The 50,493-nt window shown below is 33.5% G+C and overlaps 7 protein-coding genes and 1 pseudogene across 12 annotated transcripts in view; 5 read left to right on the top strand and 3 right to left on the bottom strand.

Moving 5' to 3' along the window:
* LOC114409121 overlaps positions 1-2,316 on the bottom strand; it is a 3,312-nt gene extending 996 nt beyond the window's left edge. Inside the window, exons 1-3 of the mRNA XM_028372442.1 lie at positions 1,824-2,316; positions 1,277-1,408; positions 1,100-1,170 (exon numbers count right to left, since the gene is read on the bottom strand). Of these exons, the coding sequence (XP_028228243.1) occupies positions 1,100-1,170; positions 1,277-1,408; positions 1,824-1,997 (377 nt within the window). The 5' untranslated portion in view covers positions 1,998-2,316. The remainder of the gene's footprint in view (positions 1-1,099; positions 1,171-1,276; positions 1,409-1,823) is intronic.
* Positions 2,317-13,289: 10,973 nt separating this feature from the next.
* Positions 13,290-16,831, bottom strand: LOC114409120 (probable glycosyltransferase At5g03795). 4 transcript variants are annotated; one of them, XM_028372438.1, is made up of 5 exons: positions 16,159-16,291; positions 15,712-16,070; positions 15,503-15,633; positions 14,504-14,852; positions 13,290-14,118 (listed from the first exon to the last, which is right to left on the bottom strand). In XM_028372438.1, exons 2-5 carry the CDS (start codon positions 15,985-15,987, stop codon positions 13,453-13,455), a joined length of 1,422 nt encoding a protein of 473 aa, XP_028228239.1. In that variant the 5' UTR covers positions 15,988-16,070; positions 16,159-16,291; the 3' UTR covers positions 13,290-13,452. The 4 variants fall into 4 exon arrangements, with proteins under 4 accessions (XP_028228239.1, XP_028228238.1, XP_028228240.1 ...); XM_028372437.1 differs by having other exon boundaries at positions 15,712-16,828; XM_028372439.1 differs by having other exon boundaries at positions 13,750-13,928; positions 15,712-16,831.
* Positions 16,832-21,304: 4,473 nt separating this feature from the next.
* LOC114408086 (probable glycosyltransferase At5g03795) lies at positions 21,305-23,592 on the bottom strand. Of its 3 annotated transcripts, none has more exons than XM_028371206.1 (4): positions 23,002-23,592; positions 22,783-22,913; positions 21,966-22,314; positions 21,305-21,746 (listed from the first exon to the last, which is right to left on the bottom strand). In XM_028371206.1, the coding sequence occupies exons 3-4, from the start codon at positions 22,299-22,301 to the stop codon at positions 21,348-21,350; spliced, it is 735 nt and encodes a 244-aa protein (XP_028227007.1). In that variant the 5' UTR covers positions 22,302-22,314; positions 22,783-22,913; positions 23,002-23,592; the 3' UTR covers positions 21,305-21,347. The 3 variants fall into 2 exon arrangements, 2 of the variants coding, with proteins under 2 accessions (XP_028227007.1, XP_028227008.1); XM_028371207.1 differs by lacking the exon at positions 21,305-21,746 and having other exon boundaries at positions 21,867-22,314.
* Positions 23,593-25,226: 1,634 nt separating this feature from the next.
* LOC114409118 lies at positions 25,227-26,428 on the top strand. The gene is made up of 3 exons (XM_028372436.1): positions 25,227-25,447; positions 25,547-25,687; positions 25,824-26,428. Exons 1-3 carry the CDS (start codon positions 25,337-25,339, stop codon positions 25,968-25,970), a joined length of 399 nt encoding a protein of 132 aa, XP_028228237.1. The 5' UTR covers positions 25,227-25,336; the 3' UTR covers positions 25,971-26,428.
* Positions 26,162-29,319, top strand: LOC114408340 (annotated as a pseudogene).
* Positions 29,320-33,057: 3,738 nt separating this feature from the next.
* LOC114409117 (carotenoid 9,10(9',10')-cleavage dioxygenase 1-like) lies at positions 33,058-39,193 on the top strand. Its single transcript, XM_028372435.1, has 13 exons — positions 33,058-33,166; positions 33,255-33,392; positions 33,586-33,688; positions 34,969-35,228; positions 36,453-36,632; positions 36,816-36,894; positions 37,011-37,092; positions 37,222-37,284; positions 37,389-37,527; positions 37,637-37,886; positions 38,490-38,554; positions 38,673-38,831; positions 38,939-39,193. The coding sequence occupies exons 1-13, from the start codon at positions 33,068-33,070 to the stop codon at positions 39,047-39,049; spliced, it is 1,728 nt and encodes a 575-aa protein (XP_028228236.1). The 5' UTR covers positions 33,058-33,067; the 3' UTR covers positions 39,050-39,193.
* A 1,190-nt stretch (positions 39,194-40,383) lies between these two features.
* LOC114408084 (putative RING-H2 finger protein ATL12) lies at positions 40,384-41,160 on the top strand. Its single transcript, XM_028371205.1, has one exon. The coding sequence runs from the start codon at positions 40,617-40,619 to the stop codon at positions 41,103-41,105; it is 489 nt and encodes a 162-aa protein (XP_028227006.1). The 5' UTR covers positions 40,384-40,616; the 3' UTR covers positions 41,106-41,160.
* A 4,633-nt stretch (positions 41,161-45,793) lies between these two features.
* Positions 45,794-47,412, top strand: LOC114409111 (protein JINGUBANG-like). The gene has a single exon (XM_028372425.1). It carries the CDS (start codon positions 45,814-45,816, stop codon positions 47,179-47,181), a length of 1,368 nt encoding a protein of 455 aa, XP_028228226.1. The 5' UTR covers positions 45,794-45,813; the 3' UTR covers positions 47,182-47,412.
* The last annotated feature ends 3,081 nt before the right edge of the window (positions 47,413-50,493 follow it).

The raw sequence follows: 50,493 nt of genomic DNA, 5'->3' as shown, positions 1-50,493 counted from the left end.
TACACAAGGTTCTAGATTCAAATCTTGTTGTCGCCGTTGTCCACATACAACAAAAAAATGGGGTTGCTCCTAAGTAACTTTCAGAATTTTCCATGTACCTACATTACTGTTGTTTAAACTCTTGTTTAGTTTCTTAGTTTTAGCACTCCTTACGGTATGACTTCTGAATTATGTTATTTAGTAATGATGTAGTTATGTTTAATTGATTTTTATTTTTATCAAAATAAAATTTAAATGAATTAGGTTTTGGAGGCTCACTAGAACTAAAGCGAGCCTTAAGGCTCAAAAGACAGATTACCCACCAAGAAAATAGAGAGGTGTAATAACGAAAGTGAGCCACCACTATTTTCCATGGAGTATAAACTGTTAATAAATGACAAGGAGGTTTCCTACTTTACAAAATATATTATAACAGACAAAGTTATGATAAACCGGTCTTTAAATTTTACAGAGATGGTGATGGAACTCAATGTCAGACTTAGCAATCTCATAAGCTAAGGTCAACCAAATCAAATAAAGTAATTTGTTCTTAGAAATGAAAAAACAGAATATATCATCCTGTAATTGACAAGATAGGAGAAAATAGGAGGTTTGTCCAGGAGAGGCATACTATTAACTACATTTATATCTCTAATAGCACTATCTTTCAATCTAAGGAAACAAGTTTATCAGGCAAACTGACACTTGCAGTTGTCACTCTACAAGAAATGTCCTTCTTTATGAAATAAAGAGGAACAAAGTAGTAGCAAATGCACTAGCATACTTTATCATCGTGCACAAGTTGACAATGTTAGACGTGAACGGGGAAGGAATGAGCTAGTGATACAAATAGAGACCATAGCGTTTTTTTAATCAAAGTCACTTATCAGTAGACAATGCAAGATTTTCATAAAACAATTAAGGCAAATTGATGTCATGTCAATGGTATGAAACATTAATTTGATTCATTAAAACAGAACATTCGCAATGGTCAGCCTAGCAAATGGCTATCCTAGATATCAGTTGGCATAGACACATATCTTAAAAGAAACAGAACAAACATCTAATTGCAGAAGCGAAAATGGATGGCTAATAATTGTATGATTGAAAGAAAACTCACCAAAATTCTGCCATTTCACTTGTTGGTATCTGTTTTGACAATGACTCATAGAAAATCCTCAGGGGTTCTTTCTGTCAAAGAAAGCATAAAAAATATCTCAAGGATGAGTACAAGCCGATTGCCATATGTAGACATTGGTTTGTGAATTCCATGAACCAAATGAGATAGATTCAGTACCTGTTCTGGAGGATCATGTTTCTGGCCAGGCAGACTATAGACTTTCTTCTCTCTCACTTTGGTTTTGGTAGTAGTTGTCTTTGTTATTGTTTTGGACGATGCTGATGATGTAGTTACCGGTTTTGATTTCACCTTCAAGTTTATGCAAAACAAAAATTCCAAGTTAAAACCCTTCCTAACTGACATTTACACACTATATTTGAAAGTTGAAACAAGAAATGCTTTATGGTTCCATAATTTTTTAACGAAAAAACAAGTAAAATACTTATGTAACACAAATCAAATGCAAATTCTCCTAATAAATTACGATGTATTTATTGGAACATCCTGGAATTCTGAACCCTAAGCAGTAAGCGCAGCAATAGCAACATGTAAAATTAACAGTCAATGCAATATCCAACAGTCAACGAAAACCAGCAGCTGAATTCAAAATCAGAACCCCACAAATTCAAAGTCCAAAGTTCAAAACAACCATATATAAGAATTCAATCCAATAAATAAAAAAGTTGGGGTGTTTTTGTTATTTAGTGTTTGTTGACAATGATACCTCAGATTTTGTGACTGTAGTGGTGACAAACTTCAACTTAGAATCAGGCGGGTGCTTGATTGAGGTGTTTAGCTTCTTCTTGAGAGCTAAAGAATCAATCTTGGGCTTGGAAGAGACATCTTGGGCAATTGACTTGACCCCCTTCACCATAGTGCTTTTGGTATATGTAGCCATAAATAACACTCCTTTGTGAATTACCTACTTATACTCGATAGATTAGATCCGATTGACCCAATTCAATATTTCCTGTTCATCTTTCATTTGTACTTATTATTCCATCATCACCTTTGGCTTTGGCTTTCTCAGTGAATTTCTTTGCTTTGTGAAGATACCCAAAGAGAAAAAATTAAGATGGTAACATTCAAAAGTAAAAAAAGCAAAACGAGGTGAGGTGTGAGAGAGATGAGATCAGAAGTGTGAAGTAGGAGAAAAACAAGCACAGGTGAATTTCAAACAGGGTTGGATCTTGAAAGACCAAACCAGGAAGATTTTTGAGAAAACGGAGATCTTAAAGGTGGGGACCACCCTTTGTTTGCTTCCTCAAACGTTGTTTTCACTGATTTTCACGTACGGTGGTCAGAACACGTGTAATGTGGTCAATATACATACGCGTTTATTCTCTTTCATGAAAAAGGAAACAATGCAGACCGTGGTAAGAGATCAATGAGAATCTTAAAACTTTGATGTGTGTAACACGGATAAAGTATCTTTCATAGAATTTAATGTGAATTAGTGATAACAAAATATATTTATCGATCTAATAAATAATAAGTCTCTCTCTTTCCTCTAAAAAAAAAGTCTCTCGTGCATAGAAATTAAATAAATTAAAATGAAAAAATGACCAAAATTTTTGAATCTTTGTGAGAAAATTTATTCACATATAATACCAAAATATAATTCATCCACCTATAACAAATTTTAGTTTTTATGTGTTGTGCATGACTCATTTTATAGGTAAAATGAAGTGTAAGGACAACTTATTGTTGGATTACAAAGTAGGTTGAGAGTGTCCGAACAAAGTTCTTGTGAAATGTATAATATTGCATGTGGATTAAAATAATACACGCATAAAGATAATGTATGCAAATTAAGATAATACATACATAAAGATAATACTTGGATTAAGATAATGTACACGGTTTAAGATAATACATATAAAAATAATGTACTTGTATATATAATATAACCCCATTGTCAATGAATAAGAAAAAGAAATAGTCACTTTGTTCTCGATGACGTAGGCATATTTGTTAAACCTCGTTAAATCTCTTGTGTTTGTGTGTATGTGTATGATTTCTCTAATTCCTTTAGAATTTTGGTTGCTATTGCTAACAACTAGTATCAAATGACGCTAAACTCTGGGGTCAAATTCAAAGTAGGGAAGTTCGATGGAACTGAGAATTTTGGACTGTGATAGATGTGAGTTAAGGATTTGTTGGCACAACAAGGTCTTCTGAAGGTGCTACGCAACTCAAAGCCTAAGAAGATGGAGGATTTGGATTGGAAAAAGTTGCAAGAGAGGGTTATGGCAACCATATGCTTGTGTTTAGCAAACAAGGCCCCTTTATCACGTGATGGAGTTGACATCTTTAGGGGTAGTATGGAAGAAACTGGATAGTTAATACATGTCAAAATCATAGACGAACAAACTGTATCTGAAGTAGAAATTGTATGTGAATGTCTTCAACAACATGTGATCTAACAATGTTGAACATGAAGATTGAGGACAAGGATAAGACATGTATTCTACTATGTTCTTTGCCTTCTTCTTACGAACATTTAGTGACAACCTTAACATATGGGAAAGACTCAATCAGCCTGGAGGCAATACAGGCTGCACTTATGTCTTACTTTCAATGGAGATAGAATGCAGTGTGGAGTTTGCAAAATGATTGTCTGTATATGAAAGGGAAACATAAACATGAAAAGAAATAAGGCAAGGGTTCTGGTGGTAAGCAGAGGAAGAAGTCCAAGTCCAGAGAACACAAGAAAACAATGAAGTGCTACAAATGTAACTAGAGGAACATTTCAAGAGAGATTGCCCAGAGTTGAAGAAATCTAGTGAAGGGTCATCCCGCTTAGCAAATGTGATAGAGACTGACGATTTGGACTACTACAGTGAAGGAAATGTTCACTCTGGTTCATGCAGTCAGTTGACAAATGCATGGATTCTTGATTGTGGATGTTCTTACCATATGACTCCCCAAAAGGACTGGTTCACCACATACAAGTCAGGTATTTGGTAGTATTTATATGGGTAATACATGTGCTATTGTTGGAATGAGACGAGCAAATTGCTATGGATGATGATGGAATGAGAATGTTGTGTGATATTTGACATATTCCTGAGTTGAGGAAGAATTTGATCTCACTTGTACCTTATAGGCCAATGGTTTCAATTACAAAACTTATGGAGATCGAGCCTTCAAAGTGTGTAACAAGGCATTGACTATGAGGAAATATTTATAGGCTTCTGGGAAGTGTAGTTGTAAGCCAAGTTGCATCTGTTGAGTCTGATGATGATGCTATCGGATTGTGGCACTTGTGTTTGGGTTAACTCAGTAAGTGTGAGATGGCAGAGCTTCATAAGAGACGAGTCTTGAAAGGAGTTCGGAGTTGCAAGTTAGTCTTGTGTGAGTATTGTCTGCTTGGGAAACAGACTAGGGTGTGGTTTAAAGTTGCAAAGCATATCACCAAGGGGATTCTAGATTATGTACATACTAATGTGTAGGGTCCTACTAGAGATTCATCCTTGGGTGATTCTCACTATTTTGTGACCTTCATTGATGATTTTTCTTGCAAGGCCTGGGTGTAATTTATGAAATAGAAGAAGTTCAAGATGTGGAAGGTTGAGGTGGAGAACCAAACAAGCAGAAAGATCAGGTACTTGAGGTCTGATAATGGCACATAATACACAGACTCGCAGTTTCAAAAATTTTGTGAGGAATATGGCATTCAAAGACATCATTTCTATGTTATTAGTAAAGAGTTTTTCTCGCTTATTGCTTTCTTCACATGCTTGAGCCCATTAATAGAATACATATAGATAAAATAAAAAAAATACTTGAGATTTCAATAAGGTAGGTTTCTTAGAACATCTAGAAGCTAGCTTTTGTCTTGTAAGCAACTATGCCTAAGATAATATAATAAAATTTAGCTTACCAAAACAAAGTGGTCACGAAAAGCACCACAACAAATTGATGTTGCAGAGAGAATGAATAAGTCCCTTATTGAAAGGGGTCAATGTATGAGGCTGCAAGCTAGTCTTTCTAAAGGCTTTTGGATAGAAGCGGTGAATATGATGTGGTATCTGCTCAACCAATCACCAAGAGCATAATTTGATGAGAAAGTTACAAAAGAAGTTTGGAAAGGGAACTCTGTTGGTTTTAATAATTTCATAATATTTGAATGTCCTACTTTTGTGCATATTTCTAGTAATGAGATATCTAAACTTGATCCAAAGTCGAAAATGTGTGTTTTTGTAAGTTATTCCAAAGGTGTGAAGGAGTTCAAGTTTTAGGATCCAGTTTCCAAGAAGATGGTGCAACAAAGATGTAGTGTTTGATGAGCAATCCATGTTACCACAAATAATTGAGACAATTGTGCTAGTGTTTGATGGAGCTTCCCCTTGCTCCATGGATGTTTAAATGGACTTTGAGTAGCTGCCAATGATTCTTGAGAAGGCAGACCAATGCAGTCCAAGACCTAAGGTCACACCCACACCTAGGCTTGGACCAGTGAGTCCAGGTGGACTGCATCAGGAGTATAATCTTGTTATAGATAGAGATCATCACACCATTAAACAAGTTATCCAATATGTGTTTGAAGAATTGGCTAAATTGATTGCTTTTGCACTTCTCACTAGTACTAGAGATCCTTTTTACCTTTTAAGAGGCTATGAACATCCAGGAGAAAGACAGATGGATGAGTGTTATGGTGAAGAAGATGGAGTCTTTGCAGAAGAATAAAAAATGGGCTATTGATAATTGTTGTGCATATGTTCATTTGAGTTACAAATAAGACAACAATTGTCTAATTTTCTTGAAGTTTTTGCTTTAGTTTAGCCTTAATATAGTTAGGAAATAGAGTTTTATAGAATCTTAGGTTGTAAATGAAATTTGAATCTTTTCTACTAGTTTTTATTCTTTTTTCAAGGTGTTTAAGGACACCAAATGTTGTTGTCACCCGTGAGGTCTCGCCCAACGAATTATACTCACCCAACTAGTCCAAGTGTATAAATAAGGCCTCATGACAGTTCAAGAGTTTAAGAGAAGTGCCAAGTCATTTAAAGAACTCGTCTTGCGAGTACAATTTGACCAATGAGTAAAGGCCACTGTAGTAGGGAAAAATTGTAAAAATTCAATTGTTGAATAATTCGCTTAGCAAGTACAAATTTGACTAGGGAGTAAAATCACATCTGAAGTGCCTCTTAGAATTTTGAAGAACTCACCCAACGAGTGAGTTTTGCCCAACGAGTTGATCGCACCCTGAAGTGACAAGACAATGGCTCTGGACCCAATATAAAAGGACACTCCCTTGGGATTAGTAAAAAGTATTCTACGACACAATGAAAAATATGAAAATATAGAGCTTTGGCTAGCTTTGACTTGTGAATCATCTTCTTTTTCTCTCACTTTGTGTTTTCTTTTCTTGTAAGACTTCTCATGACAATGAGAGGCTAGTTCACCCATTGTTGGGGGTTTGGTGTACTAGATACTATTGATGTAACTTGTGGATCATGCATTGTTTTGATGATGTCGAAAAGAAATCACTTGATTGTCATCATAAAAAAAGGGGAGAATGTGAATGTATGAATACATGAATTTTGATAATGCCAAAGAAGAATCAAACAAGGCTGCTTCAAAGGATAAGCATTTGCTTCAAGATTAATTCAAGATTGCTTCAACAAACAAAGCCTTGTTTCAAGATTCACTAAAGATCAAGCCTTGCCTCAAAACAAAAGGTTTCAAAGTCATGCAAGGCTCTGGTAATCGATTACCAGGAAGTGTAATCGATTACCAGAAGGGAAGAATGAAAAAGAGCTGTTGAAAAGGATTTTGAATTTCAATTTTGAACATGTAATCGATTACCATATGTCTGTAATCGATTACCAGCAACGAAACTCCTGAAATTCAAATTCAAAAGTCATGACCCTTCAAACTATCACTGTGTAATCGATTACACAAACATTGTAATCGATTACCAGTGGAGAGTTTTCAGAAAATCTGCCAACAATCACATCTTTTGATTGGATTTGTGAATGGTCATCAAAGGCCTATAAATAGGTGACTTGGGCACAAATTTTGAAGAGAGAGTTTTGCTTGTTCAAAATGTCTTATCCTCTCAAAAGGAAATGAGAGAGATTCCAAGAGAACTTCATTTCCAAATGCTCTCTCAAAAGAAACTCTTGGGCAAACACTTACAAATCCATTAAGAGTTTCTCCATGGGCTTCAATTGTAATATCCTTCTCTTCAAGAAAGAATTCTTCTTTCTTTCTTTTCATTCAAAGAGATTGATTAAGGGACTGAGAGTCTCTTAAGTTGTAAGCATTCCTAAACACAAGGGATGGGTTGTCCCTGTGTGGTTCAGACTTTGTAAATGGTTTTTTACAAAGGGAGTGGAAAATCTCACGTGGGTTGCTTGAGTATTGGACGTAGGTACGAACTTTGCCGAACCAGTATAAAAATTGTGTTTGCATTCTCTCTTCCCTTATCTCATTTATTTTGTTGCAATCAATTTTGTCTTTCATGTTTAAAGAACTTTATTAAATTGATTGTTGCTTCTTCTGCATTCCGAGCTTATCTTTTTTTTAGAAGGGGGTTAAAAGTTTGTTAGTGGGAAATTAATTCACCCCTTCTTAAGATTTCTGAGGCCACATGTCCAACATAACTATCTCTTCTACTTAATGTTCATTTTTAGTGTTATTGCTTACTTTTTGTTAATATTGCTTTGTTTATGGTTTAATCGCCATATGCATGTTTTATAGAGTGAGAGTCATTGGGAAATACTATCACTACTAAGAACTGAAAGTAACTTCTAATAAAATGCATGTCTAGGGATAGAATGTAGTTTATTTGCCTTGTTTTAATCCTTCTTGTGATCCAAGTCATTTCATTTAACTTGTTAAGGGATTAATAGTTAAGTGAAGTGATTCAGGCCCTTTTACTAGAAGAATCTTAGTTTTGTGGATCAATGAAACACTTGACTGAATATTGAGTAGAGAAATACCATTAAAATTTACATCAAGAGTGGTTTAGTAGGTCCAAAAAACCAACAACTTCATAATTCAACATACATTTTTTTCTTGCACTCTAAGTGTTTGTGCTTTTGTTTTAATAGTTGTGCCTTGTTTCTACTTGTCTCTATTGTCTCATGTTTTTATGATACCTTTAAGTTACATTATAGATTTTAAAATCAATTCAAATATTCATCTATATTGCTTAGAATCTGGATTGCACAAGCTATTTTGCACGAATGAAGTCCTTGCGGACACGACATTCGGTCTTACCATATTTTACTATTTGCGTGATTTGGTTTTCTTGCCAATTGATTAACAACTAGTTAAGCCTCCTATGAGCAAGAGATCCATATGGTGAAAACGAGTGTACAAGAGGAAACCTCCAATATCAGAAAAAGAAGGGGAAAAGTTCAAGGCTCGTTTAGTAGCAAAGGGGTATGCACAACAAAAGAGGGTTGATTATGATGAGATTTTCTCTGCAATTGTAAGACACACTTCTATTAGGGAGGTGCTAGCCTTGGTAGCCAATCATGACATGCACTTGGAACAGATGAATGTGAAGACAACCTTTCTTCACAATGATCTAAATGAGCAAATTTACATGGAGCAGCCATAAGGGTTCAGTAATAATGGACTAGGTCGACTATTCTGTAAGTTGAAGAGGTTTCTGTATGGATTGAAGCAGTCTCCAATATAGTGGTACAAGCAGTTTGATTCTACATTCTTCGAATTGGCTATAGGCAATGCGAGTATGATTGTTGTGTTTATATGAGGAGCCTTGGTGATGACTCTTTTTATTTTTATGCTATTGTATATTGATGATATGTTGATTGTTGGTAATCATTTGTGTAATGTGAGTAAGTTGAAATCACTGTTGAGCAAGTGTTCCAAACTTTCCCAATTGCGATACTGATCAACAAGTGTACTGAGTCGCACAAGTAATATAAAACGGTAAGAATCGAGTATCGAATCACAGGGAACTTGTTTCATTCAGTAGGTAAACATTTGTATAAAGCCAGTAAATATAAAAAAAAATTTATGTCTACAGTTCTAATTTAACTACAAAATTAACTATCTAAAGGTGAAAGATAAATAAATGATTAAAAGTGTTGGATCTTTCTATTGAACCTACTTGATGTTATTGAGTATTTTTCTCTATTTAAGGCTGTTTTTTGTGTTCTATGCCAAAAACAACTACCCAAACCAGGATCTCTCAAGTGAATGGGTCTAACTCTATCTAAACTTCGTTCTAGATCCCTCATCAAACTTAGCTTAAATGAGTTGCATTAAGATTACGACATAATATAAACTAAATCCCTGCATTCTGTGTCCAGACATACAGTTCTCTAGCCCGCTCTATCCAGTTCTAAGGATTTAAAACACTTTCCAATGCTAAAAATCCTAACTTTACACACAAATGGGTGATTAAGCCACAAGCATGCATGAATTAAGTGCAGATAGAAACAATGAACACAATAAAACAACTTTAAATAGATAGTAAAGGATTTTACATCAAAGTTCAGCAGAAATCCCCAACAAGAGATTTAGCCTTCCATTGCAAGTTAGCACCTTTCAGCCCAAGAACAGGGTTTTTGAAGAATAATTAAAATTACAAAGTGGTGGGGATGTCTCCTTCACCTCTAAAAACCTAATAATCACTCCTAAACTCAGAATCTCTCAAAGGCTGAGGCTTTTTGTCCAAGCTCTTCTCTCTTGCTCCATTTTTTCGGCTCTGTTACGTCTCTCTCCCTAAAAAGAACTCTCCTCCCTTTTTCGCCAACTTCAGTCTTTTAAGGGCTTTTTGATCCTGAAGGCTCGCTTAGCGTCATTTTCTTGCTAAGCTCGAGTTAGTGAATTTTCGCTTAACGAGCTGGGTGCGAGAAAAGACAAATGACTCACTGAGCAAGTTGATGGTACACTGGGTGCGTGCATGAATGACAGATTCTCTTCCAGATTCTTCCAACTCGCTAAGCGAGCTGAGTGCCTCGCTTAGCGGATGTTACTCGCTAAGCGCATATGCCTCGCTTAGCGAGACACTAGCTGCTTCAAGCTTCTTCTTCTTATTCACCCTTTAGCCTAAAACTGAAGTTGAACCATATTAATTCACAATAATGAGAATATCTATTGAGTGAAATTAAACTAAACATAAAAATATGTACAAACCAACAAAAAAAACCATAAATTGGGGAAAAGATATAAATTTCATGAAACTTTTCAATACAAAAGTTAGTCGTAAATAACGACTAACAACAAGGAGTTTGATATGAAGGAATTAGGTCTTGCAAGAAAATTCTTGGGATGGAGACTCACAGGGACATGAAATTTAGACAGTTTTGGTTTTCATGGCAAGGCTATGTTGAGAAGGTTTGACGTGAGGAATGCAAAGCCTGAAAGTATTCCATTGGCAAAACGCTTTAAGCTTTCTGTAAATCAATGTCTGAAGACAAATGATGAGGTGGAATACATGTCAAAGGTTCCATATACCAATGCAATTGGTTGCTTAATGTATGCTATGGTGTGCACTAGACCAGATTTGACACATGTTGTAAGCCAAGTCTTTAAGTTTATGTTTGACCCTAGGAAGCAACATTGAGAAGCAACATTGAGAAGCAGAGAAGTGGATCTTGAGGTACCTAAAGGGTACAACAGGTCATGGTATTATATTTTGTAGTCAGTAGAGTGATCCTTCAATTGTGGGATATGTGGATTCTGACTATGCTGATGATCTGGATGACAAAAAGTCTACAATAGGGTATGTCTTTAATGTTGGAGGTGGACCTGTTTGTTGAAAGTCCATAATTCAGTCTCTTGTGGCAATGATAACAACTGAACCGAAGTACATGATTAGTAGCATAGGCTAGCAAGGAAGATGTGTGGTTAGCATGACTAGTGAAAGAGTTGGGCATTAAGTAAGGTGGAGTTCAATTGCATTGTGATAGTCAAAGTGTTATCGATTTGATAAAGAATCATGTGTATCATGTTAGAACCAAACATATGGATAGGTTCCACAAGATCAGGGAGTTGATGGAATTTAGTCAGGTTTTGCTCAAGAAGGTTCACACTCCAGAGAATGCAACTCATATCTTAACTAAGATAGTTACAACCGACAAGTTCAAGCATTGCTTAGACTTGTTGAATGTTGTTCAGTACTAGATGTGATAGGACCACCAACTTAGGACACTATGAAGTAGACTTGCTATTTATCTTCAACGTGATTGAATATTTGCCAAGGTGGAGATTGTTATGTATGACTCATATTTTATGGGCAAGACAAAGTTGGAGTGCAGTGTAAGGACACCTATTGTTGGGTTACGAAACGGGTTGAGGGTGCAAGGCTTTAACTCGTAATATTGTACATGGATTAAAAATAATATACACACAAAGATAATGTATGCGGAACAAGACAATAGATGTGAATTAAGATAATGTAAGACATAGGTTTTAGTCTTTATTGATTTTCGAGAGTTTTAATGATTATTAAATTGATAAGATTTTGATGTACATATTTGATGACAATTATATTATTTAAGATACTCATATCTATTTTTTATTTTTCGAGATTTTAGTATTTCAATAAGATATCTTAATTTAAGCAAAAATTTTAATTAAAATTTTGTGTTTAGTTGAGATTTATTTAAGAATTTTGAAATATTTTTTTTTGTTTTTTCTAGGATGCTAAAGAGCACTATACGTTATAAAAGGGGAAGTCAGAATGCTAGATTATCATACATCCATCTCCGTGGGTGATTTTTTATGGCATCTAGGTATAAATAAATTAGAAAACTTGAATTAGACTCGATTATCAAATGATTTATCTAGCCCTAATTCAATCAGTATATTGCTTGTTAGGGTTTTTTGAAGCATTGAAATGCATGTTTTGAATAATAATAAAACAAATGTTTTTTCCACACCTTTTTTCTGTGCATACAAGAGATATGTGCTAGAAATAGAGAAAATGTATTAAATATAAGAGTACTGTGTTTGTTTTTAGAGAAATAAGAGTATTGTGTGAAAAAAAAATTAAGATGGGTGTAAAAAGATTAATTAATATGTTAATGGGGGAAGTATTTCATGTGTGATATTATATTATTGTCTCCTTCCCTAATTTATAGATAATAAATAGTGTATTTAATGTTAAACAAATGATAGAGAGTTGCTTATTTCATGTGATGGTAATGGTAAATTCATAATTGTTAGTAGTGTTGTAAATAAATAGACAATAGATAGAGCATTTTCTATCAAAATAGAGTTAGAGATATAGAAATTGGTGAAATGCGGCTAGCTTGTGGACGAGGGTCACTTAGTGTATTACTAAATGAGCCATCCATCGAGCTTCTCATGCTAAGATGCCAATCAAAAAACAAAAAATCACCGATGAAAAAGCTTTTTGTTCTTCTTCCCATTCCAACTCTGAGCACTGAAAAAACCATCAATTATCATTATTGAGCACTGGTAGCCTTGCAAATTATCAGAGCCTTTACTACTCAACACATGGTTCCTCTAATTGTGTAAGGGTTAACATGTTAATTTAGAATTTCCTTAATCATTAACTCATCATTCAGTTTTTCTTTCCAATGTCTTAAAAAAACAGAATATTGCAATCATGGATCACTATTCAGCATTCATTGGCATAGGCTGTTAAAATATTTTAATTGTAATAATAGATTAGTATTAGTCAATGTTATTTAATTTTCTGACATTTAAGAATTTTATTATTATACGTCAGTTATGGAACATTAGATGGGTTTAATGTCAAGAGTAACACCTTTGATAGGTTATTCGTTGTAACTTTACAAGTAATCTATTGAGAGACTCCAACTTGCTGATAGGATTATAAATTTATCATCTCATTAACCAAATCCACACGGTGACGTGTTTTCCTATAAAGTAAACAAAAAAGACCCTCAATTCAGGATCAAAGGTGTCTCTCTTCAAAACTGCTCTTATGAAATTAGGACTGTGTTCAGTTTAGTATTTATTCATCTAACTTATATACTTCCTATACTAAAGATGTCTATCAAAGGAGCATTTTGTCAACTATTTTTAATAGTATTATACAACAATTTCGTACAAAACTATTTTTTTCGCACTTGCTTTTGCTTCTACTTCCCACGAGGAGTGTCAATTCCTTGCAGTTTTTTAAATAAGTAAATTTCTTTTTCTGCTGTCACATAATTAAAGACAGATCTTCATGATTTCACTAGATGATCAAACACTAACATTATTATGAATCAATTATTCTCTAGGGATATGAATCAAACAATAACATTTTCTCTAGAATCAATGAACTTTTTCTCTAACCATATTGTTCTTGCTTCATTTGTTAACTCAAACAATCTATACATCATCAAGCTATCAATCACAGTGACTTGTCTCCAAAATTCATATCGTCATGTCCGGCTTATATGGAAAAGTCTATTGTACCAAATTGAATGAAGAAGCATATGAAACAAATCATACTTTACAGGTTCAGCATGCCAGAGAAAATGCTCTTGCACCTTTTTCGCCCTCTTATGCATCTCTAAGTATCTTTCTTCTGAGATGGACAGCAGTATGTTCCTCAAATTAGGGATTTCTTCCTCCTTGACAAACACAGCAAAAGATTCCCAGTTCAGAATCTCAAAGAAAGGAGGAATAAAATTGTCAGATATGATGACTGGAATGCACTCGTGGAATATTGCCTCTACCACACGCGGGCTATTAACTTCATGACCTCGTGCACAGATGCAGAATTTGCTGCTCTTCATGAGCTGGATGTAGTTTACATTACCCCTGACATGTGGCAAGGGACCAGATATCTTCATGTCAGGTTCTTTGTTCTCCCAGTGCTTCAACAGAATAGGCCGAACATAACCGTGTAAACCTCCTGCGAAAAAAGCCAGGATAGGCCTCTTAGAAGGAGGATCACCCCCTATATTTTTTACAGGATTCTCACTTGACCTTATGTATGTTTCTGGAAGAGAAACATCCTTGCCTATCTTGAATCCTACTTCAATGTCAGCATTGCAGAGGGCTCTGATGCAACTAAGCATGCGCCCTCTTGTTTCTGCAGGAGCCTGAGAAATGGTGCTTGTTAATTACTCTTCCACCCAATTACTGGTGATACTGCTTCAATAGAAATTAATGATTCAATCATAATGGAGTAGGCATTGCATGTGGGACACTCTATATCTATAGTCCATAACTAATAATATGAACTGCAGCAATTGCTATTTGTCACATCCTAATAATGCAACTATTTTACTGGTTACATTGAGGGAGAATTTCCCTGAATGTTAGACTATGTTACAGATTGAAATTTAAGTAAGAGGAGCAGGGAATACAGGCACACACCATATTCTTTATCATTAATTGCATGAAGCAAATTGTAGTTCAGAGGAAAGGGGAAGAAAAGGCAGAAAATGCATTAATCATAATTTGCATAAACATATAGAATCATACCCAATCATGGCACGCAACAACAAAGTGATCTGCTCCAGAAGTTCTATTCCAGAAAGGATACTTTCCAGCAATCATGTCCACATAATTTTTCATGTACTCAATTAAGTTGGAACGTCTGTGTGAATTACGTACATAGAGAGTTTGCTGCAACAATCTTGAACTGAAAGGTATGTAAAACAAGTGAGCCTTCCCAGGGTCTCTAGTGACAAACTGTTTGTTTGCCTCCATTAATTTCATGAACCATCCTTCAGATGCATATATTCCATCCAGTAAGGGCTCATGAAAGATTGGTCTATCCCCATCCTGGTAGATGTAAACTTTGAGCATATTTTCCATTAGTTCATAACTCCTGCAGAATGCAGACATTGCTAGTTGAATTTCTTTTAGGAAGGACGTGCACAGCAGGATACTCAACTCACAGGAGGCAGAGAAACACATACATAGTGAATTGAACAATATGTAAGCAGAATCCTCCTATCTAAGTTTGGTTCTTGATTTTTTTTTTCTGCATAATAACATGTTGTAACCTAACCATATCTTCGTATATATCCTGTAAATTTATTTTATTGAATATGACATGGAAAAACACCTATCTTAGTAATTTTTTTTTTTGGAAGGCCACCTATCTTAGTAATGAATGACTTATTTCACTGAAGCCATGTTAGCAAGAGCAAACATCAAATGTTTAACTATCAAATCAGATATATACAAGTGAAAAACCCATAGGAAATGGTGCAGTTAAACCAAATCATGCATTCACACCAAATGCCAGCAGGTCAACCTATTTTAAATGCCAGTCTTTTATTAGGATCTATATAGCTGTTTTTTAAATCTGATAAAACTATTAGATTCAGTTCACTCTTCAGAAGTAGTTAGTTGATAAGACAGAAGACGGAATAATAATATAGTTCAATCAGAAATTTGTCCATCTAACCAAATTGCAGTGGTTTGGCTCAAGAGTAGAATCCGTGCATTGAAAATGATAATTGCTTATCATACCTTCTGAACATGGAGACATTCCTGTATAAAGGAGGGTAAAGCCTTGGATCATTCATAATGAGGGGTGCATTTAAAATCTCTGATTGGGCATGCAATATTTCCAGATCAACAGCTGAAGCCCTTGCTGGTTTCTACAAACATCAACAGGATAAGTTAGAAAAACCCATCTAATGATATAATTCAATCATATCGCATCATCCAAAACATACCGCTAGCTTGGAAGAAGCATGATTATGCTGCAACAGCAAGTTCATCTCAGATATTGAAACTACTTTAGATGGCCTCTTTTTGGAATTCTTTGCAGTCACAGGCTTGACATTATTGGATGTCAAGTTACTATTACCTGGCAAAGAACCTGAGTTTCCATCCTTATAAACTGGATCAGTATTCGATTTCACTGAAGTTGCAGCTGAAGTGACAGATACCACAGGACTTCTTGAATCCGTTTCTGAATCTAAGGATGTTCTGTTGGGCAATGGCACCATAGGCTGTGGTGATGAAGCCCCTTGTGATGTCAAATTAATTTCTCTTCCCTGAACACTACTCACCGGGGAACCATCATTTCTGGCTGTGAAATTGACAACACTATCAAGATCTTTAGATGTATCTGCTGCAGGGGAAGTAATTGAATCACTGCCATTGTGAAAGAGAGGTACCTGAGGACTAATTGCTGTCTCTTCCAATGCATGAGTAGAGTTTGAATTTGAACCATTTAGGTGCAAATTATTACCCTCCACTTTAGAATTAACTGAAGATGATGTATCCATTGTGAAACTAGTAAACTTGGTAGTAACAGAAGATAAGAATTTACTACTAGGAAGTTCAGAATACTGAACCATGAAAACTATAGCCACTGTTATTCCTACAAATGAAACTAATCTCGTAGTTTCTGCCTGACACAGAAATCTAAACCCCCGATCCATGTGGGAATCTCAGAAAAAGAATAAAAAACTGGCTAACTCCTCACCCCTAGAGAGATCAGAAGAAGAAATTGAAGCAAACCCATTGCGGTTGAACCAGAAAAGTCAATAACTTTGGCGAGGGTTTTCAATGGGGAGATGAAAGAGAGAATCTTATGATGAGGAAGCACAATGAGAGAATCATTTGGTCAGAGAAACATTGGAGTAATGTGTAACGGAATCGTTGGACTAACGGACCGACAAAGGGCATGCGTAGGTAATGGGATTTGCGTCTGTGACTGTCCCTTTTGTATGTATATTACGAACAGGGAAAGGATCTAACAGATCACAGGAAAGAAGGAAAGAAGAAACAGGAATGGAAGACTCGAGTAAATTAAGGAACCAGTACGAGAACAAGTCCGAGACACTAAAAATCTAAATTTTAACTGTGAAGTGAAATTACCGGTAACTTCGATTTGGTAGGGAAAAAAAACTAAAATATCATTTTTGTCCTTATATTTTTGCAATTCTCATTTTGTCCTTTTTATAGACTGCAAATCTGCAATGGGAAAGCTTTTATATTTTTTTTTTGTTTTTATTCTTATCTTTCCCATTCTTTTTTTTTCCCTTTTTTTTTTTTTTTTTACATTTCTCTGTTGTTTGCTGAGGGCGAGGAAAGAACCGAATACAAGTATTTACAACTCACCACTCTGTTCAATTTAGACTTCCTTGTTATTTTAGTTATTAGTGTGTGTTTAACCAAAATTAATTTTAGATTTATTTTTATGTGTTTAATTTTATGTTATAAAATATTTTAAAATTAATTTTGAGTTGAAATAACTTTAACTAATTTTTACATTAAATTATAAAATTTATACGAAATTTTATTAATTTAATTATATAATAAAAACATCTAAATATAAATCACACAACTTTCCAATCAATTTTAACGGAAAAATTAATTTTATTAACATTCATCCAAATACTCAATTAAAATCCCTTGGTGTCATCTAGAAAAGTTATATGGCATTGGTAATACACAAATTAAACAGAGCAAAAACCTGTACTATGAGTCTATGACTATTTACATGTCTGTGTTATGTTACTTGTTGTACCATCCTTCCATGCGCATCAAACCCACCATACACTTTAATTCACGAATTTAACAAATCTCAAATGGGCCATTGATGTTATTTATCATGCTTTTATGAACAAAGATCCTAAGATACAAGATACATTTTTTATTTTACAAGAAGATACGAGATACATTTTGATCTTCTATTTTTTATTAAGTAAATTTAAGAAACGTATTTCCTCTGTCAAAAAGAAAAAAAAGAAAAGAAAAGAAAAGAAAAAGAAGCGTACTTCCATAATTGATAGGGTAAGAAATATAAATAATTTTGTGGCACTTAACCCCTAAACGATGTGACCCTGAACCAGAGTGCCTTTGCTAAATTCATACTCAAACTCGTCGGAGCAAAAGCTTGGTACGAGACTAAGAGGACTTTTTTTTTTTAATGTTGATGACAAGAGTTAAACTTAAACCTGATGTACAAATTATTCAAACATCAAACAAGGTTTGCAGGACGACTATGAAAGCTTGAAGACAACTTGAGAAAAAAATATATACAAATTTAATTTAATTACAACAAAAACTCCAAAAAAAAACAAAAAATACTCATAAAAATGACCTGATAAATTATCAACCCCGTCCTAATTCTCTATGTCCCCCAAAGAATGTTTTTTTTCTTCCTAAAGGAAAGCTTCTTGCTATCTTATTTGGCCACGTCTCCAAAATGATCTATGCAGCTGTTGCTGTGAAGACTGTTGTACCAAATAGAATGAAGTATCATGTGGAATATATCATACTTGAAAGGGCTCTTGTGCCAAAGGAGATGCTGCTGCACCTTTCTCACCATCAACTGCATTTGAAGATACTTCTTTTGCGGAATGGAAAGGAGTATACTCTTAGAGTGTGTTTGGATGAGAGAGAAATTTTAAATTATAAGAATTTCAAATATTTTAATTGAAATTCTTTTATTTTCAAAATTTTATATTTGAATAAAAAAAATTAAAATTGTGAGATGAAAGAAAATGAATGCTAAGAGAAGAAAAGACATGATTGATGTACTTTCAAAGAGAAGAATATTGATGCGGTATGGAGAATCGTAGGGGAACCGGAACATGCCAGTGTACACCACCACACCGACCACAACAACATTCAGTCAACGACACAAGGCATGATCCAGACCCTCCGCGCTGACGAGTACCTTCGTCTCGTGATAGGTAGTGACGGCTGCTCCGTGACTGACGGGTGTAGTTCTACGTGTCCCCCTACGCCTGCACTCGATCGAAGTTCTGCGAGTTTAGACAAGTGTTTCTTGAAGAAGATGATCATCAGTGTGAGGGAGGAGTTGCGAGTTCGAGAATAGGATTTGAAGAACTTTCAGATGGAAGAGAGAATCAAGGTTATAAAGGAAATACGCGAATGTTTTTGGAAGGTTCTTCTATCAAGAAGAGAATTTTAATTTCTCACCTTTTAGAAGGAAATTAACATTCCACATTTTTAGTTGTTTAAAATTCTATTTTAAAATTCTAAAAATTTAAATTCTTTATAAAAAAAATCCAAACAATGAATTTTAGATTAAAGCAATTTAAATTCTCTGATAAATTACTTTATTCAGTTAAAATTTTCTATCCAAACATACTCTTAAGATTTGGAATATCCTTCTCCAAGACAAAAACAATAAATGATTCCCAATTCAACTTCTCAAAAAATGGAGGCACAAAGTCATCTGATAATAACTGGCACACATTGTAACAGTCGTGTTTTTTTTTTTAAGTTCTCCTATAATAAATAAATAAAATAAATAAATAAATAAAGTTAATTAGGTCATAATTTTCCACTATATGAACCAAATTTTAATCTAGAGCAGCTTTTACAAAACATTATGTTCCTTTCTTCTTCTTTTGACGCACAAGAACCCTAACAAAGCAACTGGAGGATGAACTCTAGAGAGCACAAAAAACGTCACAATTACTAATGGAGAATGTTTGAGCGACTACATCGAGGTAAGGGATGATTTACTCACGCTTGATGATTAGAATGAACATATCTAAGGATCTCTAGAGGATATATATATATATATATATATATATTTCAGGTGTGTTATAAATTCCCATTACGCTTGATTTACAAATGCAATATAGATTTCTTTTGTTGAAACTGCAATTCCCACCTACAGTACATAATGCAATATATATATTCCCTTTTGTTGAAGTTGCAATTCCACGCATTTTATCTACATGTTCGTTTTATATATATATATATTTGGTATCATGCGTTTGGTGAAAGTTTAATTTCACTATACGTGTACAAGTTGTTGCTTTTTAGTTCTCTAGGTTCTTGCTTCTTAGTTTTATATATATATATATATAATAAATTAAATATTGTTGTGAAATGATTATTTTATTGCTTTGGAGAAATAAATTAAATATTGTTGTGAAATTATTATTTATTATTATTTTTTTCAGTTATATATGTATAATAATAAATTAAATACTTTTGTAAAATTATTGCTTAATCATAATTATTTTTGCTACATCTCAAATTAATTGTTGTAGATGTTTTTATTTTATTTATTTTGTTGAATTAATATATTTCAGTTTAATCTATATTTTTGTTGTGTCATTGTGAATGTTACTATTTAATGATATGCATAGGATGCGATAAATTATTTTATTATGAAATTGTGATTAAGATTGTGTGTAAGTGATAATCACTTGGTACGTAATGGATTGTGAATTACATGATTGTTGAGATGTTGTATGTTTTGAGTTGTGAGCTATGAATTATGTAATCACATAACTGTAAGACCCTTTAAGGGCGACGAGTTAATGCGTGATGAATTGTGATGAAGATTCACTCTGGGAATCCGACGAGTTTAATCACTTGAGGCGCAATGAGTTAAAATATATTTTTAAAAAAATTGAGATTTTGAAAATAATTGAGTAGTTATGTGCATTGCATAATTCATAGGTAGAATATGTGTGTTCAAATGTTTGTTCTGGGTTGGACCTAAATCAGGAGGGAGAGGTCCTAACGGACTCTTCGGAGTGTAGGCCTTAGAGGTCATCCAACTTGAGTGGTTCCTTTAAGTTTGTGCCGATCTTACATGGTTGAAACATTCTCGCAAAACAGTATGGTCCTGTCTAGTCTCCCTATGATTTTACTTAGTGAGAGTGACCTGACATACTTATTGTGTGATGTGTCTTGTAATGTACTCCTAGGCGTCTGATGAGATTTTTCACTGAAAAATAATAGCACATTGTATGTAAGCTTGAGTCTAGAGTATTTGTTGCATAACACATGTGTTTGACTTTCATTGAGTTAACAATTGTGGTTTGATGTCATTTTCTAGAGTGAATGAACTTGAATGGATGTGCATAATGCGTGTGATTTTGTGAAGTGATGTTAATTATATAAATTTAGCTTTAAGTATTATATATTTTACATGCTCTAACATTTTTATTATATATGAATGTGATAATTCATTCCTGATGTGTGTTTGTGTTTGAGTTGATTGTCATTTTGTTCAGGTGAGCCATCAAATGAGAGTTCTATACTAGAGATGGATAGACTTAGTTCGTGATAGGAATATGCTCTGATAAGTGTGACATTGAAACATAGGATTATACTTGACATATTATAATTTCTGTGAATAATATAATTACGTTATCATTTCTATTTTAATTTTTTTTATTCAGAATGGACGACCTTGTTTTGAGTCGGAATAACTTTTTTTTATTTAAACAACTTCTATGTTTTCACTAAGTGGATGTGAACCTTTTTTATCCATTTGAACTGATCTAAAGTTAATGTGTTTTAAAAAAAATTCCTGATAATTTTATTTCCTTTATTCGTTATTTGTGAGGGATAGAGGATGTTACGCACATTCATGGAAGATAGCCTCCACAACTCTTGGGCTATTGACTTCGTATCCCTTTGCACAAATACAGTACTTGCTGCTCTTCATGTACTGGATGTAGTTCCTGTTGCCCTTAGACTTTGGCAGTCTCCCGAAGATTTTCATGGCAGGGTTTTTATTTTCCCAGTGCTGCAACAGAATTGGCCTAACATAACCATGCATTCCTCCTGCGAAAAACGCCAGAGTTTTCCTCTTTGAAACTCGGTTTCCGCCAACATTTCTAGTGGGCTTCGGAGCATTGCGGACATAAGTTTCAGGAAGAGAAACGTCCTTTCCCAAGACAAAACCTTCTTTCACATCAGCATTGCATAGGGCTCTTAAGCACCTAGCCATGTGTTGCCGTGTTTCTGTAGGGGCCTGCATAGTGTAGCTAATAAGTTTATTTTATGAGAAGATACAATAGAGAAGACTAATGTGATACAACATTTACTAATACATACTTTTGTTGCATACCATAAAACTGGTAGTAATAGTAGTATCATTGAATGTTAAATAAGAACCAGTTATAGCTAGTACCCTTAGCAAAGTCACACAGAAGAAAAGACACATTCAATGAAGTAGAAAAAGCATATATACCCCATCATGGCAAGCAACAAGAAAATGATCAGCACCTCCTGTTCTGTTCCAGAAACGATGTTTCCCAGCAATCATGTCTACATAATTTTTCAGATACTGAATCAGGTTCCTAGAACTATGTGAATTCGGTACATACAAAGTTTCCTCTAGCCTCCGAGAACTGAAAGGTAAGTAACATAGCTGGGCTTTCTTTGGGTCTTTAGTCACAAATTGTTTACTAGCTTCCATCAGCCTCATGAACCATCCCTCCGAAGCATAAATTCCCAAAAGATATGGTGAATGCATTATGGGTTTGTCTCCTTCTCTATACACATACACTTTAAGAGTTCTTTCCATTAATTCATAGCTCCTGACAATTGGACAGTAATGGGATAATTAGTACAAAGGTTAAAAGAACATTTAGCAGTATCTATAAGATTCTTGCTCCTTATATCACTGTTGCTTGCCACACATTTAGACACATGCACATATCCGATATGTTTTTTTGGTTTAATTTTGTTTCCCTGAATAGCTAGTGGAGTTTTCAACATCAAGAAACCCAGCAACTTTAATGAACTATTCTGAATTCTGTGTGATCAATAAGCTGATCAAGACAGATATTTATGTAAAGGAAACGGAAGACCAAAAATTGAGTTTACATGTTATCACTTATCAGAATGATCAACTCTCCCTTACTGTCCACAAAAATTTCAGTCCATACTATCATTTCAACGATATCCATACATTTGTAGATTGCAAGAATAGAAATTTTATTGCTGGAGATGCTCCTGAAATATTTTTCAAAACAAAATACAAAACCACAATAATCAAATGATACCTCTTGAACCTGGAAATGTTTCAGAAAAGGGGAGTGTAAAGATTTTCAGCATTATTTACAATTGGTGCATTTTCAATCTCCGATCTGGCCTGCAATAGCTCTTGATCAACAGCTGAAGACCACCTTGGCCTCTGGAAACAAGTTACCAACATTAAGACAGAACTCAAAAATATGCCATAGTTAGTCATGAAATGAAAAAAAATGGCATTAATTATTTACCATAGAACAATATGAGGCACGGTTCTGAAGCAATAACTCATTCATTTCAGTCTCCTTAGGCACACGGTTGATAGAAGAATTATTGCCTACTATATTGAATTCATCTTTTGATGGCCTGAACCTCTCTTCCTCCATGAAATCAGTTTCATCATAAGCATTTGATAACATTGGAGACGTAATATTTGGGCTCACTTCTGTTTGACTTAGAGGTGGAGCTATTGCATGAGAAGGGGAATGAGAAATAGTATTGTTGTAAATGCTCAGTCCAAGATTTCCTATCTGCTCTGTTGCTGAACCATTATTTGCTATCTCAATACATTCCACAGTGGAACTTTCATTTCTTTCATCAAATCCTAAAGATCTGCTTGATTCCCTTCCTGATTCTGAGGTTAAACCAGTGCTTGAAACAGAGTCCTTTTCCTCAGAAGTCCTAGTTTCATTAACAATCTCAAGGGTATTTTCACCAGTAGAATTTGCTTCATTCAAAAACGTCATATTCTTAACCATTTCAGACTCAGATGATAGACCTGCAGTTCCTTCCCCTTCCCTCTTCCCCCATTCTTCTCACCACCCTTTCCCTTTCTCCTTGCATTTTTTTTTTCCGTTTTTTTATACACAACCAAAATATAATTTCATCGTTTTCTGGATTGACAATTACAACAAAATCATACTTCGATTGTATTTTTTATTTTTTGTTTTGGAAACCACTACAAACGAAAGTACAATTCCGTTGTGATTTTTAACCCAGAACATAATAGAATTGCACTTTAGTTGTGTTATTTTTTTGTTTTGAAAAATAACATAGCGAAAGTTCAATTCCATTGTACGGTGGGGATGAAATTAAATGACATCCTAGATGTTATCTAGGGTTATGAAAAATTGCATAACAAAATCGTATTTCCGTTGTGCAATTGAGGGTGAAAAAAATACATAATGAAAACATAATTTTGTTATACACTTATACAACAGAAACGTACTTCCTTGTGTATTCTTTTAATCCCCAATTATACAACGAAAATATGATTCTATTATGCAAATTTTTAGGGGATAGTTTTGGAATAAGGGTCAAATGCACCTAGGTGGATAGTGCCATTAGCAAATGTGGTAATGCCAATAGCAATACCCGAGGTGTTGGAGGCCGAAGCTCGTGGCCTGGTTCATGTAAAAATTAAAAGGCTTGTTGCATTACATTCTCCAATTTACAATAACTATTCTTCTCAAATAAGTTTTTATTTATTTATTTTATAATGTTTGTATGTTGGTTGGTTTATAATACCCGATATACTAAAGCGAATTGCATACCCAACATGAGGGAACTCTTAATTAAATTATAGTCTCTCTTGTGTGTGTGTAAAAGAGTAAGGAAAGTTGTTTAAAGAGGCATAATATTTCAATGGATTGAAAGCTCTAAATACGTCTAAAAATAGAATCTCACCTACCGTGTAAATAGATGTGTCTGTGTCTTGCTTCTTGATACCATGCCACAAGTGGATAAAAGATGGGCCTAGACTCTGTATGAACAATTTTTTCTTTTCTTTTTCTAAACCTAATAGATTCTAGACTCTTTAAAGCTTAAACCATTGCAATGTTATAACGAGGAGTTGTGATTATATTTAGTGTACAAATTTTTTTCTGTAATTAACTAAATTATATTAAGTTCATATCTTACGTATATTATCTTTATTTTCTATAAGAAAGTCAAAATTCTATAGACATATATCTTAGAATAGTACACCAAAAGTCCCCCAATATCTTAAGATCTATAACATATTAGATTATTAAGAATTATAATAAACACCTAGGTTCATAATTCTTGATTAGTTGATTAATGTGAAAGACTTATTAAAATCAAAAGTATAAAAAAAAGAGTTGTTCTTATAATTTTTCCAAAACTAAACTTCTTAATTGCTCACTAGTACCTTCATAATTTTTGAAATGTTAAAAGATAAACAATTTTGAGGAGATATATTAGACATCATAACTAGTTTTTTTTTTTTTTTTTAATTTATTGACTCCACTAAAGTTCCTATTAGAGTAAGGTGAACCAATAATAATATCATATTCTTTGAGCTCGTGTCACTTTCTTTGATAATCTAGTATATTCACTTAATTAGATCAAACATAATTATTATTATTAAAATATAAACCCCCGTTAGGTGAAGAAATATAAATTCCCAACAGACCTCCCCTATCCAACTTTATAACAATCATTTTGATACACAATATTTAGTTAGATGTATACATAATAGACCGTGCTTTCAAGGCATTTTGGTATGTATTGAAGTTAACTGTGAATATAGACACACCAAGCTACATTTAACCCACACCTATATGCATGGCCACTTCATATAAAACATTCCTAGTGAATTGCTCCATTCAGAAAAGACCCTCCTATGTCTTGGACAATTCTGGTCACTACAACCTTCCACTCTTCCTTGCCTTTAAGGTAAACATATATATCCCCTCCATTGCACACATTTTATTTATGTTGTTTTTGCTTTCCCCACTTTTACTGCAAGTCGTGAATATGTGATTTATTGAGCAGCCACTCAAGAAAGTTCTGCTTGAAGTCCCCTTGCAAATTGATGAAGTTCACAAAACCATGGCAAACACTGCAGCTATATTACTTGACGCTTTTGTAGATTCATTCTTTGAATTTCTTGACCAACCACTGCTTCCATCTCAGGTACCAATATAACATTGAGCAAGTGCTCTTCTTCTGGACTCTGATTGCTTCAGTGCATGTTCAAAAGTACAAACAACACATAAGGTTCTTTCAAGGTTTCAAACCTCTAATCAATTGTGTTTCATTAACTGTGCAGAGTAACTTTGCTCCAGTGGTGGAGTTAGGTGAAGCTATAGTCGTGACAAGCATCCAAGGACAAATTCCAGATGATTTTCCCGAGGGTGTCTATATTATAAACGGTGGGATTCCTTTGAAATTTTTATTAACGCAACATCATTTCTAGTATATATGATAATATAAATAAACTCCTTGTGTGAGTTACATCTTAAGCACTTAACTACTTGTCCTTCCTTGTGGATCACTTATAAATGCCATTTCTCCATTGCTGAGGAACAAAAATGCGAATTTTACATTGCTTTCAGTGCTTGTATTGAAATTCTAATATAATATTTTGAGGAGAAAACAGTGAAAACGATGCAAGTCACAGTGGCAGGCTCCACGTTACAAAAAATATAAAAGGGTAAAATATGTTTTTGCTTTTTTCTAAATATTCTAATGTGATTTTAGTTTTTGTAAAATATTTTGTTGATCCCTCTAATTTTTAAATGCATCACTTTTAATCCTGAAATGCCAACTATACTACTTAGTCCTTTATGAAGCGGTAAATCATTCAGAGGACTAAAAGTGACACATTCAAAATTAAATGACAAAAAATAATTTTTTTTTTAAAAAAAGACTAAAACTCAAATTAGAGGGATGGAAGGAGAGGGGATGCTTCACGCAATTTATTTTAAAAGGTCGAGTCAAGGGATTTGGACTGTCCTCTATAACAAGTACGTTGAAACCGATACTACAAGGTTGAAAAGCAACGAAGCAAACCATTGTTTCTTCCGGCCATAGAAGGCGATTCACCAGCCATTTTGTCTGCTTATCTGTTAAATTGGGTTAGCTTATATAAAAAAACTTCATACCGGATTCGAACCCATGATCAACAAGTCACCAAGACACAACTTTACCGCTGCACCAGGGCTCGTCCTCAAATTGGGTTAGCTTATATATACTAATAATTAATAGTGTTATTCTTAGCACATTAAAATATAGTAGCCTTGGTTACAAAGAAGTAGTAGTTAAAATAGGACTAAGATTAATGATCTAGTTAAGATGAGAAGGTACAAATAAAATGTTGTTTCTTCTCTCAAAATCCATGCATTTGATGGCTAACAATCAAACTCACATGTGAGGCATCAAGCAATAATTTGATAATATATTTTGGACCCACAATTCCTAAAGATGGTGTTATCACTTGGCATGCCTCATTTAGTCACATTCTCGTGGATTTAACAGTTGCGATGTGGAAGTGAACAAGTACATCAGCAACACCATTGTCTTTGAGCATTCAGGGAAGTTTTATTCAGTCGCTGAAAATCACTTTCCACAAGAGATTAACATCTTTACTCTGAAAACTTTAAGAAATTGGAATGCCAATGGCGCCTTTTACTAGTCATCCAAAGGTTTTTCTTTATATGTGTATTAACAAATCAATAATTTTAGCACTCTAAATTTTTTGCTCGCTCTCAAATAATTTTTTGTACTATCACAGAAGGCTCCAGGTACAGGAGAACTAGTTACATTAGGGGTTGCAGCAACCAAACCTTTCGCCATAATTGGAATTATTTCTGGTATGTTCTGTATTGTACAAGTAAAGAGAAATTACTTACTTCCGGTAGTGAATAATATCTACGAGACTGTATACATGTTTGTTTTCCACTCCTTTTTCAGCTGAAGGCAAGAAATTGGTTCACAAAGTTGACCTCAACCTAAACAGGTGCACTCTTTGCCATGACATAGGTGTTACACAGAGGTAGCATTGTTGACTATTGTGCTGACTTGGTTTTAATATCTGAACTCTGCATTGTAAAATATGTATTTTGTGCATTTTTGTTTTGCAGGTACAACGTGATAATGGATTTTCCATTAACCATTGATCTAAACAGACTTCTTAGAAGAGGCCCGTGAGTGCATATCCTTTGTATGGGAGAACAAATGCCTTCAATTTAAAATATGATAAGGTTATAGAAAAGTTGACTCAGCATCTCTTGTATGTGTGTAGATTAATAAAGTATAATAAGGAGGAATATGCAAGGATTGGAGTAATGCCACGCTATGGTGATGCCAACTCAATCAAATGGTTTGAGGTGGAACCTAATTGCACTTTTCACATGATCAATTCTTTTGAGGATGGTCACGAGGCAAGTTACCTGGAAGTAATAGTATTAGTAATACAGAAGATTCTAAAAATATTTCTCAGATGTGTGAACAAAAGGGCCATGCTAAGAGTTTGAAAATATCAGTGATTGTGTATGAACAGGTTGTAGTGAGGGGCTGCAGATCTCTTGATTCATTAATTCCTGGACCTGACCCGAGTTTGAACGAATTTGAGTGGTTATCTCGTTGTCACGAGTGGCAATTGAATATGCAAACGGGAGAAGTTAAGGAGAGAGGTCTCTGTGGAGCCAACATAGTTTATATGGATTTTCCTATGATGAATGGAAACTTCATAGGTATTCGGAATAGATATGCATACAATAATCAAGTAGTTGATCCCATCGCAAGCTCTAAGCAAGGTAACAATAGAGAAGAATCTTTTTTTTTTTCTTAAAGAATTATAAGTAGCATTCATAATTAAATTACTATGTAAATATTCTATAACAATATCCTTGTCATTGGGTTAATCAGATGTGCCAAAATATGGAGGTTTAGCGAAGCTCTATTTTGAAGAATCATGTGCAAAGTTTTCCATGGTAAGAGAATGCTTGGATAACACATTTTACTAATAGCAATTTTTAATAAGAAAGGCTATGCCCTAACGTTAGTTTTATAGTATCATTCAATCATAATTCATCATTTATGATAAATTTATTGAGTTTTACAATAATTATCTTAAAAGTCTTATCGTCTTATCAATGATGATTTGTGATCGAATGATAGTGTAAATTATTTTAAATTGTCAATGCATGATCATTAAATTCATTTTTAATTCCTAGGCTGCAATTATCATAAGTTGGATTTTGTGCAGCAGAGAAACAAAGAGCAACCTGAAGAGCCTATAAGAGTGGAATGCCACATGTTTGAGAAGAATACATTTTGCAGTGGGGCTGCCTTTGTCCCCAGAGACGGGGTCTTGAAGAACATGACGGATGGATCATAGCTTTTGTTCACAATGAAGATACAAACATATCTGAAGTGGGTTGAAATTACTCTGTAGCCTATGATGGGTCTTGCTGATAATTATAACACTGTTACACATATACACTAATAAACTCTTATCCACTTTTCTTTCAGGTTCATATAATTAACACAGAAATTTTCTGGTGAAACAGTTGCCAAAATTACAATGCCTCGAAGAGTACCATATGGATTTCACGGAACCTTCATGCCAATTTCATTTGAGACACAGTAGCACTACAGAGTGTATCACCAACAAACGCCTCAAAACTTATATTGGTCACATTGCTCCCCTCTAGTAAATGTATATTTGGCACTGAAGTGTTAACGAAGTTATTCTTGAAATACTGATATGTACAGATTGATTTGTGTTATGTTTCCAAAAGCATGTGATTCTTTGGGTCTGAGTGGCTTGTATCATTGAACCTTCCAAGTGTCTTCATTAAGGACCACTATAGATGACAAAGATCTCTTTTCAAGTATTCAATGCAATTGCATAATTAGAACTCGAATTGAGTTGAACAATTCGCGTTAGATTCATGCAAAGTTAATATTGCATTAATCCTTCGCAAAGCTAATATTAAGTCAGTGAAATATTCTAAAAACAAAACTTTAACTTTTTATACAAAAATAAAAGAGAATACATTATAAAAAGAAACAAAAAGGTTGTACATGATGATAAGAAAAAAAAGACTCAGTTATCCTTTTTTTTTTTTAATTTCTAGAATCACAGAAATCAGAACTGTGATGGATCCAGGCGCATGATTTCTGGTGAAGCTGCTGCTGGTGGGATTCTCCGAGATTATTGTGGCAACATTTTGTTTGGTTATGCTGAAGATATAGGGAACTGTGATGCTGAGTTTGGGCAATTTACCTTGGTATTTTTATTGCTTGGCAACGTGGCTTCAAGGAGATTATTGTGAGATCAGATTCTAGCATTGTCATTCAGCTTCTTTCTAATGGCTGTATAGAGTCTCATTCATGCTTTCCTTTGGTGCAAAATATTATATCCTTCAAGAGGCTTTTGCCTTGTAAGAAGGTTTGTAGAGAGGTGAATTAGAGTTTGAGTTTGTTCCCACTATTTTGTATAATGTTGGTTAGACAGATGCTTATTCCCACCACGTTTTCTCTAGTTTTTTTTTTTATTTGAGTAAATTACACATGCATGTATTTTTTAAAGAAATTATGCATCCCTCTTTTTCTTTTGAAAAACATACAGTTGTCCTCTATATATGAGTTTTAAGGAAATTATATATATTTTTCTTTTGAAATTTAAGAAAATTACACACATCTTTCTTTTGTTTTTAAAATCTACACAAATCTCCTAGATGTCGTTTAAGTATTTGACACTAACAAATAATGCGCGATAACAATTTTGATTAAAAAAGATTAAAATATATTTTTTGTCCTCGTAAATATAAAAATGTTCGAAATCCATCACTGTAAAAAAAATTATATATTTTTTGAACTCACCAAATTTAAATCTATTATTTTATTGTCTGAAACTAGATTTGGATACATCCAAACCTATATATATGTTGATATAAAAAGTGTCAAAATTTTTAACTTTTTTACATCACTTATATACTCGAAGTTAGGCTCGAGTATATTTGAATCTATGTATATGTTGTTGTAAAAAGTGACCGGGTTTTCAATTTTTCTATATTGGTTATATATATAAGCGATGTAAAGAAAATTAAAAAATCTGACAATTTTTACATCAACATATATGTAGGTTCGAATGTAAAAAATATATTTTAATCCCTTTTAATCAAAATTGTCAACGTATATAATTTGTTATCGTCAAATGTTTATATGATATTTAAAGCGTTTATGTAAGTATTAAAAACAGAAGAGAGATATGTTTAATTTTCTTATGCATAAGGGAGACATGTGTAGGTTTTACAAAAAGAATAAAAGATATATGTAATCTTCTTAAATTTGAGGAAAAAACTTGTGTAATTTAATCTTTTCTCTTTCATTTATTAAAAAAAGAATCTAAAATCAATTATATAAAAATAATAATAAATCAAGTAAATGAATGCCGTATTAATTGTAAGGGTAACTCCTTTTGTGGATTTAATCATTTAAAAAAGTTATCTAAAATCACTTTGATATATACCAATATCAAGACATGATAAAAACCATATTTATTGCTATTTTATATGTTTGATTTTTGTATTGGCTATTTTATACGGTTTAAACCACAATTATTTGTACGTTTAATTATTTTTTTACTCCGAAAACATTTGTATTTTTATTGCTATTTTAACATCTATAATAAGATTCTACATATGCAAGTGGATTATATCATTGTAGTACGAAACTGCAGTATATATGCACGATCACATTGTGTGTGCACCTACTACGTCGTTGCTGATGGAAAGCAACTTCAGGGCCAAACTACTTGCGTTAAAATAATTGCTTTAAATTGTCCGGTAAACTACCATATAACTTCTAAAATAATTGTAATCAGTTGAATGAGCTTTACAATTTTAAGCAATTATCTAGATCAACATGATGCTTGGAGAAGTACGTATATATGGCTTATAAAAAAAACATATAATTTTAACCTAATCTATCAATAGCCAACCCTATAATTTACATTCAATAACTTGGTTTTTAACTTTATAATTAATTTGATTGTTTAGCTTTTGTGCGTATTAGAGACAATGACCGGCAGGTAACCCACTAGCTAATTAATGCAAGAAAAAAAATGCCTTTTTCTTTAAAAACAAAATACAGCTCAAAGCTCTATGCGAATTGTGAACCATCCAAACTCAACATTGGGCAAAATCGTACACACCTAAATATATATTTATTACAATATCGCAACCATGCATTTAAAAATATATAAGTGTATCGATCCATTGGCTAGAAGAGCTCCTTTGTTGATTCCTATTGTCTTCTTCATCGATCCCCTACAGATAATGAATAACTTACGTACATGTCAAAGACAAGGGCTAAACAAACCAACAAACTGAAACAATACCCCCTTTCCACATTAGTCATTAACTATGCTTAGAAATTTTCTCCACATATAATTACACACATGCAGTCTGGTTATGCATGTGAGTTAATAACACTGTAAAAAAACCCACATACTAAAGGTTTATTATTAGGCTTGTCTCTGTTAATATAAAATTATTTAACAAAAATAAAATTGTTAGTACAATTCATGCACGCCAACATTATGATACATTATGCTAAGAAACATTTTGATATTATAAAAACTTTATATATATAATCAGTAGTGCATCGATCTTTCGTTTATATAATACATTATGTTGTTATTTTAAATATACAGTATTTTAAATATAATATATTATGTTGTTATTTTAAATATACAATATTTTAAATAAAATTATATAAAAAGAGATGAATAATCAAACGAGTAACCATAAACATATAATTTATTTTAGTATAAAAAATGGTAATTGTTTAATTGGTAAGAACATATCTTTACATTTTAAACCAATGATAATTCATAATATAAAAAAAAATTGTACATTCTCTCTTTATCTTTTACAACAGAAATGAGATTGTAAGTTAATGAACTTCTAACTACTATTTTTTTTGTTTATATTTGTAGTAATGAATCGAAAACAAATATAAAAGAATTTACAAATTTACATATCTTAACTCAATTAATTAAGTTAGATATATTGATTTCTAGACTTCTACTAGACACCGGTCCAGGTATTCACTGACAAAAAATGCAACTTGGAAGGAATATTCCGATACAAGGGAAAGCTCCACATGCAGTTGGAAACTATTTTTTACACTTCTTTTTATAACGCTATTCTTTTTTCTTTATCTTTTTTCCATTGTATAGTATTATTTTACACTCCTCTCTCGTGCCTGTATAAAAAATGTAAAAAAATGATTTTAATTTCTTTGTTAATGTAAAATGTTTGAGTAATAAACAGTAGACATATACATTTCTTTATTCTAAACACCTCATAAATAATCAAAGATCTAATTAATTGAACAACTTACATAAGTTATTTATACTTAAATTTGATTCTTATGAATAAAAAAAGATATCATTCACATTTGTTAATATTTTTAAAAATGTTTACTTTGGTTTACTATTTATTATGAAGCTGGTTGTCTTGCATCGAAACACACAATTTATAGTTAATGGAAACGCATATGGCATTGGCAGCTTCATACATGACTCTTGCACCTAAATACTGCTGCGTTCAGAAACGACCCTTTATCATAACTTCAGGACTTTCCTCCGCCTTCAAGGTAATTAAATCTGTCTCTATATAGCTTTTCAAATCCTAACTTCCAATTGTGTGAGTTGCATAAACATTGTTGTTCACTTCATGAGCAGCCGATCTTAAGAGCGTTGCCTCAAATTCCACTGCAAATTGATGCTTCCAAAACCTTCACAGACATCAAATCGAAATTTCTTAACGCCGTTGTGGATTCAGCATTTGAGTTTGTCGACCAGCTTGTGCTTCCATCTCAGGTGAGGTACCAACTGATTAAAGTGTTTTAGTCTCAACCATGGAGCGTGTGCGAATTAACCGACGTAGGATTGTTTCAGTTCAGTTGGAACCTTGGATAGCAGCCATCAAATAAAAAAAAAGTGTTTTAGTCTCAAATGTACGCCCTAACCATCATTTTAATTTATTAATTAATATATAGTGTTCTTTTTGTAGAGTAACTTTGCTCCGGTGGAGGAGTTAGGGGAAGCCGTGGCTATCACTAACATTGAAGGTGACATACCAGATCACTTTCCAGAGGGTGTCTTCATTAGAAATGGTCCGTACGTACTATGAATTTTTGAACTCTAGCTGGGTGCATGCATGTGCTTAAAATGGGGAAATGAAAAGAAAATTCTTTCACACTTTTATTATATCCCTTATGAGTTAAAAAAAAATAAAGTATCATAATAATCTTATCCGAAATGAATTAATTTCCATCTTATGAATAATAATAATAATAATAATAATAAATTCTTTTGTCAAAAAATTATGTAACATTTTGCTAACTAGTGTCAAAAAATAATTTTCTAGAGTATTAATTGGTTAATGAATTAAAAAATATATTTATTATATAAATCATAAGAGAACATAAAAAATAATAAATAATACAAATTTTCACCTCTTAATAAAAATGTTTTTATTTTAAATTTGTTTTGCCTTATTATATTATATGTTTTTTCATATAAGCGTAATTAACTGTGCTTGATTCTAGCATAACAGTTTCCCATAAATTATATGACGTGCCTTAACATTTTCTCTTAATTAATCATGAACTAAGTGCCTAGTGGATTGGAGGATATATTCTCTAGTACAATAGGGGATATTATTATACCAAATACTTCTCTTAATTTGTAAGTGTTGGTACCCCTTAATCGATCCTTTATATCCTGTATTTTCTATCTATGAAGTTGTTTTTGTTGATATATAAAAAAATGAACATGAGTGTCTAACTATACAATCAGAAATTGCCTTTACACACTATGGACGTGGGAAAGGATAAAATATAATTTGTTCATTTTCACTCGGCCCTAGCACAATTAAAAAGAATGAATAAGTTGTTCCAGCAGTGATGCATTCAATCCTTTCAAGATTTGATGAGAAGAAAGTGAACACAAGTCTGCTTGCTATGTATCTAGACAAGTGTAGGGTTAGGAACACAATTCTTTTAATATAATTTTTAAACTATTGATTAAAATTTATAAAATTATAATTATATAAATAAAGTGAGACTTACAATTTTTTGTATTCTCTGATAAATTTTAACCGAAAATAAATAATATTTTGTTAACACTTTTCATATAAACAAATTTGTTTAATTATTATATTTAATGTAATATTTTTTCACATCTAAATAAAATGAAGTAGCTAGAATGAAAAGAAATATAAAAGAGAGGAAGTGCAAGTGAAAAATTGTGACGAATACTGTGATGGAAAAGAAAGAACTAGATAGAAAAAATCAAAAAAAGAAATTAAATTTTAAGAAAAAGTAAGTAAATGTAAAGAACTAAAATCTATTTATTTATATTCATCTTTGTATATTGCTATATATACGTACAGGACCAAACCCACTCTTTGGAGGATTGAAATCATCCAAGTCTATCTTGGGGAGGACAAATAGCGTGTGGGTGGAAGGAGAAGGAATGCTTCATGCTTTGTATTTCAAAAGGGAAAGTGACGGGTGCTACACCATCGTCTACAACAACAGATATGTTGAAACTGAAACTTACAAGCTTGAGAAACAAAGTGCCAAGCCTTTGTTTCTCCCTGCCGTAAAAGGAGATTCATTGGCCGTTTTGTCTTCTATGCTTCTAAACGGGGTCAGCATTTTTAAGCACATGTTCAAAATAATCAGTCTTTGGAAGATAACAAACGGTATTAGATAAATAGTTAAATTTGTCAATAAAAATGTGAGATACTAACAAATTAATTTCTAAAAGGTGAATAATTCAAATTTAATTTAAATGTGTGACAAATTAGTCTTACATAATTTAATGACAAATTAATTCTTAAACTTTGTAACTTATTATCAAATTGATCTTTAAAATATATAATTTATTTTTAAATTGATCATTGAATATTATAACTTAATGACAAAATGATCTCATAAATTTAAGAATTAATTTATCACACTTTTTATGCATTTAAAAATTAAATTTATATTTTTCATCTTTCAAGAATCAATTTGTTAATGCATTATATTTTTGAAAACAAATTTAATTATTTATCTTTTTTAATATTTTTCATGTACAAACAACTAATTATTTTCCAAAAAGTTTCAAAGAAAACTTAAAAGGCAATTATTTTTAGAAGGTTAAATATAATTTTTGGTCTATTATGTTTTAATATTTTTTTATTTTGATACATTAAATTTTAAAATTTTTATTTTAATCTTTTATATTTTCAAAAGTTTCATATTATACATTAAATTTTAAAAATGTATTTTATTAAAATTTTCATTTTAATTATTTTTTTCATTTTTTTAAAAGACTAGTGTTCTGTCAGTGTTTTAAGCATTAAATGGAACACTACTAATGTTGTTAATGGAAAATAAAAGAAACTATTAAAATAAAATTTTCAAAAACAAAAGTATAAAATAATTTTTTTAAAACTTAATACACCAAAGTAAAAAAAATACTAAAACATAATAGATCAAAAATTACATTTTTGTTCTTTTCAAAAATCAAACTAAAATAAACATGCATGAAGTGCCCAATTATATATGTATTGAATTAGTTAAGATTAGCAAGTATATTTCTAAAGCAAAATATGTCAATTGAAACCCTTGTTGAATAGCCGTGCATTTATAAATAGTAAGAATTTTATTAAATTATTATGGGGTTTTCAAATTATCCCAAATAAAAATGAAGTTAAACAATACCATTATATACAGGTAGATCAAAGTAATTAAGACAAATTCAACCCCTAATTATTAGTACCTTTTAAGTTTCTGGTGTGAGAGAGTTCATGCATGGTTACCTGAAATTAAGTTATCTCACAAACGAGCTAGTTTTGAATTTTCACCTTGTGGATTTCATTCACAGTTGAGATTTGGACAACTGAATAAAGATTATAGCAACACCAATGTGTTTGAGCATTCGGGCAAGTTCTACTCGGTTTCGGAGAATCACATGCCGCAAGAAATTGACATCTACACACTAAGTACATTGAAATACTGGGATGTCAATGGAGCATGGAATCGTCCTTTCGCCAGTCACCCCAAGGTTTCTTTTACGTGTAACGTGTGTGTGGTATATATCTAGTCAAAGTAGTGTGACTGTAGTGTCACTGTGAGTAGAGTTAATCTTAGTTATTATACAACTATATATACGAAGGTTAAGATTTTCTCTCACACTCTCAATTATTGTGTGCTTAATAAAAATTTCTTGATATGTTTAATACTACAGAAAGTTCCAGGCACAGGAGAGCTGGTTATTTTTGGCGTAGATGCAACTAAACCTTATCTTGAAATTGGAATAGTTTCTGGTATATATATGCTTTAAACTCCTAATAATATACTGTAGTACTCATTGATTTTGATAAAATGGTTGTGCTGATGTGTGATATTGATAACATATATACCCTTTATTAACCATTTTCAGCTGATGGAAAGGAATTAGTTCATAAAGAAGACATAAAACTAGACAGATGCTCTTTATGCCATGATATAGGTATCACAAGCAGGTATAATATGTAGCATTCATTATCAAACCAAAGAATGAAGTTAATTATAAGCCAAGGCTATATTGACTAGAATGACAATTGTCGTATTGAAACTAATGCTTCAATCATGGCTATGTTTTTGGTTAGCAGGTATATAGCGATATTGGATCTTCCACTGATTGTAGATTCAAACAGACTACTTAAAAGAGGCCCGTGAGTATAAATACATATTGACTACACACACATGTATGTAGACTATGACATAAAATGATAAAATCTTTGTAGATGAAATTAGCATTCCATATTATTGCATGTAGATTAATCAAGTACGAGAAGGAAAAATATGCCAGGATTGGGATAATGCCACTCTATGGTGATGAAAAATCAACCCAGTGGTTTGAGGTGGAACCTAATAGCACATTTCATATCATCAATTCCTTTGAGGATGGTCATGAGGTAACTTGTCCACAAGAAATTAATATTTGAAGCTAACCAAGAACTTCTTCAGATACTCGATCTAGGCAATTAGCTGCAAAATTGAGAAACTTTCTATACGTTGTACCAGGTTGTGTTGTGGGGTTGTAGAGCATTAGATTCAATAATTCCAGGACCTGAAGATGGTCTAAATGAATCTACGATGTTCTCTCGGTGTTATGAATGGCGATTAAACATAAAAAGTGGGGAGGTTAAGGAAAAATATATCACTGGACCAGAACAGTTTATGGATTTTCCCGTAATTAATGCAAGTTTTACAGGAATTAAGAATAGATACGGATACACACAAGTGGTTGATCCCGCTGCAAGTTATGCTGCAGGTAATTCCTTAAAACACATTTTTCTCTATCCTTTAACTATTTAACAATTACTATAACCCCTATGTGGAATGTGACTCAAAATCAACAAAGCTACAAATGTGAAGGATTGAATTAGTTGATGTCATCCCGGTAGACATACATGACATAAATTCAGTTGTCATAACTGAACTGGTGATTTGGCGCCAAAGGAAAATCTTTTGCTCCTAAAGTTAGCAACTTGTGTCTATAAATACTTGATCATGTAAATGAGAAGATAAGGAGATTTTTATAGAGAGAAAGAGAGTTCAAAAGGAAATAGAGAGCTAGGAAATTGAGAGAGGTTTTGTTAGAAAAAAATCAAGAGAGATTAAAGCTAGCTTTTACTTGTATTGAACTTGTAATCTCCATGATGAATGTGATGATGATGAACTGCATTTTGTCGTGGATGTAAACACATTGTTGAACCACGTAAAATCTTGCTGTAGATCTTGACTTTGTACTTTATTGTACTCGTTCTTGGTTCTTTGATCTTGTGAAGGTCTCAAAGTCTTTAAAGAACCAACACTCAAATTACTATAAACTTAGATTCGTAATTGATAACACGTTTCATGTTTGACCATTTAGATATTCCTAAATATGGAGCTTTAGTGAAGCTATACTTTAGAGAACCATGTTCAGAATTTCCAAAGGTAAAAGATGGCATGAAATACCTAGAATTTGATTATGTGATTACTTTTCTTTTATATGTACATATAAAAAACACATTTTTCCCCGTTAAAAGTATCAACTTTCAAATGTGCAAATCAGGGAGATACACAACAAAAGCCTATAAGGGTGGAATACCATAGGTTTGAAAGAAACGTATTTTGCACTGGATCTGCCTTTGTCCCTAAAGAAGGTGGTATTGAAGAAGATGATGGTTGGATAATCACTTTTGTTCACAATGAAGATACCGGCATATCTCAAGTAGGTCAATTGATTTATGTGTGGTCATGTACAAGTTAATTGATCTAATGATCCAGCTAAGAATCATATATTAGCTAGCACCTTAATTTCTTTATTTTTCTTAATAGGTTCATATAATTGACTCAAAGAAGTTTTCTGGGGAGGCAGTTGCCAAAATTACCATGCCTTTCAGAGTTCCATATGGATTTCACGGAGCTTTCATGCCACTCTCATTGTAGGCGCGGTAGGATTGTGATGTGTTGTCCGTATTAATTTGCAACTCTAGTCACTAATGTTGATGGCTGATGTATCTCATGTTATTATCTACTTAGTACAGTTATATAAAATAAAAGGGTAAATTATATTTATTTCTCTTATAGATATTTAATGTGCAAATGGTAATTGGCAAATTAAGAATTAAGAGGCCTCTTGAATTAGCATGTGAATTTTGTTATTTCTACTACTTTTTTTTATAACACACATGGAGACAAAGAATGTAAGGAGGGCTGCATTGAATGAATTACAATACATCTGAGTAGATTTTTTCTTCTTTTTTTTCAAGTCTATCTGAGTAGCTATTTTAAGAGAAAATTGAAATGATCATAATTAAAATTGCGTGTAGTAACAAAGATTAACGGAAGTTCTGAAACATATATAGTTTATTGTTGATATTGACTGAGGTCTTGTAATTACTCAGGATTTGCTGTTAGGAGATGAGTTATCTTAACCTTAACATTAACCTTGTATAATCTGAATTGTTATTGTTAATTCAAGTTTATTTCTTTTAAATTGATTAAACTTGTCTCTAATTTTAATGACTTTATAAGCTAGCTGCTTTTAATAGATTGATTTTTCTATATTGGGAGATTAGAATAAGGATTAGATTTGGAATAAAGCAACATGATTGAGAATATTCGAAAAAAATATCAATAATTATGAGACCTTAAAGATTCTTGAATCATTTTTTTATTTTGTCACAATAAAAAATAGTATCAAATGAATTTATAATAACTCAGACTCTGTTGAATCAATTAAATAAGATATTCTTCTCACCAATTTTTGAATATAGTGCTTGTTTTAATTGGGAATCTTTAAAGAATTAGAATTTTCAATTAGGGAAAAAAAGCTGTTGAATAAAAAGTTTGTGTACGTAATTGATTAATTTGTTAATCATAACTGTTATAAATTTTATTTCATGAAAGGTTAGCTCAAATAGAGATAAATTACCTAATTGCTACTGGTATATGTCCCTTAAAATGACACTCCAACTCTCTCTATATAGGCACTTGTCGAGTTTGCATAAGCATCGTTTATTTTCTCCAATAAACAAAGTTTCAATACGAAAAAAAAAAGTAAACAATACAGATTCAACAAGCGTTAATTGGAGCAATGATTGACAGAAACCGACCATATGCTAATCACATATGGCTATTGTATAATATGTCAATCATGGACAACGTTTTTTGGATCAGAGACAGGACTCCAAGCTGATGCATGCTTTTGTCTTCATCGACCAGAAGATGTTCTAATTAATTGACCAAGACAAAGCACTACAAAAACCAACAGCATAAAAAGCGTGCAGGCCTAGGGTGGGGACTTTTATAGTAAAATAGAAAGACAACACTGAAAGCTTTCCAAAGTTGTCTGCATTCGTTGGACAAACACCAGTGGAGAGATGCTATGCTATGTTATGCCAATCATGTAGTAGCAGCCATTACTGATTTCCCCTCAGAAATGTTTATTTAGTAAGAAAAGAATAAAAAAGAGAGAACCAAAATCTGGTAATTAAGATCTTCTCTTCAGAAGATGTGTAACAGTAACACCCTCAAGTTCAACCCCTTTAAGAACCGTTTGCTAATAATGTTCGTGCTGGTTCTTTCTCTCCCCTCCAATGTTCAATCCCAAGCCAAAGATAGTGAAGAAAAGAACCTGCCAGAACTCCCTCAAATGGTTCATCCAAGCAAGGGAATAATAATAGCAGTTCTCTCCACAATGTTTGCCATAGCATTTCTCTTACTTCTCTATGTTAAATTCTGTCGAGTTATCCCTCATGAACTCCTTAGGCAAAACTCAAATCTCCAAAACTTTCAGGGCCTAACTCGACCAAGGTCTAGAGTTTCTGGTATTGACAAACAAGTAATTGAAACACTTCCTTACTTCAAGTTTTCTTCCCTTAAGGGTTCCAAAGAAGGCCTAGAATGCACGGTTTGTCTCTCAAAATTTGAGGACACGGAGACTCTAAGGCTTCTTCCAAAGTGCAAGCACGCTTTCCACATGAATTGCATTGACAAGTGATTTGAAAGCCACTCTACGTGCCCTCTTTGTAGACGCAGGGTTGAAGCAGGGGACATGAAGAACCTCAATTATTCATTAAGCTCGAGGTTCCTTCGAGTTCCTTCGAATCCCACGGAGGATATTCCAAACCTTGAAATCTTCGTTGAGAGAGAGCCATCTAATCGAGGGTCATCGAGAAAAGGCTTTTGGGACGTGGGCAAGTGCAAGAAACAAGAACCACTACTTGTTGACCAAGGTGGTGGTGCTTCAAAGTGGAACAAACATGAGCACGTGATGAATCATAAGATAGTTATCTCTGATGTTTTTACGAGGAGCAGGTGGAGTGATCTTAATTCTTCGGACCTGTTGTCATTGAATAGTGAGATGATTAATGATGTTTGTGTCGGTAAATATTTGTGTTTTAATTTAAAATTTATAAATATATATTAATTATATTAATTTTATTTTATAAAATAAAATATTTATTTTAGATTTTTTTAAGATTTTGTTTGAATGAGTCAACTAGTTTTGACAACTGTAGGTTAATTTTCAACGATCATATTTTCAACAGTCATGTTTTGTTTGTTGCTTAAGGTGATTTGTGCCTATATCTTCTCTTTCCTCCTTTCTAACAAGATAGCAGAGCTACAGTCTTATCTCTTTCTCCCAAAATTTTCTATTTCTTCTCTTATAAAATAATTTATTTCTTGAGAGTAAGAGCATTGGTGTTCATAAGGTTCGGGGATCCTTTCGCTGTATACGATCGGAACCAACGGGTTGTCGTACCTTGGGAGAGGAGCGCAATCAAAATTTCTTACCCGTGCAGTGGGGGCGTTTTCTCTCTAAGGATAACGTTTACGCGCTTCAACTCAAACTATATCTTTCTTCCCCTAATTTATTTCTTCCTTGTGCTTATTGTATGTTATAATGTATTATTCATGTGTTGTCAATTAAATTTATTTAGCTATTGTTATTTTGTTATTTAATTCAAGACTATGCATCTTCTTCGTATTTATTTTCTTTCATTTTTTATTTTATTTTCAAACAGTTTGCAGCACGAGGTTCGGTTCCTGTCCTTTGGAATCCACGGACCCCAGTGGAAGGTTTCATGGGACTTCGAGTTCTAATGAGAAAGAAAACTCGTTTACGGCACTGAATAATCCTGCGGAGAAGAGGTGCATGTCTGAGATTGCTAATGTTCCAAGGTTTGCACAAATGGGGAAGGATAACTGGATCGAAGAACAGTCCAATTGTTTGCAAAACAAGAAAGGAATTTACATAAAACATGTTAGGAAAATATTAAGTCTTATATCGGCTGCTGCCTCACGCATTGTCTTGTTTTTTGTTTTATTGCTGGTTGCTTTGTCTGGTTTAATAATATCACTTATCCTAGTGAGTTTTACGGATTCACTAGGCCAGAAGCTTCTCAAGCTCAAACATTTACTTTTCTAGTTAGAGGCCAACATCTTCCACTCTATAAATCATGAAACCTATGCTTTCACTTAGGTTCCATGATTTAACTCAACCTAACTCAATCCCAAAAGTTAGTTTAAGAGATGAAGGTTATTCCTCACTTATATATTTTAATGTAAGATTAATTTTAACCGAAGTAGAATTTTAATTATTTTCAACAAAACAGATGAGATTATGATCCTAGATAGATGAGATTATGATCCTAGATAGTGCGATCCTCTTATTTACCGTCACTATGCAAAATATTTTTAAAAAAATAAAAGTAAAAATAGTGTGAGGGAGAACTCTTTTCAGCATGAAGTCAAGTCAAACCATATAACATCTAATCTCTTCATAAAAAATATTGAATTCATATTCAAGTGATAGTTTTCTTATGAACAAAACATCAATATTAAGTCAACCAACTTGTTATCGTCGTAATACTTAATTGCTTTGACACTTACGAAAGTGATAAGATTTTAAATATTTTCATTGTTGATATAAGAGAATAAGAGGGTTTGATACAATTTTTTTTAATTATTAATTTGTGCTGCATAAATTAATAATCTATTATAATGAGTCATTTATCCATTTAGATTATAAAATGGTGAATTTAAAAAAAACATTTTATTTATACATATAAAAATTGCATATGAAATAATGAAATTTAAAATTTTTGAAGTATCCATGCCCATTATTATTAAAAAGTCCTTTCATAATGTTATTTTACACATAAAATGTTGCATAAGAGTCACATCAAGCATTAATTTCACACTATAGCTCCGCCCCTACTCACAAGATAGTTATTCATTTCACATGAAGCACCACATATCACACTATAGGGTATTTGAACTTTGATTACACAGTACCATAGACCACCATAGTTATTCATTCATATGTTTAACAGTTTAAGACATAGTTAGATACATTGTGATCCTTGAAACTAGGAGGCTCTAGCACCAGGTTTACATTGGCCAGTCTGTCCGCACAGTGCGTGGTTTCTCTCCCAAACGGCGTGGTTAATCCTGAGAAATAAGGAAAGGACATTAGTAAATAGTACATTTTTTTTAATGAAAGTGACAAATTAAGTGTTATATTCCATATCAATTTAATTTAATATTGATATTTATATTTTTAATAAATAATATTAGAATTGATTTTAATTTGGTAAATAACATTTTACGTAATACAATATATTAATATTAATATAATTTGTTTATATATATACATATATATATATATATATATATATATATATATATATATATATCTTATAAAATATATCTTAATCGTAATTTTATACATATTTTTAATTTTAATAGTTAATAAAAAAAATTGGTAACGATATAATGTTAATAAATTGAATTGCCACATTTTTTCATATATTGTTAAATTCAATCAAATTAAATACAAATAGTTGTTTTATCAAAATTTTAAGTAGCAAAAAATAATGATAAATTCACTTCAAATTCCAATACGTGACACGAACGTTCCTAGTTGCAAATTGCAATTGCCTCGTGCCATTTTTCCTTTTTTATTATTTTATTATGAAATTTAGATTGTTGATCATTTGATGTAGTACTACCAGCCACCGCATTAAATGCAGTGAACTGCTACCGTTGGACGCTATAACCACAGTTGCAACTGAACCACCCAACTCTGACAAGGATTTTAGTGACAGAGCCTACATGCCTTCTAACCTGTTTTCCTTCTTCACACTATTGTATAATATTGTTAATGTTAGTTTGAATAAGGTAATAGGTATAAACTCAACTCGATATATACCCTTTTATATAAGAATGTTCAAAATTAAGAAAAAAATAAGTAGAAAGAATATAGAAAATAACAATGCGAGATAAGTGGTATGATAAACAAATATTTAAAAGAATGTAAACAAAAATGTTATTAAAATAACGCTACTTATAAGTTTTTTTTTTAGGAGAATGTTACTTATAAGTTAATTAAACATATCGATCTGATGCTAATCCACACGCAGAGTTCTTCCGCAATCAAGTCCATATTTGCATATTCCATAAGCCCTTTTGGCAGTCAATTAATTTGCCGGTGAAATTTATATTCTAACTTCACAAGGTAATATTAAAGTTACAACAATCATTTCAACATGAACAAGTCACAAGAAGTTACGTATCCGGTAACCAATATTCACAAAATTCAATGCTGAACATTAAAATTCTACCAGCCACATACTAATAGAAATCGGAAAGTTCCTCTCGTAGTTGGTCAGCTTGATGATGGAACTACCCAATTGATACTTCGACGTTATATTGTCCTCCACGTTTGTCCTGCACTCTTCTCTAGGCCAAACGACAAACGAGTGGATGGCTAGCAGCAAAGGCCAATGAAGGCATAAATTAAAAAATATATAGAGCTAAGTTTTGAGTAAAAAATTATTTATTTATAAAAAAATTTAAATAAATTAAATTTCGAGAATTCATTAAAGAGCAGGACATATTTTAAGATAGACTCACTAAGTATTTATAAAAGGAGTTATAAATTGTTTATTAACGACATCATTATATTGTTATTAAGATTCAAACTCACCTCCATGTAAAATATAAATCTGATTCTTACGACCAATTTTTGTTTTATAAGATAGTTTAACAAGTTCAATTCATTCATATTTTGAGGGAAAAAAAGTCAAATTTTTAAGTAAAGGAAACAAACTGATAGGATGGCTTGATCCCAGCAATTAATTGAAACAATTTGAAGGACTTAATTGTATTATTTAAAAAATTAAGGAGTAAATTCAAATAAAAAATTGTACGTTAAGAAGCAAAATTGCATATTGACTATAATTAGGTAACTAAAGTGTAATTAAGCATAAGACTTATATACAGTTCCATAGATGCTTAATATATTGATCTCAGATAAGAATTTCACATCGATGATTAATCTATATTAACAAAGGAGAAAATCAATTTATTCAGAGGTTCCCCTATGAGACTTTTTGACATATTGCTTAATCCCTTCCTCGGTCTTACTCTTACAGTAGCATGGAAAAAGAAAAACTGAACCAAAGATGGGTGATGGTGGGTCACTCGGGTCCAACCATGCAGATTCGAGCACGACAATAAGAGAACAGTTGAGAAACATTTATACCTTAATAAATACACGCCACCCATCATCCAAACCCTTATTATGTTTGTTTATATCCCAACGGTGAAGGATAATTGTAAAGTTATACTATAGCTACGTACTATAGTAGTAGTTTAGTTTCTTTAATCCCAAGAACCTATTCTTTTCCCATCACCATGTCATGGATTTCTATGGCAAGAGAACCCTCCTCAGCCTAATGGACACCGAAAAGCCAGAACAACCGCCACAATCCCCCGTTCACCTTCGCGTCCAAACCCACAGAGAGATTAGCGAACAAGACGTTCAGTTCAGTCCTCCAAGGCCTTCAAGCACTACTACTTCCGATGGCATGTTCCCTATGATAATGCCAGATTCACCATGGACACTTTCCCCTCTCCCAACCCCTTCACCTTCTCTTCTTTATCACTGCATCGCTTCGCTCCACCGCCACGAAGGTAACATCTACGCAATTGCAGCTTCAAAGGGTTTAGTCTTTACCGGCTCAAATAGTAGTAGAATTCGCGTGTGGAAGCAACCAGATTGCATGGACAGAGGGTACCTCAAAGCAAGCTCTGGTGAGGTGAGAGCCATTTTGGCTTATAGCAACATGCTTTTCTCCACGCACAAGGATCACAAGATAAGAATATGGACCTTCACCGTTTCGGATAGCTTCAAGTCCAAGAAAGTAGGTACACTCCCTAGAAAAACTTCTATTCTTTTGTTCCCTTCAAGAGGAAAAAACACGCCAAAGCACAAAGATTCTGTGTCTTGCATGGCTTATTACCACTCTGAGGGTCTCTTGTACACTGGCTCCCACGACAGAACAGTGAAGGCGTGGCGTGTTTCAGATCGAAAATGCGTTGACTCGTTCGTGGCACACGAGGATAATGTCAACGCCATATTGGTGAACCAAGACGATGGTTGTCTTTTCACCGGTTCCTCTGACGGGTCGGTGAAGATATGGAGAAGGGTTTACACTGAAGACTCTCACACTCTTACCATGACTCTAAAGTTCCAACCTTCACCGGTCAATGCCCTTGCATTGAGTTGCTCGTTCAACCACTGTTTCCTCTATTCAGGTTCCTCAGATGGGATGATAAATTTTTGGGAGAAGGAAAGGTTGTGTTATAGGTTCAACCACGGAGGGTTCTTGCAGGGTCACCGTTTTGCGGTTCTTTGTCTAGCAACGGTTGGGAACATGATATTCAGTGGGTCAGAGGACACGACAATTAGGGTTTGGAGGAGAGAGGAAGGGAGTTGCTACCACGAGTGTTTGACGGTTTTGGATGGACATAGAGGGCCAGTGAAGTGCTTGGCTGCGTGCCTCGAGATGGAAAAGGTTGTGATGGGGTTCTTGGTGTATAGTGCTAGTTTAGACCAGACATTTAAGGTATGGAGGATTAAGGTTTTGCCGGATGAAAAGATGTGCATGGACTATAGTGACCAGTGTGAAGCCGCCACTAGGGTCAAGATTAGGGACTACGACATGAGCCCGGTTCTGTCGCCTTCCTGGGTCGAGAAGAAGCTTCAAGGTAGCTATTTTCAGTAGGATTAATAGTCAGCAGCAAGGTTTCCCGCCACAACGTGAAGGTTTTTAGAATGTCTGAGGCCACAGTAATTATGATAACGTTTTATTTGCAATTTCTCGCAATATCAAAGAAGGCATGGAAATTAAACCGTGACCGAGATGATTTTTTTTAAAAAAAAAAAAAAACCTTGATCATCATTGATAAATATGTCTTCCCCTACGCTAGCTCAAGGAGTAAAAGGATAACCGGAAGCAAGCATGTCACATTTTTCTTGTAATATCTCTTCTAGCTCTGTATTATACTTAGGTATAGGAGTATATATATATACGGAAATTGTTAGTTAGTTCGTAACTAGCTAGCTGCTATTACTTTACTTTAAATAGTTTAATAACCTTGTCTTGAAATAAAACAGTATATGGGTACGCATAGAATGCGTCAATGGTTTAGGATGAATTGAAATTTACTATTAAATAAATAAATAAAATGAATGAGTTAGTATTTTTTTTCGGTAGCCGATGAGTTGATATATATGTATGTGCAAGGTTTTTAAATTGCTGTCTCTATATATGATATACCTGCTATTGCCACCGCAATACATATAATATAAAGGTTTTACTGCCTTAGTCACATTTTTCTGAAAATTTTCCTAATGCCATGCATTGTGATGATAAAATGGCAATTGAAATTGAAAACCATGTGAACACGTAGTAGCTAGCATTGTTTTTCTGTACATGGATGATTTATGAAGAATTACGTACCAACGCTCTTCGGTGGTGTAGTAGCTAGCGAGGAATGCAACAAGTACTTGCTGCAGATCGAGTGCAGACTTGCCATTAATGGACGACTTCGTGACAGCAATCTTGACTTGTGTAACGTACAACGCAAAGACAAAAAGGAAGGTGAATGGTGATAACTGCGAGAGAGAGTAGGGGTATACCCAAGGAGCAAGGAAGGTGATTATGACACGTGAGAGAGTACGGTACAATAATCAGTCACATTCAGTAGATTGAGGGTAATATTAATTTATCATAAAATGGACCATTGACGGAAATAAAGAAGAGATATCCCTTCTTGGAAGGAGAAAAGGCTGACAGAAATTCTTGAATGGAATCATCCATCATCCATCATCCATCTTTCAAGATCCTTAAAGTACCTACAGCGTTCCATCTCTTGACAGAAAGACAGACCTAATGACAAAAGTTTCAACTAAGTTCTACATAATTTTTGTAGAAGTAGGACTAGAAGGGAAGCTTAAATCTCCTAGCCAAGCTGAAGAAGTCTTAAACTGACAGATAGATAATGCTAGAGCCCAGAATCATCCCTTGAAGAAGATAGATGAGAAAATTGACAAGATCTATACCCAAGCAAGCACAAATGATGAAAGGTTACAATATCTGTCTGAAAGGATGAAGAAACAATATCATTAACTTTTCAAAGAAATTTCTAAGCTTGAAGAAGAAGGAAGAAAGACCACTTTTGGAGTGGTTTCAGACGCCAAGGAAAGAGAAATAAGGAGGCTCAAAGCCCAAGTCCAGCATTTGGATCTGGATTAAGACATAGAGTCAAAGATGATAGAAAAACAAAAATCTATGTTAGATCCTTACTCCTTTTTAGCCCCTCCTTCTCCTACTTTCTATTCTCCATCCCAAAATCCTCTAGATTACTTTTTTCCCAAAGCTAGTCCATCATGGTCTTTACCTATAGCTTCTGCTTATAAGAAAAAATCAGAACCACCAAAGAAAAAACCTACAAAATTAAATATCTCTTCCCAAGAGTCAGTTGAATCTCCCACAAAATTAGAAAACACTCTAAAGAAAGATACCCATGACTTTCAAGATTCTCAGGATCCTTATTCCCAATTATCAACTAGAGAAAAGCCAGAAACTTTAAAAAAATCTAATGAAACTGGGATGAATTTAAAGAACAATCTGAATAATCTTCAACAGAAGCAGAAAAGTCTTATTCTGATGAAGAAGAAGAAGTTGGGTATATGGACATCTCAAACATTTTGATGGCTCGATCCACGGAAGAACCATTCTATGGCTCTCCCGTAGAAGAAGAACCATTGATCTCAACAAGTTCATCCTCCAAACCAAATGCAGGACCTTGGTTTACTCTTGACGATACTTGATAACTGCTAAATAATTACAAATTAATAGTAGTTAAATAGTCAAATTTTGGCCTAAAATTAATTATTTAGTAGTTATTTACAATTAAAAGTTGATAAAGTAATTAAATTGAATTTCTGGTTGCAGATACGAAAAATGAGATTACATTAAGCAAAAAGGGCAATAGAAATGAAGAGAAAGAAAGAGTTTTGAAGCAGGCCCAGCCCAACACTCGCGCTAAGCGCGCGTCAGGCGCTGAGCGAGCAACCAAATGCATGCGCTAAGCGTGGCGTTAAGCACGAGGAAGCAGAAACCGTTACGCGCGCTAAGCCCAGCTACGCGCCCAGCGCGCGATCCAATAGAAGCACAGGCTAAGCCTGCAAGGCGCGCTGAGCGCGCGATCCGAACGCGCTAAGCGCAAGGTGTCACGCTGAGCGCGACTATGAAGGCCCAAAAGCCCACTTCAGCAACTATAAATAGAGAGCCAGTCCCAAGGAACCACCACCTCATCTCAGAGCACTGTTCTCAGCACTCCAAGCCTGAGCTCTCCCTTCTTTCCTTATATTCTTTGTTTTTATTATCCCCATTCTTTCTTTCACCCCCATTTGTAAGCCCTCAATGGCCATGAGTGGCTAATCCCCTAGCTAGGGCCTGGCAGGCCTAAAAAGCCAACTATGTACGGTGTGCTTCAAGAATTATCAATGCAAAGGGAATTTTTTCCAAGTTTTTCTGTTCTAATTCTTTTCTTGTTATCTTGCATTTGTTCTTAAATTTCTTTTGGGTTTTATTCGCTCGGGAGAGAGTATTTCCAAATAAGGATTTAAGAATTAATGCATGCATTAGTTTTAGGGGTTATACACTTGGGAAAGGGTAACACCTAACAGAACATCCTAAGAAAAGAATCCTTGGGTTAGCATTGTTAGGCATAGAATGATAACTCACTGCCCATGCGTTTAAGCAACATCTAGAATTTAACCTTAATGCATTTTAATTATTGAATCTTCGCAAAGGCATTTGGAAGATAGGTAGTTAAAATAGGCTTGTCAACGTGAGGCATCAGGGGCAAGTAATTAACAGATGTGGGTAGAACTAATATCAGTGCATTGGTAATGAATATCATATTTACATGCATCGTAGGCCAATTGGGTTTGTCCGGTCTTGGCATTTTTATTAATTGTCTTTCCTTTTTAAACTATTCGACTTAGCATGAGCAATCTATTCCTG

This window comes from Glycine soja, chromosome 4 (assembly GCF_004193775.1).
Source record: "Glycine soja cultivar W05 chromosome 4, ASM419377v2, whole genome shotgun sequence".
Taxonomy (NCBI): Eukaryota; Viridiplantae; Streptophyta; class Magnoliopsida; order Fabales; family Fabaceae; genus Glycine; species Glycine soja.
This window is presented reverse-complemented; position numbering and strand designations above follow the sequence as displayed.

Coding starts and splice junctions, on each gene's coding strand:
- LOC114409120 (XM_028372437.1), bottom strand. CDS start 16,425: ATGGATCGGGGGTTTAGATTTCTGTGTCAGGCAGAAACTACGAGATTA. Junction 14,853..15,502: donor AATGTCTCCATGTTCAGAAG/GTATGATAAGCA, acceptor TGCATTCTGCAG/GAGTTATGAACTAATGGAAA. Junction 14,119..14,503: donor TTGTTGCGTGCCATGATTGG/GTATGATTCTAT, acceptor ACCATTTCTCAG/GCTCCTGCAGAAACAAGAGG.
- LOC114408086 (XM_028371206.1), bottom strand. CDS start 22,301: ATGGAAAGAACTCTTAAAGTGTATGTGTATAGAGAAGGAGACAAACCC. Junction 21,747..21,965: donor TTGTTGCTTGCCATGATGGG/GTATATATGCTT, acceptor TACACTATGCAG/GCCCCTACAGAAACACGGCA.
- LOC114409118 (XM_028372436.1), top strand. CDS start 25,337: ATGGCCACTTCATATAAAACATTCCTAGTGAATTGCTCCATTCAGAAA. Junction 25,448..25,546: donor CACTCTTCCTTGCCTTTAAG/GTAAACATATAT, acceptor TTTATTGAGCAG/CCACTCAAGAAAGTTCTGCT. Junction 25,688..25,823: donor AACCACTGCTTCCATCTCAG/GTACCAATATAA, acceptor TTAACTGTGCAG/AGTAACTTTGCTCCAGTGGT.
- LOC114409117 (XM_028372435.1), top strand. CDS start 33,068: ATGGCATTGGCAGCTTCATACATGACTCTTGCACCTAAATACTGCTGC. Junction 37,887..38,489: donor CGCTGCAAGTTATGCTGCAG/GTAATTCCTTAA, acceptor TTGACCATTTAG/ATATTCCTAAATATGGAGCT. Junction 38,555..38,672: donor CATGTTCAGAATTTCCAAAG/GTAAAAGATGGC, acceptor TGTGCAAATCAG/GGAGATACACAACAAAAGCC.
- LOC114408084 (XM_028371205.1), top strand. CDS start 40,617: ATGTGTAACAGTAACACCCTCAAGTTCAACCCCTTTAAGAACCGTTTG.
- LOC114409111 (XM_028372425.1), top strand. CDS start 45,814: ATGGATTTCTATGGCAAGAGAACCCTCCTCAGCCTAATGGACACCGAA.